Source organism: Lepisosteus platostomus, chromosome 18, assembly GCF_059453375.1.
Source record: "Lepisosteus platostomus isolate fLepPlt1 chromosome 18, fLepPlt1.hap1, whole genome shotgun sequence".
Lineage (NCBI taxonomy): Eukaryota > Metazoa > Chordata > Actinopteri > Semionotiformes > Lepisosteidae > Lepisosteus > Lepisosteus platostomus.
The window spans coordinates 4,605,859-4,670,636 of record NC_142628.1 but is presented as its reverse complement, the minus strand read 5'-3'; the positions used below and the strand labels follow the sequence as shown (position 1 = coordinate 4,670,636).

Sequence of the window (64,778 nt, the reverse complement as noted above, 5' to 3'; positions counted from 1 at the left end):
GTGTAATAATACAGCAAGATTTGTTTAATTTGGGCTTTCCTGTAAGGATACGAGTCATTTGAACACATACTGCAGTGTGCTTTGAGCCGGACAGTGTAGCTTCACGCAGGTGTGATTCACACACCCACTGGCTAGTTACAGGTATTTGCAAGCATGTAAATCTTAAGCTCACCCCCAGTTTCTCCCACCCTCATTGAGCATTCTAAGCTTTTCAAATTACAAGACCAAAGCCAAAGAGCAGGAGATGGATTGGCATTTCAATGGTTCCTTCTACCCTTTCCCCCATTATGGAAATTGAAATACTGTACAGCTGTACAGTACATAGAGATGTATTAGGCTCTCTCTGTCATCCCTGCTTCTGATACATGAGACATATAATCCTCATTATTGATATTTTCTATGGTTTAATTTTTTAAGTGTGCACATCAGTTACTGTATACAGACAAACACACAACTTGCACATATCCACATTAATGAAGAGAATATAATTCACCTCAAAGATGAGTAAGCTTGCTCTTAGCAAATTATTTCGTGAATACAAAGTGGCTAAAGTGATGCTACTGGAGCTCTTCCATAGCTAATAATGAACTACTGAGAGGACAGGGTCAGTCCTAACGTGTTAATTATGTTTCTGGAAGAAATACCAGCTTTCTTCGAAGGGTGACCTCTGAAAATTACAGCCTATCAAGCCATATTAAGGAAGTCTTAATTACCCTCTTCATGCGGATGACTCTCCAAGTGCCAAAAGCAGTATCATACAGTGGAATCGAACTGCCAAGGAAGAGCATTTGAGAGCATACAGTACAAATCAAAGGTGATTAATAGAAAAGTGAATCTCGACCATTTTTTTCCTTTGCACTATTAAGCAACCTCATACTGCCATGGTAAATATAGATATTTTATTAATCCTGTGAGGAAAATTGCAGATATGAATTGCAATATGAAATACCATATGAGCCTTGAATGAGCAACATTCTCTCCAAAGAGAAATGGGTCAATTGAACTTTGCTCTTGTGCACAATTAGATGAGTTGAGTGAATTTGTTATCAATATAGATGTTTCCGTCTTTATGTTTGCCACCTTGACTGCCTTATATACAGTCCATGCCAATAAGTCTCTCCAGCCACCTCCTAAAATCTGTCTAAAAGAGCACATAAAACAAATTATTTGGCACATTGCTGTATGTCTTACTTACTTCACATATGGACAATGTCCAAGTTCTCACTGGGCTACTCAACCTGTTGCTAAGGACTTTTAAGAACAGACCTCTTTACATATTTGTGTTTTTCTTGTGTGGATACATGCAGTGGCTAAATGGAACATGTAGACAAAAAGATAAGATGAACACAAGGATTCTGGTGCATTTGTATTTGAGTAAATACTTTTTTTTCTTTACTTTGAATGTGTAAGATTGAAGGAATTAGATTACATGACTCAGTTCTAAGTGTTACTGTATTCCCTGCCTGTTGATAGATGTTGGCAAAAATACACTTTGTTCCAACGAATTGTTACCTGAGCAGAGATGTCCAGGTCTTAACTCCACTGATTTTTTGTGATGACTACTTACTTTCTTCAATGGACAACGTCCTTCGAATGTTCTTGACTCTCAGCTGTGATTTTGAGAGAGGGATGTGCAACACAATAATGGATTTTAAGCTCTCTTATTCAGCAGCAATCATCCAGCATTTAAAGTGCAGTCTTGGCTTTTCGAATTATATGCCTGGCTGCTGTAATTTATTATTGTCCTTGTCTGTGCACCTGTTGTCTGGAACAACCCAAAAATTGTGCAATTTCTATTGTAAATAGAAATGGAAGCATCTCATCGCAAGCAAATGGGAATTTCACTTAATGGAACACACGCTGTCATTTAGGAGGAAATATATTTTTGGACAAAAAATTGACGTTGCTTTGTCCCACATTTTACTACCTGCCCTTTGCTGTCAGTGTCTATTTCATAACTGACACACTTTTTGTATGTGTTGCAGGATGATGGCTTTCGTGCTCTCACTACTGCCAGCGTTGTGGGTCCAGTTTCTAACAATCAGAAATTGTTGAATGAAGTCTGAGTTCTTACCTCATACCAATTACACAACAAGAGATTCACACAACGTACATAAATAATATTTTTGCTTAATAAACTTAATGTTATGCTACATAGAGTATGATGAAAGTTAAAAGAAGTTGGTTCCTTTTTCCTAGAACTATGAAAGGTTACTCACACGGAAGAGATTATGTTTACAAAAAATGTATCTATTTTAAATATATACAATTTTTTAAAAATATATTACACAATACTATATATTAAATACAATATATTATATAGTATTTATTCACAGTAATTCATTATAACATAACAGAATAACAGGGCATTCATAATCATTGCAGTTTCAGTCTCAAGTGGACCATTATAGAAATTCTTACAAATTAATTAAAAGTCTCACCTGGATTTGTTGGCAAACCTCCCTTTCTAGATACATGCTGAAAATGCCACCAGAAATAGCATTTCTTTTATTTTATTCTGAACTACCTTTTATAGTCCTTCTGGTAATTTAAAGTATATAAAATACAATCAATTATTGCTCAGTCCAAACCGAGACACTAAGAACTAAAAATTGATGTCACTTCTTCCACTTTTTTAAGCAAGACGTGCACATCATCCAGATTCAATATGCAGTGGTGTGCGTAGTTTGTCAGTACTGATATAAATCACAGAAAGATCTCTGTGATTCTCAAAAAGGCAAAGCTTATTGAGAGATTAAGGTTTGAAATTCATTGATTATAGCAGTAAGCCCGATACACTCTAGTTTCAGAACTGCAGCAAGGGTCTCGTGTGTTCCTTTGTCCACCAAAGAAGTGTGGTGGAAAAGGGATCGGCAACACTACCCAAAGTAGGCATCGCTATTGCTGCTGCTTACCAACCTTCTCTGGAGATGTCACTTATTTGCAGCAGATAACACATCTCAGTGAAGTGATCGCCCTCAGCGCCCTCTGAAATCTGCCACTTTTGACAAATTACATGTGTAAAAGCAATAAAACACCACTCTAGACAATTACTCATTCCAGCCGGCAGCTGTATTTTGACATATGCTAAAGCAATCATTGGTACTGGTAATTGTGAAGCCGAATTCCTGTAAAAATGACAAGAAAAGTACAGAAAAAAATGCTCAAGTCTTCTGATGTATCCACAAACAACTCTTCTTTGATCTGCAATATGTGTGGTATAAATGAGAGTATACGTCTCCTTGGATGGGGTCCAATTATGCTCTAACAATGGCATTTCATCTCACCATAGCAAAGGTTCGTATAGCAAGAGTATTAGGTAAAATGACACAATATTGGTTCCATTGTTAAGGAACACATTCAGGAAATACTAGAAGCAAAAAACTTTAAAAAGAGTTGGAAAGTGCAGAATAATACCGAATGTGGCTCTTGAGATTTAGAGTGGACTAGATTAAATACTGTATGTACTGCTATTCACTCCATTAAATCTCAGCTGCATGACTTCCCTGTCAACAACTGTGTGCCATTGATTGCACTTCTAATTACCTTTAGAAACATCCCTTTTTATTCTGGATATTGCAGGATGCCCAGTCCAATAGGAATTTCATGATACAGTATATGTAGCCCTTCAAATTTCCCTGGCGGGTGTCAGAGTCTTTGGTTTTGGGCAGTTCTGCAGGTACATAGTCAGCAAGGAACAGCCAACGTGCAGAGAGCTAGAGAATTTATAAACTTATACTCGTCTTGTAACTTTTTTATCCAGCTCCTTCTGAGGCCAACAGGAATGAAAATGGTAACACTGTGTATCTCTAATGCTGCAGATCCCTGTTCTGCAGAATATGTTGCATTGGCTGAAGACCACATGACACATCCTGCAAGTCTGGGACACTAAGAATCTATGACTGGACAGGCTCTATGGTCATTAGCATGTACAGTACAGGATGGCACAGGGGGGTCTTCTTAGGTCTACATTTTGTCTTACTACTTGTTAGGTCCCAAAACAGGACAATTGTCATGTTTTACCACCTCACCAGGGTGGTGTATAAAAAAGGGAGTTTGTGGTCGGAGTAGGGAATTTTTAAAGATGATCTTTATTACTGTGTACTCGCATAAAAGTATGGATTTCATGAGTGTCTTTATTATCTTGAGTGCCTTTATTTATCATAAGCGAATACTATTTTATACTATACTAATACTGTACTATGCTCGTTTTCTAACTCTCAGAGTGACACAAAGTCATCACATGCCAGCTGGGATACAGCACAAAGCCAGCGTTTGGTATGCAAAAAGCAAAAGAGGAAAACTAAGCACCTTCTGTTCAGTAAATACAGTGCACGTCTTTAATAATAAAGTCTGAGCTTTCACCTAGAAATACAATGGAAAGTCAAACATTTAAGTGAATTTTTGTATTCTCTGCTGAATACATTTCACTGGAGGGCTATACTGGTTTATCAGCCTCACAAGTTTATAGATACATTAATAAATAAAATGATGTTGTTACTCCCAACATCATTTTTGCAGCGTTGAACCTGCTTGTCATAATAGAGTTGAAAATGTGGTGAGATTCCTTTACCGTGTGGTGACTCCTAAGAGGAAGCAGCCAACTCTGAAAGGCAAAGGACATCATTTTGCAGCATGAAAACACTAAGCCAATGAATAACCTGGCACTGTTACCCCAATTACTTTATAGACCTCATCACGTGCTTTGAGGGAGTTCTTACAAGCTGTGGTAGCAGGATTTCTTTCCGTTAGCATGAAATTAATATTCACATTCAATATACTGTAACAGGCTACCTCTGAGTTAAATAAAACCACTCAACTTACAAAGAGTAGCTTCATATTTACTCTTGGAAAAGTGAAAATGCAGGTACTGTACAAGGGTGCTTTTAGTTTTTGTCATTGTATTTAACGTTCTTGGACTTAGAGCCTTTATAAATCCAGACATGTCTGCTGAATCCCTACTTCATACAGAAGTGTAGTTCACATTAGAACTGAAGCCCTTTGCAGTACTTATAAAAAGTCTTTGATTATGCTTTGTGGATTTTGAGGAAGGAGTTTTTATGGACACCAACAGTATTTAGTGATCAATTAAAACTTCTGAAATACATAGTGGAGATATTGAAAACCAGCCTTAAAAACTAAAACATGACGTCTTCGGACATGACTCATAGCACATTTGAGAATTAACAGGGTTACTGACGTTGAGAGTTGTTAAATTAGGAGTTTTTTTGTTTGTTTGTTTGTTTGTTTTTATTGATCTTGGATGTTTTGGATTTTATTTGCAATTTCTTTGGAGCAATGCATGGCCAAACACATTGAAGCACTGGCCCTGTGTTGAATATTGTCTTCAGCCCCCTGTTTGTTAGCAGTCTCTCAGAGTCTTGCAGAGCAAGCAGTCTACCAAGCCTCTCTGCTGAATGTGCACCTGTAACTAACAGCTTCCTTCTGCTAATGCTCTCCCTCCAACTACAGATTGTTGCAATTTAGATTTTAACACAAAATCCATTTTCACTGAACATCAATGAGAGTTTAGGGAAAAGAATAGTTGTCTAGTTTTTTATGTGCATATTGTTGATATTTATATTCAGGTATTATTATGTGTTATTAAACTTTTTTATGCTTCCGGTAAGTCTTATCAAAGCTACAAAGGCAACCTTCAATAACAAAAAGAAGGTGGAAGATCATAAATAATTGCCCAGCTGGGCACATTGTAATTATTTTGTCTGAAATCTGCTAATTATGTGGGAAAGCTACAGAGCACTGTACATGGGGGCAGTATAGAAATCAATACATGATTGGGATAATTGTTGTTCTAATGCCAGTTTGTGTTTCTCTGTAACTTTAAAAAATCATTTAATGGCTCTATGCTAAGACAGAGAACTGCATCACCTCATCAGACACGGCATTTAAAACAAAGAGCAGACAGCATGGGAGGTTTAATCATCAGGCTTATCAATCTGTGCCAGAAGTTGGTTAGAATGAAGCTGACAGGAGTGTTTGTAGACAGTAAGCTGAGATAGAGTGAAAAGGTGTATTGCCTATCAGCAGGTGGAGTGGGTGTTGTGTTGGATGGAATGGAGATGTCAAGCCAAAACAGCCAGAAAAAAGATAATAATTTCACTGGTGTAATTCAAGATCTTTTTGAATTATTCTATTCTATTTCCATGTGTCGTAGATATTCAATTTAATGTTTGCAATATGAGGAGCCATGGCACATACTGACATGCAGCCTCGCCTTAATTCTTGCTTGAGGTTCTCCAATGCAGTTGTATGCAGTTTTGGATCATACTCTTTCAGTCTGCTTTCCATTGCTCTGCTACTTTATATTTTTTTTCATTTTTAACCTTCTTCCTGTATATGTGCATGATGTTAATGGAAATTTCATGCTTGTATTGTTAGTTTGAGTGGAGAACTGCATCTGTGTGCGAGCTGCAAAGGAACAATTCAAGATTAATTTCTGGCTGAAATGTATAATGAAAGTTAAAGTGTCTGACACCTGAGGATGGCTTAACAGCCAAGACATAGTGTCTTTTCTTTCTTTCTGTATTTCAGATTGTTATTAACCTTGCCCTGTGTTGTATGTTGTCTGTTTAAGCATGTAAGCTAAGAAAGTAAATAAAATAAATAATGATAATTTAGTCTTGGGTTTATTCCATCATCCCAAAATCAGATGGTGAATCTCATTAAATAGATGTGCCAATTATTTACATGCAGATCTTTACAGGAACCCAATTTTCAATGCTTTATCTGTTTAACCAGTTTAGTATACTACCATTGATACATACTGTATTAACTTGTCAAGTGGATTTTTGAATAGCCTATGGTAAGAAGTGCACTATTCTCATTTTCTGGATAATTTTTCTATGGCTTTTCAGCATATCGGATATTGGCACAAGTCTTATGAATCTGACACTCATGTGACATGTTACACAAATATACACTTATATAGTTATACTGAGAAAACTGTCAAGGAAATGGGTTTAAATACAGTTTCCTTCATGTTATATATAATATCTGCCTATATATAAAATATACAGTGTATTGATTTCTGAAGTAAATACAACAAGCCCTGAATTTAATTTATCTTTCCTAGCTCTTGTTTTCAGGAATCACTGTCCTTAGTATTGAGGGAATTAAGAAATGTTAAACTACTCTTCTTTAATCTTTCTTGCTTCTCGGCAAAGAATTAAACTGTTCATTTTCAAGCCCCTTCAAGCACCACAGGATTTGTGCTGTTTCAGGATGACTAAGAATAACATGAGCACAACAGCTCATGAAACGACCACATATCCTCTTTTCTGAAAACTTACCATGTATAGAATTGTTTTTCTGTTAACCCAGCTCAAGAAAATTGTGTGTTAACATTTGTATCGGATATTGCGTTATGTGTTGTCTGCACCAAACTTTGTTTGTTACACTGTATAAAAGGACTCACTTTAGAACTGTTCGGAGAGACCGGCCAGTGCAGGCTGCTCTCCTGTATGCATACGAAATAAACGACTCCTCTTTCACAGACAGCAGGACTCTGTCATTTATATGACACAACAGTATCTTTGAACTATCTTTCAGAAAGACAAAAACAATTAATGCCTATCCAATTAGACATAAAAACAGAAGGATTTGATTAAGTAACTGAGAGTCTAGATAGAATCAAAAACCAGAAGACTGCGGCCAGCCAGGATTTCACTCAGCCCTAGTCCTGGCTGCGTAGTATAGCATAAATGTCAAAGTCAGTGTTTTCCATTTTTATTTTGTGAAATTAAAAAAAAGAAAGATGTTGATTAAACTGAATTTCATGCAGAACATCGAAATGACATGTGGAATATTTTTGGTGTATTTCTTAATGCCAGTCTTTTATCTCCTTCTGCTTCTCTGTCCTTTCTAATAAATGCAACTCTTTTGTTTCCCAGCCTCCAGCAACATCAGTGCTCTTTAACATTTTCCTTGTGTACACTAAAGACATAACCCTTGGTGCTCAAGCAGGGATTCCAGCTGTTGCAGCATTCAAAGCAAAGACTGTCTCTAATCCTTTTAGCCTTAATGCCTTGGGCCACATGCATCAAGTTTTCCTCATATTAACTATCGGAGTGTTTTCTGCACAGGGTAAAATGCCACTTGATGTCACTGCAGAAATGGAAACCAAGATGCAGGTTTAAAAATCGGATTTTGCAGAGGGTTCCAAAACTATTGAATTGGGCTAATTAAGGCTTAATTTGAGAAAATTGAGCCTTTGTTTTCAGCTCTTAACATGTCAGCAATGAACAGGTACAGTACATAAATAAACAGAATGCAACAGATAAACTGCATCTTACATTGTAATCAGTGTCATTTACCTTGTGGACTGTGTACTTCGTTTGCTTCACTGAGAAAGATTGCTCATAACGGGGCTGGGAAGTTCACTTTTTTATTATCTGGAAGGAATCAAAGCTTCAGCTGTGTAAAAATAGAGAGCAATGTGGTTTATTTTGCTGCAAAACTCCCTCCCTGCTACCAATATTATCCTGGCATGTTTTCTAACACTCTGGGATGGAATAGTCTGCAGCCAAGGTACAGTATTAGCAACTTCAACTGAACCTATGAGACCTGCAACAAACACTTCTAATACACCTAAGAACAGGTATAAAAAGCAGTGCTTTTTAGCAGGCATTGGGTACTCATTTTGTCATAGCCAGAGATACTCTGGTCATTAACAGCTTTCAAAACAATGACCCCCTCCACTCCTGCCCTTGAAGGGATGTGTTTCATGCAGCTTCCTTTGGACCCCTTATGAGGTCCAGTAGAACCATTCTAATTAGATAACCATGAAAACGCTTGTCATGTTTGTTAACAGTATACCTTGTGCACTCCTTACATTCAGATCCGTTGTTCACACGTACATTTACTTTCAGTCATCATCCCTCTCATAGTGTTAAATGTTTAATGTAAATCGTGTAAAACCTAATTTTAGAAAAAGGATTCCTTATTCTTCAGCTCACACATGCTTCATGCCTTAAAGACCTTTCGTGAACGTGGTCGCGTTTGAGAAGCAAACACAGGTACTCTGCTGCGGGCAGATGTTGAAATTTGGACCTGGTTAAGCACAGCTCCTGATGTAACTGGGAAAAAAAAAGGTGGAAATAATATTTGTCCCCGAACTATTGAATGAATTAAATTAAATGGAATAGGAGTGACAGAGGCTGTGCTGGTTGATAAGGAAATCGAGGGGATTGACGTCAGGAAAAAGAAATGACCTCTATAAATATGGGAGAGGGTCGGAGCGCACGCAAGAAGAGTTAGTGTGGAAGCACTGCTGCCCGGGAACTGCCAGCATAAAGACTAGCGATGCCCATTTCCAACAGCTCCACTTCTTCAACGAAAAGCTTCCGCAGGGCAGCCTCTGAACTCGACTCAAAACAGGTGGAATCCGTGACGGTAAGAATTTGACACCTTCGCCGACCCAAAAGCAAATGATTGGACCTGCATCCTTTTCCACGCCAAAACGGAATTAAATAACTAATTATTCTGGGTGTTATATTTACTTAGTGTTTCTAAGAAAGTAGCTGGTTTGTTAATGTCACTGTGCGTTTAGGCAGTTTTCTTCAAGTTTAGGCTTTCTATATAGTACTCTGTACTATATTAATGCTCTATACTAAAGTACTCAATACTGGGGCAAAGGGGACGTCTGGAATGTTAGTGTGTGCGCTATATATGATAGGTATCATCAAAGCTTTTAATTATTAATTGCATTTTGGAAAGTGATATTTTACAGATTATAATACATTTGGCTTGTAGAACAGATTCGTTCAACGATTAATTTGGCGTGTTTAACTTTCCAGCCCACCACATTTAATGTAAGGAACTCTGGTCATGAATTTCTAACCTACTGTATGTGTTGGTTCAATGTGACTATTGTGTGCGCAACTATGTGATATGACCAAAGCTCAGCGTGTAAAGCAGATACTGTACAGTAGCTCCGTGCAGTCCATCCTAGCTTCTTAGAAACGGCTCTGAGACTTGTGAAATGTGTGCAATTCGCACAGTTCGCGGTAGGATTGCTTAAGCCCGCTTAAGCCTCGCAGGTGAGTGCTGTCGCTCGGCTTTGAATGTGCAGTGTACTGAACTGCACGCCCCGACTCCCCCCGCTCCCCGCGCTTGGTTCCTAACTCTCAGCGTGCGTGATTATTTCGGTGTTTGTCTCAAAGTCTCCCAAGTTCGTGGGCAGGCGGCAGAGCCTGATAGAAGATGCGAGGAAAGAGCGAGAAGCCGCCGCAACCGCCGCCGCGGAGTCGTCGGACTCCGGCGACCAAATCGTGTTCGAGGAAGAGGATGGCAAAGCCATGCTGAACTTGTTCTTCACCCTCAGGAATTCCAAAATTCCCGCCTTGTCCCGCGCATTGAAGGTTTTCGAGGTAAGAACAAGAAGTCACCCGTAATCTAAATACAGCTGTGGTTATCTTTCTCACGAATATCTCCAGTGTATATGCGTTTATTTTGAATACAGTATACAGCATGTGCGCATGTCTTACACAGAAACATGACAATGCAGTTATGCCCTTTTTTTGTGTGTGTGAGGTTAAGATGAAAATTCAACAGATCGGGTGCACTGCAATCTTTTTTGTTTCGGCAACACCTCGTTATGTGTGCAAATCAATAACATTCTGAAAACCTAAGGAACTTTCCGAGTACATTCTGAAACCCGACGATGTATAGATCTTTTAAAAAAAATTGCAAAGGCACCTGTGCAGCTGTGTTACGCTCGTTTTAATTTTTATTGAATAAAACGTAAACGACTATTGTCTGTCGCTTTGTGTTTCGTTACAAATCATTTCGCAGTTACATTTAGACTGACCCTTTTGCTATATCTCGAAGGACGGTTGTTTAAATGCTGTAAGTTAGAATGTTATGGACATAATTGTTACACTTGCTTATGCTGTACAAGACGAAATCGTGTTAATTCGATGGTGTTGATCAAAATTATTGCAACTAAGATTTTAAAGGTTGGAAACGCCAAGAAACATTTGACGGAACTGATCCAACTTCAATGCACCGAGGAAGTAAATAATAAGAAGAATGGGGGATAAAAATATTCCTCTTACAGAGATGAAAAGATTAATGCTGCTCTTTTCTTTATCCAATTTTTATCCTCTCCAGGAGTACAGGGTATAAAACTAGACAATGGAATAATAGCATTTCTATGTTAAAACCGTTGCTTCGGGGACATTTCGCAGACAGCCATGGATCAGATGTTGTTACCATTCAGTTAATTCAATCTATACTGTCAAATTATTGCGAATAAATCAATTTTCCTGGCCCACAGAACAAGAAGTGGTGTTGGAATAAATTAGAACATGGGCTAAATTGAATTAAAACTTGAAACTGCGTTTTTTCTTCAGCTTTTTAAGGGAAGTGAAACAAAACGTTTGTACTTCCACGTTTGCTTGAAAGCATTGTTCGGCTGTTTATTAGCTTCTGGATTAAATGTGTGCTCATTTAAAAGTATTATAAACTGCAGAAATATTTGTTTAGGATGCGTTTTGTAGCGAAATGCATTGTTTGTCCTGTATGTGCGGCAAATCAGAAAATGTATTTAACCTTTTCAATATATAAAGTACTTTGAACTGTCAATTGCAAACTCACATAAGAAATCAGTGCGATGTTATTATTATTTTTTATATGTGTGTGAATTTATCTGAACCAGAGGCGCATCTTCACTTTTAAATGAAGTTTCAGCACCACGGAGAGCGCAGAGGGCAAGATGTTGCCATTGACATTTGATGTTGATCAAAAACAACAAACGCACATGCTCCTTTGCCTTTGGAAAAATACCTGTTATCAAGTATCACAGCACATACTTCCTTCAGGTTTTAATCTGAGAAAATCCCTTTCAGTCTCGACTGTGCGCGTTATTTAAAACGATGTATACGTGAGCATTGCTTTTCTCATAAGAATATGTAATATATAACAAAATATACAAAAGAAAACATAGAAACAATGAGGGTTAAGATGCATCTAAACAAATAAATCACTCTGGGATCTCTCCCTCGCTGCTTCTGTATTGCTCAGCAGTTATTATCTAGTCTCCTTTTTTTTGTGTGACAGACGTTCGAAGCAAAAATTCATCACCTCGAGACCAGACCCAGCAGAAAACCTAAAGACGCTCTGGGAGAGCTGGAATACTTTGTCCGCTGCGAGGTGCACCTGTCAGACCTCAGCACGCTCATCAGCTCCGTAAAAAGGATATCGGAAGAGGTCAGAACAACCAAAGAGGAGAAATGTGAGAAGCCTTTTCTCTTCCGTGACACTGAAAGCTATGAATACAGTACTGTATACAATATGTTACCAACCCCAGGGACTTGGAACATAGTAAAAAACAATCTTTTTACAGGAAGAGTCCCAGGAAAACAGACAAACAGACAGTTGATGTAACATACAAAACAAGACCTCTTTTGTTTACAATATTTATTCTACTAATCCTCCTCGAATCAAAACAAATCCACAACAAAGCCTAGCTTCTCTTTGAGCGTCTTGATAACTCACTTCAGGTCCCTCTCTACCAATATCACTGGGAAGCTAAGCTGCTTCCCAGCTTCAACTCAAATCTTTTCCCTGACTTAAGAACTCAACATCATAAAGAATCTCCAGGTCTACTCAGGATGCTTCAGCTTCCCAGAGAGGATCTGACATCACCTAGACCCCCAGCTCCATTCAGGAACCTCCTGTTCTGAGGTCGTCTTCCCCAAACTCTTCCCCCGAAACTTTCTGGGGAATGTAGTTCAGGCCATCAGAGCTATCAACTTCCCTGTCCCTGCTGTCTTCGCCATGTATGTGTAGGATGCAGATAAGCTATGTATTTTGACTTTTTCCTTCTGTTCAGTTCACTGGTTCCCGAAGAAAATCGCAGAACTGGACAAATGCCATCATTTGGTAACAAAATTTGATCCTGATCTTGATCAAGACCATCCGGTGAGTAAAATGATAGTGGACTGTTTGCTAGTTGTAAAGAAATACTGTGTGTTTGTGGTTCTAATACAAATGAATATGAACTCAATACTTGACTAAAAATCGGAACGTACTGTAACTATGAGAAGATGCTGCTGCTGCTGTTTTGTTTATGCCAACCTTATTAATATCCTGATCATAATGACCTTGAACCACTACTCTTGGTCTTTTATTTAGGGATACTCAGATCCCATATACAGGCAGCGCAGAAAAGCGATTGGAGAAATTGCCTTCAATTACAAGCAGTAAGCAACTGTTGCATGCTTTTAAACATAAATGTTTCTGCACAGTGAGGGTGGGCTCAGCAAGCTATTTTAGTGTCTTTGCTGAACTAGGAACTGTATGGGCTGCACAGAGAAACAGCAATTCCACATTTCCTTCTGACATATAAAGAACAAAAGGCTCTGTGTCATCTTCTTGGTGGGCAGGGAAATTGCAAATGTCTTGGTGGACAATACAATTGTATGTGCACCCTTTGAAAAGGTTCAACGTTTCATTTTCACAAGAATAAAACAAAACATAGAGTGTAGTATTACTTATTATTAACATGTAACATGTTATTTATAGTCATACATATCCTTTGCTATTCTATTGAATTCATCTTATATACAGTAGAAGGTGGCACACTGAAGAGGTATGAGAGTAATGTTGCTTGTAATAGACTTGTAATAACAAATGTGGTGGCCTGGGGTTACCTTAATTTTTTACTAATAAGAAATCAAGAGCTCATCAGTTGAGATCATATTGGCATCTGCTGTACATCATTATAAATAAAATTAAGCTTCAAGTTTTTTAATCTTTTACAGCGGTGACCTCATACCCAGGATAGAGTACACAGAGGAAGAAATCGGCACATGGTGTGTACATCTCATTCTCTCAAAATTCTTCTTAATTAAAACCATGGAAAAAGTAACTTTGACTTTAGAAATGACTGTTTTTCCTCCGGTGTAGGGTGTGTAGCCTATTGCTTTCCTGAGATTATTAGTAGACATTTTGTTGTGGCAGAATTCAGGTACCAAAATATTGTACTTGAACATTTTTAGATATTCCCAATAATTCTTACGGAAAACCGTGAAGGGATGAAGTTTTCCGTCTTTTGGTTTCTGCAGGAAGGAAGTGTACTCCACTCTCCGGAACCTTTACTCCACACATGCCTGCAGTGAACACCTGGAGGCCTTCAGGCTGCTGGAGAGACACTGTGGCTACAATGAGAACAACATTCCACAGCTGGAGGATGTGTCGCGTTTCCTCAAAGGTACACTACCCCACTTTCCATACCTCTTGGCTTCAACAATAAACTTTACTCTGCTGTGCCATTCAGGGTTCTGTTACAGTGAAGATAGTGGGAAGTGTAGCTCTAGCAAGAGTTTTGGAGTCTCTATGGTCTGCTCAAAAATCATTTTCTACCCCAAACAATCCACTATTGATTGCTTTTTGAACAAAATACTTATTAAGATTCTGAATCTACTGTAAGCAATGTCCAGACATAATAAATCATCAGCTCATACTGTAAGTGTCAGATGGTTTAAGTGTTGAGTAAGTTTGATAAGTAAGTGTCAAGGTTTCTGAAGGTGCGCTCTTAACATGTCATCACAGCAAAATGAGTCAAAAAGATAAGAGACGAATCGGGGATCAACGTCTTCCCATTTATGACAAATACTCTTCTGAATATGCAGCAGTGGTTTGGATCTGTCTTATTTGATATATCTTCTCTTAATTTTAAATTATTTCAATTTTGGCATTATGTTCTGCCACTCCATCTTTTTAAATTTCCCTGACAAGATTTTTAATTTTAGATTTTTAGATTCCCCTACTCTCCTGACCTTCTAAACTCTATGCAGAGGCTTTTCTTGCAGGTGTAGAATAACATGAAAGAGATAGAACCCAGCCAGCATATGTTCTATGGGGAAAGCAAACAAGAGTTCCATTGGACAGTCCTTTTGTACACTTCCAATTTCTGCATGTAAGCCAATATAGAGCAGTGGACATTTTATGGTTTGTTGCCTTGATTTCAGTGAGGTTGTGTTGACAGGAGTGAGTCATGAGCTTTTCTGCTTCCCTTGTCCATTTTGCAAAAGCGCCCCCTGCTCCTGACAGCTGTAAATGCTCAAACCACTACATCATGGTTTACCCCACCACTGTGAGCCCTTCATTGCCCCTTCATTGCCCCTCCACTGCGGTGGTTGATGGGAAAGCCACATGGGGGGGTTTTAAAGGATTGCTTCCTGCTTCTTTGTAGAGAAGACTGGGTTCCAGCTTCGTCCAGTGGCAGGTCTCCTCTCAGCCCGGGACTTCCTGGCCAGCCTGGCATTCAGAGTGTTCCAGTGCACACAGTATATCCGCCATGCCTCCTCCCCCATGCATTCCCCAGAGCCGTGAGTTTCCTGGAAGTCTGCTTGAGCTTCTGCCTTTACTCAGCATAAAGGCATCATGCCATGCAAGGGTATCAAACTGGGGTCCCAGAGGGCCTCAGTGGTCTGATTTCAGTTCCCCCATACAAGGTTCCTTATTCTGTCCAATTGTTTGACAGCTCCTGTAACTACTGTACTTTTATGTTTGGTGCACTTTCTAGTCTGTCAGGTGAATCCTAGAATTCATCCACATCATTTTTTTCATCTATTTCCAATTGACTGAGTAATTAATTAAATTCAGTTACCTGGAACTTGAAGTAGAATGGGAAACAATATATCCTACACCCAACACTTACTGGAGTTTGACCAGTGCGCTATTTTGTATGTATTTAATTTGACAGAGCTAATTTATATAATGTTGCATTTCTGAGATCCTGGTCCCATCACACACAGTTACTAGCAGTGTGTGGAGCTGATTTGCTGTTCCTAGTTTGTACAAGTCAAATGTCAGGTGGTCAGCCTGTATCTCATGTCCTTGCAGAGACTGCGTACATGAGCTTCTTGGCCATGTCCCCATGCTAGCTGACAAGACATTCGCCCAGTTTTCTCAGGTAATGTTTTCCCTGTGTGATTGGTCACATATGTGACATCAGCCTTCTCTCTCTCTGGATCACATTTACCTGAGTATGCATTACATTTTAGGTGCAATTCATCTTTAGGAGGAAATTACTTATTTAATGGCACTTTCTCATAAGAATGTGCAATATCTGAATAGTTGCATTACTCTGTTTGATGGATGTGCCCCTCCAACAAAATGGTAATACCTCAGTTGAGGAGCTAAACTGGATCTTCTGTGTTTCAGAACATTGGCCTTGCGTCTTTGGGAGCTTCAGAGGAAGACATAGAAAAGCTTTCTACAGTAGGTGTACTGTGCATGCATGTTTCTGCTGTGTAGGACGTAGTTCTCCAATATATTAGCCATGTTACAAACATGTTATGAACTGAGGATTGTAACTATATTTTATACAGTAAAGTGAGAAGACCATAGACAAGACTCTGCTTGATACTAAGTAGAATTTATTACTATTTAGACTACTTAAAATTAATAGTGTTGTATAGTTCAGATTTTTAGAAAATGCATTTCATGGTAATAGTAATGCATGCCTTCTCAGTGTTTACCATTTAATTTATACATGTAATTAGTACAAAAAACAAGAATAGACTATTTTTTCAGGCATAAGACCTCAACTATTAATTTTAACACAGACATGCCTGTAGTTTTTAAACTACAATATAATCTAGCAACACAATCAAAAATATTTAAAAGGAATTTATATATCATATCATATTTTGTTATACTGCGTATAGTTTGAGTTCCTAGTGTGTCTGAAATCTCCATTTGCAGCTGTACTGGTTCACTGTGGAGTTTGGACTCTGCAAGCAGGGGGGGGTCATCAAGGCCTACGGAGCAGGACTGCTGTCATCATATGGAGAGCTTGTGGTGAGTGCCAGGGATTGAAAACTGTGACGACAGAGCATGTCTGACACTTCAAAAGTCTTTATGTATCTTTACCCCCACCTGGCATTAACAGATTTTATAGAGTATTACAATTATTTTTTAACAAATATGAAATTTCCAATCCTTATTTTATAACAGCCAACTGGTAAAACCAGTTGTGAGTTTTTTACATCTTGACTCCCCCCATCCTTCCACCCTTGGGCCACTCGTCTTTTCGGATATCACAGGCAGCAGGAGACCCTGCTGACAGCCTGGCTGACTCATCCCAACACACCCTCAGCAGCTCTCAGGCAATTGTACGCCATTGCTTGGGGAATTCAGTCACAGTCGGCTAGTTCCCCAGGCTGACCACAGCACTCAACTTGTGCTACTGTAGTTGAGATTGCCACCCCATGAAGCCCCATCTCGGTCCCTTGATGACTTTACCATGGTGCATACTGTACCAAATTAATTAATAAAACAAAAGCTGGATGTGACTTTCTGAGGTTCGTCAAACAGTCTTCTGGCGATAGCAATGTGCCCACGTGAGGTGGTGGCCTTCTTGGTTGAGGTGACGATTTTTCTGCTCATCTCTCTTGGCCAGCACTCTCTGTCCAGTGAGCCTGAGCTCAGAGAGTTTGATCCAGAAGCTGCCGCCATCCAACCCTACCAGGACCAGATGTACCAGCCAGTGTACTTTGTGTCAGAGAGCTTTGCAGATGCCAAGGAGAAGCTCAGGTAATGGCGCTGAGTTATCACCACTCGCTACGTCTCCTTCTGCAGGCAGGCTCCTCAGGTTCTTGGTCTATCCAACCCTCCTGATGATTTTAATAAGATACTGATCAGTTATTGAGCAGTCTCATCAGTTATTGATTTAACTGTTCTTAATCTCCAGCTTCTTAAACCACTGTTTTGACATTACCAGTAAATTTACAACCACTATCTTACAGGGCTTACGTGGCAGGCATTAAGAGACCATTTTCTGTGAGGTTTGACCCATACACCTACAGCATAGAGGTTTTGGACAATCCCCTGAAAATCAAGAGCGGGCTGGAATCTGCGAGGGATGAACTGCGTGTTCTCACGGATGCACTCAACATCCTGGGATAGTGCATTGCCCAACACACTGACTTTTCCTCCATTTGCATTTTGATGTGTTTGATGTGTCTGCTTCTCTGTGCACTGATGCTGCTGCGCTCAAAATGGCAATGAAACACCTCACTCTTTCAATTATTTCCAGGCCCATGTTGCATTATCCTGTTACTTCCGCAAAGGTTGTTTTTTGAGTTTAAACTTAAAAAATACTCAATTTAGCACTCTTATACAAACCCACAACTGAAGAGTATTTGATTGATCATCTGTCAGAATTTTTGTGACTTATGAATGTATTGTAGTTTTCCAGACCATGGGAAAGTTCTGCATCATGGTGAATTTGTGATTATGTAAGATGAAGTAAAGAATTAAAAAAGGAGCTGCCAATTAGAAAAGTTAGTTTTTCTACGTTTACTTTCTGAATTGCAAACCTGGCATATTGAGAAATATATTTTAGTGGACAAATCTTAAGATGTTCTTATTTGATTTTATTGTCACAGAAAAGTGAGATTAATGTGTCAAAATGACTCATAAAATGTATTATACAGTATAATATTTAAGCTTTGCTTTGGAGAAAGGTCAAAATGCTGCGTCTGTAAAAAAATAAAACATGCTGTGTGGTACTGTACGGTGGAGATTCTAATAATTTTAAATCTTATTTTTTATAGATCATTTCTTTTTTGACAATTAAATATTCATTGCACACTCTGTAAAATGCTCACAATGTGTAATAAAAAATGTCATATGCCAAAACTGTGAAACACTAAATTATTATTAGGGGGACGTACTGTCTCGCCCTCTTCAGCTAGGGGGCGCTCCAACTCTGTCCTGTTCATAAATTCCCTGTGCTTTGCTTGTCATTCCGGTTTGTCTTTGTGTGTGCCTGTATATTTCCGGGTCGCCCTTTCCTGCTCGCACAGCATTGAGGGTTTGGATGTCTTGAGACCCGCCTAGCACCAGGCCATCTCCTCTGCGGCTTGAAGGCAAATGTTTCTACCCGACTTCGTCTGACTTCCTGAGCCCGGGCAAACCTTCGCTTTGGCGCTACGCATAGGGTCTTTATTGCTCTCCTGGCCATGTCTTTCCAACATCCGTGACAGAATGCTGAGCCATACCTTGACCCTGCGAGCGGCGTTTTTTGTTCCCCTGCATCGCTTTGGGCCTTTTTTTCATTATTCTAATCAAATTAGGATTCTTATTAATTCTAATGACAGTACACCCCCCCCCCCCCTTCACGATTGGCTCCTGACACCCAAAAAAACAAATGAGCTGCACAGCAGTGGGGGGAGGAAAAACCTCATTTAACTGAAAGGAAACCTCTGGGAGTCCGTGGCTCCTATTCTATTCTAATCATGGGATGCCACTCCCGACATCCATGCCTGTGAGCAGGTCATACAGCGGTATGCCTTCCCGACATCCATGTTCGAATACCTGGCTTTCCACGGGAAGTCGCTCCCGACATCTGTGACAGAATGTTGAACTTTTTTTTTTGCCATGTGCAGTGTTTTTCTATTTTTTTTTCCCCAGGTTTTTTGTTGTTACTTTTTTTACTCTTGGTGTTTGATTTTCTCACTTCCTGGTTTCCCTGTTCCCTGGTCTATGTGACCCGTTTCCCTGGACTCTTGGTTAATATCTGTTGTGAGTCTTTCTTGTGTGGTCTGTTGCCCTGGTCTCCCAGGTTTATTTTTGTTGTGCGTGCTGTTTACAGGTTTTGTCTGTTTTTTTTTTTTTTGTCTCGCTCCCCTGGTGCCCTGCCCGGCTCTCCCTTCCTCTACTCAATAAAGGTTTTTACCCTGGAGGAGGTTTCCTTTCAGTTAAATGAGGTTTTTCCTCCCCCCAGTGCTGTGCAGCTCATTTGTTTTTTGGGGCGTCAGGAGCTGCAATGGGGGGGGTACTGTGACGCCCTCTACATCTAGAGGGCGCTCCTACTCTGTCCTGTTCTTAGTTTCCCTGTGCTTTGCTTGTCCTTCCTATATATTTCCGGGTCACCCTTTCCTGCTTGCTCAGCATTTAGGGTTCAGATGTCTTCAGACCTGTCTAGCACCAGGTCGTTTCCTCCGCGGCCTGAGGGCATAGGGTTCTACCCAGCATTGTCTGACCTCCTGAGCCTGGGCAAGCCCTTGTTTTGCCGCTATGCATAGGGTCTTTATTGCTCTCCTGGCCATTCCACGGCATGCCTTTCTAACACCCGTGACATATACAGTACAGCAGAGTTGTTGGAATACTGTTGATATGCTTACGATTATTTTTATTCTGCCAACATTTTGGCAAAATATGGAGCAACACCAGGTTCTTTCTCTGATCCTGGGAAGTATAGTAGACAGGTTGAAAACATCTTCCAAGAGTTCAAAGCTAATGAGTTACAGTGACATACAAGCCTTCTTCCCCAGAAAAGGGTGAGACAGGTGCTTCTGAGTCATGTTTTAATCTTCCATATGTATTGTGATGGGTTTTAAGGAAGTCTTTGACAGAATATACGATGCGCAGCAAACTCAATTTACGAATGTGCGAATACAATAATGTGTGAAGTAATGGCTCTCCAGGATCTCCTATCCTGGTCTTTGAGAGTCCCAGTCTAGAAGGTTTTATAAGCAGCCTTGAAGTCAATCATTTCTGGAACACCTTAACTCATTTGGAACATAAATCAAAATACAGTATGTCTTTGCCCACAAAGACCAGTGTTTCCTTCATTAAATCTTTAAATGCTTAATTGCTTAAACAAGTTCTCCTAATCTTTAACTAGCAGGTGATTTAAGGTGGACTGTAAGAGTAATTTGATTGGAGGGTTTATCTCCCCTGACCTAAATGAAAAGACTTGTTCCAGAGCTTAAACAGATGAGTTATTAGGACAAATTTTTAGAAAGTTATTATTTCTATACTCGGAGGAAACTTTCAAAAATTTAAAGGTATTCAATTGAAACTTCACATTACGTTCAAGTAGGCAGAACGCATGGACCTGAAAAAGTGTAAAAAATCTTTTGCATTGGACCGAGAAAATGATTATTACACGGAAAATTATCATTAATATTAACTAACCAAGCCACAGAGTGAAGCTGGGCCCTATGGAATCTTTCAAAGTTAAACCTGTTGCAGTTAAATCTGGTTGGCTTTCATAAATCTCCCTCATATTCTTAACTGTTATTGTCAAATAATTTCTGATTTTATTCTGATTAATTGTACCGTCCTGAAAAACCTAATCGCGTGAGGTATTTGATCAAGAGACTTTGTGATCTTAAAGAATATTTTAATTAGGACTGTATGTACTGTTCTTTAACAACACTTAATTACATTCTAAAATTGAAATTACTGTACAGTAGATACGATGTCTTAAACATGATCTTCGCTTCGATATTTCGTTTTAAAATGTTTGCTAGGCACCAGGGGGCGCTGGAATATAATCTCTTCGATATTGTGCGCCTCTGATTTCCTCTGTTCTCTTGACTCTTCTTGACCTTCAGGCGAAGTGGAGGAACCGGAAATAGTGACATTCCCCCATGTGAGAAGGAGAAATAAACAGGACTTTCTGAATTGGAGTGTTTATAAGTTGAACATGGCGAGGAGAGTTATGTAAGTTTTTTTTAAATTGTTGCAGAAGCTATTTGTAAACATAGGCGACGATGTTACCCTGATTCCGTGTTGTGATACGTTGAATGTTCTTCCTTGAGATATTTCACTGTATCATTGCGTTTAGCGAAAATATATAGTGCACAATCTTCAGCATGCTGAACGTCCGAATAATAGTATAGTGCAGAGACGTTCTGTAATATACTGGGAGGCAATGGCTACTATTGAGATAGATTTTAAACGGTTTTATATGGATATTCTTAAATCATGTCTATTAAGGTCACAGCTTGGGATGGTGCTACTTAAACTTATTTTTCTGTCAGTAGGTTCAAAAACGGTGCAGTTGATGTACTTGAAACCGATTCGAGCCGAAAGATGCAGGATGATGTTTCGGGTTATCATGGGAAATCGCTCATTTAAGACTTTCCTGGTGGGGTTTAGTCTTTAGGAAGATAGAATCGAAATACAAAGGATAGAGAACTTGTAAAATAAGGAACGAGGATCCCAACTTTTGATATTAGACACCTGAGGAGCTGGGAAAGCAGACTAACTGACAGTTGAAATTGACAGTTAAGCCTGTAAAGTGAGTTGGGTTGTTTTAAGATTAAAGTGGTACAAAAACAAGCAGACACACCTGGCTTCCAGCACCTGGCCCAAAACATCTTAGTTACATTACTTTGGACATGATCAGTATTGAAATTGAGCTAAATATGAACGAAACACTCTCTGTCAGTGTTTGCGTTCAAGGGTGTCCCAGGTGCCTGTTCACATGCCACATGTACTCCTTTGCCCTGGAGCAGGGAGTGTGCCCACAGTGGTGTACTAAGTGTGGGGTGAGCTGGAGGTTGTTTTCTTTATTTGCAGCTATCCCCTCTACCAGATCGGGAACCCCCAGCTGAGGATATTTCGAACCAATTTCTTCATGACCCTGGTGAGGCCTGGCAAAGAACAGCCGCCTGATACCGTGCAGTTCAGAATCCCTATGGAGTAAGTGCTCTCTTCATCCATCCATCCATCCATCCATCCATCCATCTGCTACCGCTTTATCCAATACGGGGTCGCGGGGGAGCCGGAGCCTGGCCTGGCCAGTAGCGGGCGCAGGGAAGGGTACATCCCGGATGGAACGCCAGTCCATCGCAGGGCACACCCAGGCAAAGAGGCAAACACACACTCACACCAGGGCCAACTTTTTCCAAAGCCAATTAACCCACCAGTATGTCTGGGCTGTGGAGGGAAACCCATGCAAACATGGGGAGAACACACAAATCGAACCTAGGGGTCTGAGAGCTGAAAGGCAGCAATGCTAACCACTGTGCCTGCTTTAGGTTGAAGTTAATAGTGGTAACTGGTTTTTGTGACGAGAGCATACGGCTCACTAGTGAAAGGAGGCAGTTTGAGCCGTCTAAGTGGTTTGTGAGTTAGTAGCTAACTGATCCAAGGATCAGTCTGCTTCAGCAACATGTCTGGGTAGCTTGTTCCAAACTCCCAGAACACTTTACGTAAAACAAAGTGCCTCCTGTTCTCAGTTTTAACTTCACTTCCACACAGTTTCTCCCTGTCCCTTGGTTCATGTCTCATTGCTGATTCGGAGGAAGTATTTCTCCAAAATACTTAAATCAGATCCCCTTGTAGTCTTCTCTGTTCAGGGCTAATAAGGTTGAGAATGTATAAGCAACACATTAAATGTCAAACCTTTATCAGTACTAAATAAGATATCAGAATATATCTAGATATTACAATTTTCTAATTTGTTAGAAATTTGTTCTTTCTAACATTTGAAGATGGCGTTTATTAGTTGCCCTTCTTGACTGCTTAAATATGTAATTACATCTCATAACCACTAGGTGGAATACAAACACCATCTAATGGCTGAGACCAGATGATTTGAGTGATTAATTTTACATTTTTATGATTTTTATTTGTTCCGTCTTTGTTTCAGCCACAGGGGCACAAAATATTTGCTTATATACAGTATGTAGGGGTGTATATTACCTTTTTTGTTAAGTTGTTATTCACTGGGGGTTTTAAATTGCATATAAAACCAAGTGAATTGCTGACCTCCAGTCCAAGGAGTGAATATCATAGGTCTAGAATATAGGTCTCAGCTGATGTTCTGAACAAATGCCTCTGCTTGTTGAGCAGCTCAGGAATCTGCCCTCCTCCTGTGCTTTTGCTTTTCACGTCTCTTTGCAGGAATGTGCCTGTGTGCATTACATGCGGAGATAAGGAAGATGAATAATGTTGGGTGCTGCAACCTAAACTTTTTCTTAAGCCCCAGAAGCTGTAACTGTCATACACATGGCCCTGTTTTTCATTCATTAGTACCTAAAACAAATGTAAAATTTTGAAAGTCAGATCCATGTTCATGTTTTGCTGTTCTTAGTAAGTTTGATTGTCTGCGTTTCTTCATTGTGTGTCATTTACTCGGCAAGTGTCTTTTCTGATTGTGCAGCGTGTGCCTGTCCTACCGGCTGTGGCGTGCTGGGAGACAATAGCGCTAGTATGGCAGGCGTGATTGATAAAGCCCTGAAACCTCAGAAAATTTTTACACCTCTTTATTTTCCCCTCCCTGTGTTGTTTTTCATAATTGATGACTTTTCACTCGACACAAAAAGAAAGCCTTGATTGTTAAGTAATGTAATGTGACGATTTAATGCGAAACAGGCAGTTCAGCTGTTAATGAGCGTTTTAATAGAAGTTTTCACATGGGAAGAATACAAGGTTTGCTTTGTTTACAATCACTCCTCAGGGCATAAAACAGAACCGTAGACAGTTGAACTCAGTATCATATTTGTTATAAGTTGTGAAAAGTAAGGAGCACTTGAGCTGTAATTCTTACACCACTCCATACTGTTCATCAGTAAAAAAAGACAATTTTTAAATCACTACTTTCCCTTACTTTCTTAATGTTTGCTCTCCCATATCGGTCGTTTGTTCTTCTGACTCAAAAGTTCCTTTATAATGTTAATATTGCATGTCTGACAGTTTGGTTAGTAAAGCAGGGTTCACCAGCCTTGGTATGGGAGAGACCCAATCCAATTAATTATAAGTCACCTGTTTCTAAAGATTGGCCACACCTGTAAACCTGACTGATTTAGATTGACTTAGACTTTAGTTCTATATGTGAGGCCAATACAGGGAAGCACCTCATTCAATCCATAATAATTGCTCTTCTGTCTTTTCTCAAGGATGTTCAACATCTTCAGTTGGCAACTCACTTGTAAACCAAAGATTAACAGTGCAGAATGTGTATAGCAGCCTCTTGACAAGCCTCTCACTGATGGGATCACCCTGTAGAACAGCCTCCCTCCTTGTTTTGTTCACATTAAGCCTAAACAGACCCTGACTGACAGATATTGTTGAGCAGGTTTAGATCAAGTGAAGTGCCACATTATAATTTACTGGGTCCTTTAATATGTTAAAGTTAATTAGATCTCTTGTATCTGTTATTTCTTTTAATCGTGAAGAGTCTTGTACTGTGTAGAAAAGTGCGCACAGAGACGGATATTGCTGTAGTTATTAATTACGTTTGATTTAGGACCACATTGAGATGTTTTAAAACATGGGGCCTCTACTTTAATTTTTTGTGTTCCCTCCCATTGCAACTTGGTTAAAAATAGGAATCTTACGGCTATCTATTTATCAATTTTCTAACTTCTTCCAGTTCAAGGTCTTGGGGGAGCTGGAACTTATCCTGCCAAGCAACATGTGGTATACCCTGGACAGGATGCCAGTCCATCAGAGGGCAGACAGGCACAAGCACAGACATGCACATACTTACACACTCACACCTATGGCCAGGTTTCCCTGAAGCCAAATAACCTACCAGGATGTCCTTCGACTCTGAGAAGGAAACCAGAGCACCTGCAGAAAACTCATGCAAACGTGGGGAGAACATACAAACTCCACCCAGATAGCACTCCTGCTCAGGAATGGAACCCAGGACCCCAGCACTACTAACCACTGTGTCACATCTTAGGACCAGATAGAATCAAAACCAGCTTTTCACAAGCTCCAAATATCAGTTCATGTTTTAATTCTGTTTACCAGACTCTTCTTTCATCTTCCCAGTAGAATCAAGGTCTGCACTGAGAATTTATGAGAGGCAAGTAGGATGAAGTTTAGATTTAAGCTAGACATTAGTCTGGTATCCCCCTGTATATGACGTGTGTACTGCTAACTTATTGTTTTATACTGACACGACACTTGTATTTATTAACGAGTGTGTTCTCGCATTTTCAAGGCTTAAGTTTCTGTTAAACCCAGAAACCACGAATGCGAAAGCCATCCGCTGCAGAATTCCTAGAACTGAACTGCTGTTTATAAACGGCATGCCCTTTGAGTTTGTTTCCAAACCTCCTGACTGGATGGATCTCCTGCAGGCACTGTAATCATGCTAGACATGGTGTGGGTATTCTCCAAACTAATGGGTTTTGAAAATGACTTTTTTATCTTCCAAGAATCCAAACCCTGCCATCACTGGACTAAATTTGTGCTTTCTAGGAGGATTTCCTTAAACGAAAACACAGACATCTAATGACAGCTGCAGCCTGTCCTCAGTTCCTGCTAACTGTATGGAATTTCAGTGGCATTTTTTGGTTAAGACCAAGTGGGAGGCGTCTCAAAACAGATTGTGTATGTTTTTCCTTTTTTCTTCATAGCCTCTTTAATTAGACAGGTGTTTTGAATATGTAATAAAGCACATGTTGTGATGCATATACCAGGCTAACAAATAGTTTGTGACTTGGTATAAAAGTGACCTTAAAAAGAGTGTATACTCTTGTTACTGACTGTGATCCGCAGTGCAGTCAAACTCTGGCTACCATGAATCCTGTTACACACTGAATCAGAGGAACAGTGTGGAGTCCAATCCAGTGTTTTAGTTCTTGGAAAGACATTTGGTTGCACAGTTACTTTCCAAATTCAAGTCTTCAAGTGTTGTCCTGAAAAAACACATCAGTTAGCTTTGAAAACAAAATGTATGTGCTCTATCAGATACAACAAACAAATCCTATGTGTTGTAGGATATATCCTAAATGTTATATGATATATCACTCCAGTGCAGGAATTGGATGTCAGTGATTAAGAAGGCAGTTTTCAAGATGCAGTGAAGTAAAGTGCAGGGATATGTATTATGTCTATTTTTAAAGCTGGCCAGAGGCACTGCTCTCTTTCTTTGAATTGAGATTCACATGGCCAGCATAATCCGGTTTTAGGTGTTCGTAGTATTTTCTAACATTCATAACCCTCCAACTATTGTTCCAAAGCCCTAACAGACATTAACAGATGCACGAGTGAGCACAGCGTTAGTCAAAGTGCATCTTATAATATGGTTAGTGTTAGCATTAGAATTTGTGTTATTAATAAAACTTGTATGTCTGTCTTGTAGAAGAATGGTCTGGAATGTTGTTATACATTGTTATGTATCCCCCTAAGAACAGCAGTATTACTCAGGTTACGTAAAGCCAAATTCAATGGAAGCATTCCCAAAGCAAGTTTTTTTTATCATTTCATGGTTGTTGTTGTTCATATTTGAACACTATTATTGGTTTTACTGCCAGTGGAGGTGATAGGGTTGGTGACGGGTCTCTTTTCCTAATTGGCAATTTCCATAACGACAGCTTTCTTAAAATCACTTGCAGTTGTATAGTACTTGGATTCATTAGTAAGAGCTGTGATGCCTGAGTAGAGCTTGAAATGAAGAGGAATTAACAGAGGGGATCGACCGGGGAGAAACGGAAACGCAGACGTAGCCCACTTGTGTATGGTTTGTGCTAGAAGAGCTTGTTACCTCCTATAGTACATGACTGCAATATAAAGTTGATTTTCAACTTGGGAGTCTTTGTCCGTTCGCTCAGCCTTTTGTTCGTGTTCCCTGAAGCCGTAAGTATGCGCTGTTCCAGGCCTCTTGTGGAGCTGTATCCTGTGCAGGAGAGCCGTTGCCAACACAGGTGCGATTAAGTTGCACAATGTTTTGTTTTGTGTGTGTGTGCGCTCACTGCTGCTTAGGGGTGATATAATGGCAAGTTCTTTGCCAAATTGTACAAGAATTTGCCAGGGCTTTTGGAACCCTTAGAACCCGTATTAAGTATATCTGCTTACTCTGCCCTTGCCATTGCCTGGAAACCATGTGCCTGAGGAGTTTGTTTCAATAATTTAACATTTCCTCCAAGGCAACACAAGTATAAACTGTATGTAATAACTAATAGCATGTTATATCACATTTGTATCCCAAAGGAACCCAGCTTTACATATGGCAGAGTGTGAACTTCATGCTGGATGTACACACCTTGGTGATGTGCCGTAGGCATTACACACCAGGAGCCCCACTAGACGAAAGATCGTGTATAGCAGTGAAGAATTGCTTTATCAGTTAAATTAAAGAGGAAAGTTAGGTAGGTCATATTGTGCAAGCCCAGAATAGACTTTAGCCAGGACATTAGGGTTAACAACCCTGCTTTTAGAAAAAGTAAGTTTGGGTGGGACCTCTGTTAAAATGTCATCCAAAGAATGGCCAGTCCTACTGCACAGTGTCCATGATCATCACACGAAGATGCTGGTTTGGAAATTGTGGTCAAGATGAGAGTGCCTCCTACTGGTCCACCAGCACCACTTTCAGCAACAAGCTGACTTTCCCTAAAGGTCTCCCATCGTGACCAGGCTCTTAGGAGCTGTTGATGAATCGCAGTGATAATTCAAAGCCTGGGCCAAAGGCCAGGGGTTCACTGTATATGGCATTAAACGGGGGACTTGAAAGCCTGACATTTTTGTTTAAGAAATCAGATTTTTGATTGCTGAGACTGATACATGGAAACTGGAAAAGTGCCATTTATTTCTTATTTATCCTGTCACTGGGAAAGGAAAAAGAATTAGTCACTGTAGAGTTTATATTGCATAAAAGTGTTATTTTTGTGCATGTAGTAAATGGGTTTACGGAATTACCATTAAAAAATAAAAGTTTTAAGTGACTGCCCATTCTCTGTGAGTTTTAATCAGCTTATTGCAAACACTGCATGTCCTGGGGTCACAATCCTGGGACATGCAATGAAACTCGACAAGCCTGAAACACACCTGACAAGCCTGAAATTGACACTGACATTCTGACAGATATTAGAAACTCATGTTGTTTGTTTCATGGGTACTGATTCTACATTATGTGGGGAAGATTTGCATTTCTAGTTCCTTCTTGACATGTAATGTGTATGGAAACAGTCTACTAGGACACCTGTACAAGGCGCAGTCAAGCACAGCCTACAGTACATGTGCGCAGCAGAGGTCGTGCACAGCCAGGTCATGGCCGAGCCCTGTCGATCAGTCCCTCTGGTGTGTGGTGCTATTTGGGCTGCTTTAGAGCCACAGCTGGTGTTTTGTGAAATTAAGTATAATGTCTGTCTGCTAAATACACATATTCTTCACAAGGGGCTTCTGCCTGTTTATCCCAGCTGTCTTCTGTAGTACTACCAAAGAAGGTAGTATTTTTATGGAGGATGGTAGGCTAACACAATCTGCCTGTGTAACACAATGCACTGGTCCCCAAAATGTACTGTAAGCTTATTGCTAACCTGCATAAGACACAGAGCATCTGTAAAATGTCTTGGGACACTGCAGAATATTAACCCCAGAATACAGTTGTTGTTCTTTTTGTGTATAACAAGTCTCTTTATTTCGATTTTCATTCAGAAGCTATAAAATGAAGCTTTGAAAGAAAACATTACAGAACCCATTACAAACACAGGTTGCACAGGTTGTTGTGCTAGAAACAATTAAATTATTTGTGTATAAGCTTATAAGTGCTTTTCCTGCAGACTCCAAACTTGTCAACCAGTATATGGCTTAACATGACCTGAAAATTAATACATTGCAATAGTATTAGGCTGTCTGTTTTCATCTAATTTTTCATTCTAGTTTTTACGTACTTTAAAAAAAATAAATACCATTATTTGATTATGGAGTAACATGGGCTTTTCGTGCCTTACTCCTGCAGGAGTTATAGGTAACCATTAAATCACTTGTGTCTGAAGACTTTAAAGGTAATTAATTGTAGATCTGTTAAAGTACATCAGAAATCATTCGGAACAGAAACTGTCAGCTAATATAGACCAATTAGATTGTGCACACAACTTGCCTGTTTGATCAATAACTTGCACATATTCCCATCTTTAGAAACTATTTAGGCTGATCTATAAAACACGCTGGCTTTGGGATCTGCATCATCAGGAATGGAGTACGGAAAACCCATATACGAGCTTTTGCATATGTATAGGGTTTGAGGGAAAGTCTCAAGGTTTCCTGCAACAAAATAAAAGATTGTAAAAATGAGATTTTGTAGATTTTTTTCATGGTTTACAAACCATGTGTCACAAGACAAGAAAGGCATTGAAACTAAACAAATTGGGACCGGTCACAGTTGCAGTGTTTTTAATGCCACTCAGTCTACAAGTTTGTGTACACATAGGGTATACAAATCTATATGAAATTCAAGTGTGTATGTGTGTATAGTACTGTGTGTTTGTGTATTATACATAAATATACATATGCATTCATTTTTTAAGTTCCCTGCACAAGTTTTTTTTTTGGCTATATACTGTATCATTTTCCACCTCCAGTTTCCTTTGCATAATGCCAGGTGTTACAGAAATAAACCTCAGAAATGCGTCAGTCCCTTACAAACTGGTTACGGAGAGGAATCCAAACAGCCAACGTGAGCAGGCCTCCTGAAAAAGTGCTCCAGTCTTTAATCACCTTCAGGCCTTCCTTTCTAATGACTTGGAAAGCATTCCATTGTGTAACCCATCCTCCTCACTGCCAGACTAAATTTCTGCTTTCTAGGACTCGCTGTCTAAACAAAAACACAGACATCTAATGGCGTGCTTGCTGCCGAGCTCCATCACGATCTCGGCCCACCACAAACGCTCCGGGTTCTGACGAAGGAAGCTTGGCCCTGCGTTTTGTTTGTCCATCTCTAAGGAGACTGTGCTTTAGAAGCTTATGCGCGTAGAACATTTTGATGGATTCTGTTTACTGGATTAAGTGATTCCATGATTTTTTCCTCCCGCTTGCTTCCAGAAGGTTTTTCTTTTTTCCTCAAAAGTTTCCGTTACTTGATTAGGAAGCTTCGGCCTTCAAGTAATTATGGATTAGAATCGGAAAAGGTTGCTCAGCTGAACAGCCGCGCTGTGCTCAGTTTTGTCCCTTTTTGTTCAAATAAAAAAAATAGATGAAAATTAGTTCATTGTGGGAAGAGAGCTATGCACAATTCAAGTTGGCATAAACACAGGGTGAGGAGGAGTGCACTTGGTGGCCATTTTACAGTGCTTGGTATACTATTTAATTCTTCCAGGCTGACAATATTCAAAATTCAAGGCCATCTGTTAGTTTTCACAGAGATATTAAAGTAAGATTTCACGTAAAGCATATTTATTAGAGGCACACAGTTTTCATTGAGTAAAAGTAACACTTAAGATGTATGAACAAGAATAAAATGTATACGTGTTTTGTATAGGACAATATTTTGTTTTCAGTTTTCAAATTTCTGTGTTCCAAATCTAAATTTAAGACAAATTTGCATTTTAATTAACAGCAAACAAAGGGTCTATTCTGTATTGGACTGGCTCATTCATTTTTTCCCCTCTTTGTTACCCAGAATGACCAAGTGTGATGTGAAGAACTACCTCGAAAAAATCTACAGTGTACCTGTAGGAGCTGTGAGAACAAGGATCCAGTACTGTGAGTACAGCTTCATCATTCTCTTTCCCTGCAGGCCGTCAACAGATGTGCTACTTGACTTGTTCACCTTTTCCTCCTTGTTTGTCCACCCTTTCCTTCAGAAGGGTATGTAGGCCCGACCGTGAGCCCTCTCTGTGGTGGTTCTGTTGTGCTTTGCCGAATCAATTAATCAAAGTCAGAAAAGGAGGGGGTTGGGCGTAGGATTTGAGGTCCAAGTATGTTTAGTCAAAGTAAAGACCCCCCCCCCTAACCCCCACCCACGTTGTAAGAAGACGTTTTTTTTTCCTCTCGCATCTCTCCTGCTGGCATAATGAGAACAAATTCAAAATGGCTGAAGGTTCCCCAGCAGGCAGTAGCCTCATTGTGTACTGCACATAATACTCCTTTATTTTGACTGCTGAACTGATAGGGATATATTTTCCTTCTGCCAGTGCATTCCCTTGAGGTTCTGCCCCCTTTTTTTGTTGTTTTCGCAGCACTTCCAGGTTTCACCCACACGAACCACAGTGTTTGAAAGCCAGTGACTCAGGTGACTCACCATGTCATTGAAAGAACATTATCATCGTTTCGTTTATGATCATCTAAACCTTTTTTTTTTGTTTTCACGAGGGGAACCGGTGAACTCCCAGTTTTTCCTGCACAGGAGGTAGTTGCTTTCTGGAGAAAAGGGATAGAGAGGTTCTTACTCAGACATAATGACTGTGTTTAGCTGGGTTGGAGCCACTGGAAGCCCACTTTGGTAGCTGTTAAATGGTATCTGCGCTGTCTGATTCACGCCTTCGGTAATACTAAAAGAAACTCATTGGCATGACCAGAGCGCTTACAAGTAAAGTTATAAACTGTGGATGGACTGATTCATCGGTGTGTTGGGTTGGTACCCGTTACGTCACGCGTTCCACTCGATTGAAAGTATAAAGAAAGGAGTGAGGGTGAAGCACGCCTGTGTGGAAACAGCATCCCGGCACAGAGGAGCCCTATTATTCACAAATGTCTGTATTTGTGGAGCAAGTTTCCATGTGGTCTGCAATGTGTTACCCAACAGTGACTGTTCTGAAGGAACAGAGTTAGTAGAACTTCTTAACAAAAACACAAACCCTTGCTTTCAAAAACAAGATATGCCCTGTGTGGACATCTGTGCAGTCTTATGGTTTGCCAGTGTTTGACCTGCTTGCCTGTCTTTTTTCTGCTGAGAAAGCTGCTTGCAATTCCCACAGGACACTTTTAGTTTACCATTGTATTTGTTTTAACTTCTGATCGGTTGAATAATTTCCTAGCCGTTTCTTAACATATAAGCTATTTTTTATGTTTACAGTTTACAGCTTGTACACTTTCAAAATCTAAGTTGTACAGATGTTCACAATTGACAAAGCTCTTGTGCAAACCAAAAATCTAAAATAAAATAAGTGAGCACTTGTGAAATGCTTTTAAAGTCACACGCTAATTATTAAACGTTCTTTCTGCACGCATCGTGTACATTGTTGCATATGTCAACTGAAGCTTGCTCTTTGAAAAGGCAGCTGAAGTCTTTTTTTCAACATTTGCCCATATTAAAAGGTAATAAAATGTAAGTCTAATTTGTTAAATAGGTGAATCATCAGATCATAAAGGGCTGGTGGTCATTTCTTGCAGACCCCACTTCCTTTTCTATGGGCCATGCTGGCTGTGTTGCCCAGCAGTCCTCTGTGAAATTATCATCTTCATGGCTGTGAAAATGATCACTTTTACCTTTGCATTCTGTGGACTGTATCCCCTGTCAACCTGTCAGTGTGTTTTGTTTTCCAAAGGCAAACCACGAAAAAGACATCACACTATAATTATGCCAGGCTGGCCGGAAAACTTTTTGTTTAAGCCTCACAAACACACACAAGATTTACCAGTTGGGCCCCTTTTACATCTTAGTGGGGAGAAGGGAGAGGCTGCCCGATAACAGAAGTGTCCAATTTGGTTTGTCATTCTTTGGTGCCAGTTCTGCTGCTCTTGTTTTCTCTCACCCCAGTGACACAGTTGGCCAAACGTCTCCGCAGGTGTTTCGGGGGGAAAAATTTGCTTAATTTATTCTCTGGATGAGAGCCCTCAGGGTGGATATCAGTTTAAAAGGTCTGTTCAGGCAAAACACTTTTGTTTTTTTGATTGCGGAACACAGCAGCGTTCCAAATGCAGGTTATTTTCTGAGGAGTGAAAAGGAGCTGATGTTTAGGCATTTGTGAAGTTACTCTTTGATGCCATGCTGAGCACTGAAACAAAATGCAGGTAAAATAAGAAGGGGTGAAAGGATATCCAGCAGAACCGTATACACCAGCAAGGATAAAGATTGTATTAATAACACTCTGACCTGCCAGCACAATTGAATTCTTTGTGTTGTAAAAACATTCCTTCACATCCCTGACACAATGCTTGATGTTGCTTACTGGGGGTGCAGACGGGTTTTTTATTGCAGGAAGCTCGCAGCTTCCTAAGGGTTCGGTTTCAACTGTTGTTGGCACCCAGATGGAAAATGGTTTATATTTCTTGTAAAGGACTTTAAAAAGGATTGTCAAACTCCTGTCATTTGCACAGACATTAGCTTACATTTTTCTGGCGAAAATATTGACCGGTGAACTTTAATTCTTTCACAGGTACGAATAAGAAGAGAAATCACTTAAACCAGAGGGTGAAACGTCCTGATTACAAAGTGGCCTATGTCCAGCTGGTAAGTGTTGAATAGAACAAGTTCCATGTCGTGTTAGCCTTCAGCCTCTGAAGGTTACAAGGCATTTTTGCCTTCAGAAATATGAATTAGTCCCCAGTTACTTCTCACAGTGACAAAGCTCAAACAATGCAAGGTGGGAGAAGTGTACTGCCTAAATAGCCTCTACTCATGGCTTATTTTCCACACCACACAATGGGATTGTAATATCTGTGGTCATGAAACAAAACGAGTGCATCATCTATTGAGCAGAGGAACTTTCCTTTTGGTTTTCAGAAGACTGTCAAGCTGTTCCCCAGAGGGGCAGGTATGGTTGATGTAAGGCCCCACCTTATTGTCATTTATTCCCCATGTCCCAGTGGTGTTTGTTTATCTTCTGTCTCTCCCACACACTCTTGCTACCCTACTGAGACCCAAGTCTGGTTTTCAGTGGAGACCAAGGGCAATAGGTCAGATCTAATTACATACCAGACTTATTACAGGAAATATTGTGTGCTGTTTGAAGATGTATGGCTGTGTTCAGGGGCAGCTGTAAAAATTTCCACGTTGTAGGATACGAAAACATTAGTGATCAATGTGTTTTTTTGCCAGCCTGTTGTCAACTTGGTTCTATGTAAAGACTAGTCCCCCGATAATAGAAGCTGTCTCTGTGAAAGGTTTTCCTTTTTTTATGAGAATGTAATGAAATCCTTTGATCTTATTAGATTTGTTCAGGTATTCTTTATTTATAGAAATACTTTTGAGGTTTTCAAAAACACAAGCACATAACTGATCAGTTACATGTAGTTATGAAAACAAAATCCATCTACCATTTCTGACTTCTTGATATTTGGAGAAATACCTCATAGACGTTCACAAATCAAAACTGGAGGGTGAGTCTTTCCAAAAATATGTTCATTTTTACCCAAAGAGATTTCAAATACCTTTCAATACCTGCTTTAAAACATCGTTATCCTCTTAATAGTTCTGCTCTTCACAGTGAGATATTTCATTTGGAGCCAACCAATCCTGCATTCATATAAAGGAATTATCAGCCTTAAACATCTGCATTCCTTATTTAAACCTCCTTGTCTTTCCTTTTGATGTCACGCTTACTTAAGTGTGAGAGAGCAGCAGGAGAAGTGGTTTGGTTGGAACCCTGGTTCAATAAACTTGATGTAAAATTGAATTTCCGGGCTCCGCAGCTCTTGAAAACCTTCCTTTTTCTTTTTCTTTTTCTTTCGTACGGCGGGGAAAACAAGATTGTTCCTAATTGAGACCACATGCAGCAGAGTGTTCTGTGGTTTGATGGCGATGGCAGCTGCCCTCTGTACCTCTGTCAACTAATATTCCAGCGGCACCACAGAGCTTTTTACAAATTACAGGAGTGTGGTGGGGCAGGCTGCACGTACTCGCGCTCGTCAAGGACAGCGCTCCACACATGTGATGCAGCGTGTGGAAGCATGCAGTGAGGCGGGGGGGCGGGGCCCGTGGTCAGCGTGTTTGAACAGAGAGGTTGCTGGGGATGTCCTCAGCTGCTACGGGTGGGGAGCCTGCTGCTCGGGTTCCGTCTCGGAGCAGAGAACACCGTTTCGCTCAAGGTGCCCCCCCACCTCCTCCCCTCTAATCCGACTGATGAGCTTTCTTGCCACCACAACCGCCTCTGTTTTTTGTTTTGAAGTGATTCTTCAGTGCTTCTGTAATTTCCAACCTTTCTTTCAGAGACCTGGATTCTCTCTCTGATTTTTTTTTCTGAAAAAATGATAATCGGTCTAATCTCCGAGATCTACTTCCAGTTTTATTTATCAAAGCGCAGTGTTTTCATTGGTGTGCTTTTTTTAAAACTATTTTAAACTGCTCACTTGAGTGCATGCACATCACATGTAGAATGGATGCGGAAAAGGAGAATGATAAGATGAACAAATATGGAGGAAAAAGACAAAAACTGGAGAAGGTAGTTACGTTTTTGTCTTTTTATGTTATGTTTTTGACCAGTTTGCACTATGTAGGGTGTAACTGGTGTTGTTTACCGATAGAGATATTTCAGTAATGCAATAGAGAGTGGATGTCCCTGCCTCACCATATGCATAATTCTGCTGGAACTAGAAGCAGAAAGGGAAATGAGAGAAAATGAAAAATGGTGCCCTTTGTTTCCATACAAAAAGTTTATATTTTTTAGAGGAGTCCATATCTTTAGTTTCTTTTCTCTGAGTACCTACTGAATGATATTTCAGTTTATCAGAGATGTCATATAATAAACTTTTAACTGCAAAAATGATCTTCCACACTTTTAGAAAGTTTGGATTTTGTTTTATATTTGTTTCACAGCAGGCACCACATAAAGCTGGTGGAAGGACTGACTGCAAAGCCAAACGGAAATCTAAACATTTTCATTTTAGAATGGATTAGATTTTTCTGAGTAAATTGGAGAAAAAAAAATGTTTCTCTACTTAATTTTAAAAAATGCCAGATACAAGAACAATGCTTTCGGATGTGAAGATATAAGGTTTAAATCCATATCAACATCATGACATCTAGTCTGACAACAAAGAGGTAGCCAGAGTGTATGATGAAGTTAAAGCCCTTGAAGTGTCATTTATTTCACTGCTGTGGAATTACAACTGTCCATTTCTGGCTGTGTCTTTCGTCTAGAATTATGTGATAGGAAAGCAAATGATTCCCCTGCTTTCAGCATCTGGCCAAGTCGCACAAGCACTTGAGTGTGCATTGATTACAGTGTTACAGGCCTGTGAGACCCACAGTGATTTTACTGCCTCTCTCCCCGTAATCTGTGGGAAAACTGAAGTCAGTGCCGCACTTCCAGTTGGTCCTTGGACAGGATAGGCTTTTCTACAGGGGGTACTAGAGGTCTCGTCGTCATCTGAGACCAATTATTCAGCTGCTTCCGACGAGTTGTGGCCATGAAAAGGTTGTCATGTGTCCGCTGCTCCAGATCTCCATTTCCTAAAGAGTGGTGTAGAGCAGTGAACGAGGCCTTCTTATTATTTAGCTTAGCTCGGGGCCACAACACAGTGCCTTAACAGGTCCAGGAAAACAAGTGTTTAAGACCTGGCAGACATGTAACCATTCTGTAAGAGGTTTCTCTTCACTGTTGTTGCTAACTTTCTGAAGTCAGTTGTCTTATAGGTGTCCTCATGTGGTTCTCACTAACTAGGCCTATTTAAGTCTCTTCTGAGGTTAGGGCAAGGTGTTATGCCTGAAGTTGAATGTGTTACAGTACTCAATTAGAAGGAAACAAGGATCAATAAAATATCATTAGTTGGAATTAATGTTATTTTTCTTTAATTGCTTCCTTTCCCTTTATCCCATGTGCCCTTAGGCAAATTAACACTTTGGTTACCTCACTCAGGGGAGTGCAACTGTGCCGATTCAGTTCCTGACGTGCTTACCACTAGATGGCAACATTTTTCTTTGTTGGCTTCTTTCTTTTCACCTTGGCCTCTGGATCTTCTTTCTGGTTTGTTTTGCATGAATTGAGCTTCTCAACAAACAAAAGGACAGCATATTGTCCCTGTCCTCTGTAGAAGTGGCACTTTTCACAGTGCATCCTGGTCTATAAGTCATATTAAAGTGAAACCTGCCAAATCAGTAGCTTCCATCTTGGTAAACACATGCTTATTTATACAGAGTTTTCTATTTTATTATTGCTCTCATCATTTTTCATACAAAGCTGTACAGTATTGAACAATTAATTGTGTTCTTCTAATTCTTTAGAACGTTAACTGTCTTTCTTGTTTTTACGGAAATGGGAGTTAATCTCTACTGTCCCAAGTTTTTTTTTTTATTGTTGAAAGTGGTAGTTTTTTACATAATTAGGTAAACTTGAAATAAATACACTTCCTGTGACTTTGTGGTCTTACCTTTTCAAAATGACCTTTCAGTCATCCCCATGTTCATAGAATACACTAAAGTTAGATATTGATCTGTGTACAAGCCTTCTTTTGTTTTATGTACAGCCATAGACTGGCGATATATAACTGCTTTTGTTGCAGTTTCAGTCATGGTCTATTACTGTGGTCTAAGTTGGAATGAATTTAACTTTTGACAGGGTATTGTTATGCTAGAACAGAAAAGATGAGAGGAGTCTGTTTGTTTGGATGCTGGTAATCTGTTTGGTAGTTAGCAGTTAATTGATCCAAGGATATCATCCAGTCAGCAGCATGGCTGGAAAGCTTGTTTCATACTCCCATAGCCCTTTACGTGAAGAAGTGCCACCTGTTCTCCGCTTCTGCGTAGTCCCCAGGTTTGCCCTCAGGCGTGTGTTTCGCCATACATTCAGGAGAAAACGGATGGGATGACGTTGTCAGTGGTTTGGGGGATTTTGATGATTTGTATCAGGTCCCCTCATAGTCTTGTTTTCAAAGCTATTCCTTCAACCTGTCAGTGTAGGACGTTTTTGCTTCAGCAAGGTATATTTCAGGTTGCACTTCTTTTGACATATCCCATAGTAGGTATATTAATGTACAGTTCTTCTTTTCCTGCATTAAACATCTCCTTGAGTCAGTGCACTCAGTTTCGCTGCTGTCAAAGAGTAAAAAATCAAATGTTTTTTAATATTGAAGCTGAAATGTAGAGTTCAGTGGCCCATGAGTTAGCGTACCTACAGTTGTACACTTACAGTTAACTGTGTTAGATATACAGTATATGTTGTTTTGTTAATCAAGTTTTAATTTTTTGACTTTCTGATTTGAATGAGAATCACTCCCTGGGTAATTAGGCCAACAGCAAAGCATTTTCACCCACCGGTATGGTGTAGCAGGGTCGGCCAGTCACAGTGACCCCTGAGTCTCCAGGCTGTCTGGTTTTCTTCTATTTTGATTTATACACTATTGTCATCTCTCAGGCCAGTGACCAGCTATGCGAAAGCTCCAGGAGGATGTGATGTCTCAAAAGCCTCCTAAAAGCACAAATCGAGACAGTCTTGCTCGCTGGCCCATCCTAGTTATTACATTTGTACTGTAGGAAGTCATCAGCCAATCGGCTTCGCTCTGTCATGGCACGCGCTACAGTGAAAGACCAGGACCGCAGGTTGCTGCAGTGCATCAGGGCATCGCTGTTTAGATGCCTTAAAGCAGTTACATTTGCTTCCGTCAAAAACACGGAGCTCCATTCTAACATCCATCACAGATTGAAATGCTTAGCTGGCCTACTTTCATGAAAGGAGGGGCTGAAAAACATGTTTATCTCAATCATAAAGCAGCAGCTATTGTTGAGTGGCCAGGCAGGTCATTACCTTTTAAAGACAGGTTGTAATCTCGTTGTAGTACAGTTTCATACTTGAAGGATGATTTTAACAGCAATAACAGGAAGTCATTCCTCCTTAATGTTTGATCTTTTCACAGTACGCAAGGATTGGTTTTAGAGCTCAACTGAAGCACGAAAGAAAGGAAAGAGCTCTGAACAGAACATAAATAAAATAAAATAGATCTGTGCTGCTGGCATCCTGTTTACATTTAACAAACAGAGGCGCTCATCCCCTGTGACACTGTAATTCCTGGTCATGCCAACAGACGTGAGGAACAGCTGGTGTTCAAACCCACGTTTTAAATAATGCTTTTATTTTTCAGGTTTGAGTGTGCTTTTATTTATTTTTTAACAGCAGGCATATTAATTTCACAATACAATTTCAGAAACGTAGTTCCAGAGTTTTAGGAAACAGTATCATTATGTAGTGCTGAGACCCGACAGTAGTGCAGTGTGTGAAGGACTGCAGTTGCAGTAGGGAATTGAGTCTGCTTGCACTCCCATGATACACAAAGCAGTAGACAGCAGTGGGACTCAATTAGACTGCTGCTGAGACTTATGGCAGTGTTGCCAATCCTGTATTAAGAAGAGATGAATTACTCATGGCATTTATTGCACTGCAATATGCAAGTTTGGTTTGACATTTTATGTAAACGTTACCATTGGGTTCTTTCTTGTGTTTCTTTTTTTGCCTGCATAAGAGAAAGTTCCAGGTTCTCAAGATAAAAGGTGCTGTAAAGATTTCAGCAATGCGCTGCATTTTGCTACAGGATACGATGCTTCGTGGACCTTGACAAAGGCTGGTATTCAGTGTCCCGTTTCCTTCAAGGTTAACGCAGAACAGGGAATCCTGCTTTTTTATTTTAAACAATTTTTGTTTCGACAGTGATATTTGTGGTAGGTCCAATATGTCCATGTGATCCAACAAAACAGAACCACAACAACTAAAATGATAGATTAGTCGAAGCAAGTATATGGGTCTTTTATGTTGTGAGCCAGCAAAGCCCAAAGCATTATAGTCAGCTTCTTTAAATGTTACATGACTGATTTTGATACATGTTTGTAACATTACCCCCCTCTCCTTCTGGCTAGTTCATTGACTCCTCTGTTTTTCTTTTAACAAGTGTGATTCAGTGCCAGCCAGTGTTTTAGAAAAGCCGAAACTTCGTCTATCCTTATGGAAATGACTCCTGCTTTTGGGAGCAAGGAGACTGGCCTGAGGCTGGCCCCACAGAGGTAATGTGAAACTGTTTTATTTTATTTCATTTTTCCCCTCAACAAACCACTTTTTCCTTGGCATTGGGATTCATTAGAGTGGTTCCGGGAATAAAAGAAAAATTCCCTCCTCCCAAAAAATATGATTTTTAAGAGCCCAGCCAGAGAGAGTGACTGGTGAATCATGTCCTAACGTGTGTTGGGCAGTTGGTTATGACAGCTGGGTCACATATTAGCACAAAGGAAATGTGTTGTTGCACTCAGCTGGCCAGCTCGGAAAGACAAGGGCATTGGCTCAAATCAGTTCACGCAGGCAAGATACTTTGCTGTTGTGACAGAGGGGCCTATTTTTCCACTGCAAATCGCACTTAAGGAAGTAGTGGATCTTGAAAGAGCCCCGGGTCCTTTGGACATTTTAAAAATGACTAATTTTGTTTTATACTTTAACATCACAGATGTTGCTGAATAAATCTCAAAACACTCTGTATGGAGATACGTAGCATGCACGCACTTCAGTTTTATTTGCAAGTTTGGATGTATAAAATGAGAACTCAACTCAAGTAATTCTGTACTTAATAGAGAAAGCAAAGAGGTCACAGTTTAGTCAAATAAGGGGTGCAAGTACTCTGCTAAACAGCAATGGAACATTGTATAATAACAGTCTGTTAATGTAGTATGTGGTTATGTAGCAAACAAAATATTTTAAAAGGTTTTGCAAGGAGCCTATTTGTAATAGTATAATCAACATCTAGGGTTAAAATATCAGTATGCTTTCAATGGCTTTATAAAGGAGGATCATGCTTTTATGTTCTGGGTAATGCAGTTTGTTCGCATTAAGGGAGAAATTAAATTGTGATCTCTGTCCCTTTAAATGGAAGACGCTTACAAAAAAATAAATTTCTTCGCACTTGATTAAGTATAATTGCTGGAATGGAGTGGGTAGGGTTGGGAGATATGAAGCATTTGATGCTGGCCAAATATCTGTGGTTTTTCGTACATCAATAGTCAGCACAAGTCTGGATCTCGAGGAGAAAAGGGCCTCCCAGTGTGGCCGGCAGGGACTGCTATTCACAGGCATGTTTCTGCATTTCCTCTTTCTCTGTTCAGTAATTAAACTGGTAATAGTGTGCAAACATGACGCAAAAAAAAATATTTCTGACAGCACTTTCTGCTATTGGGCCTGCTCTCAGCTTTTAAGGGATCCACTGTATCAGTTTGTGATGTTCCAAGTTTAAAAATCCAGATCATGTATTAAGAACAGCTGTCCTTTTGTGCTTAAAAGAGAAAACGAATACCAGTGCCGTTCTTTAGAGGAATCTTGCACCTCTCCATTGGGCCGCTGCAGTAGAACGATGGTTACAACGTGCATATCCTTTGGCCTTGGCTGTGTACATCTTAACAGCTACAGTGTACAGCTGAAGAAGTCATCTCTATGTCAGTCGAAAGTGTTGCCAGCAGCCCAAGGTTGAACTACCCTGTGGCTGCATTAGGGCAGTGTTGGTTGTCAAAGTGGAATTTTCCCTGATCCTAATTGTTTTAATCCAGAGCAGCAGTTTCCTTCTCATCCAGTGCCAGCCACTCCTCAAGTTGTCAGGTTGTTTCTTTTGCTGTTTAAACACCTCCCTCCTCTTGGACGCCATTCTGCAATTGATTCTTTTCCTTGACTTGAGTGCGTTAAGCCGTGTCGACGTACGTGGGGGATCAAACAAATGACCCGAAGTCACTCCTGGCAGTTCTTGAACCCGTTCACCCTGAGACGTTCTGAACAGAAATCCTCAGTTCAAATGAGGAAACATTTCAGGTGAATAAGATTTCGTTTCGTTCCTAGTAGTCCAGGCCAAAGCTTTGCCCCCCCTTTGCCAGCATGTCCCTGGAAGCTGGAGGAAACCCACGTGAACTCCACCCAGAGCGCACCCCAGTCTGGAGGTCTGCCCAGGGCCCAGGAGCTGTGAGGCAGCATCGCCACTGTGCCATCCATCTGCTACTGCCAGGGAATATAAACAGAAGAAAGAACGCCTTTGGTAATCTGTACAGCTGCTTTTAAAAAGGTTACATAGTAATGTTATGGTTAGACCTGAAATCACTAATGGCTGCGTAAGTGACAGCTGATGTACCAGAATTTAATTACTTTCTTCTCTCAGATGGCAGCTTTTGAGTATTCACTTACTGTCACATGTTTTTTTTTTTAAATGGAACTCCTCCAGATTTATGCAGCTTGGCATCTCCCTTTCTTTTTGAATAAAATGAAAAAATAAAGAGCTTTGCTGTAGGAAAAGAAACACCCTTAAAACTAGTAAAACTAGTGAAACTAGTGGATTTGTTGGGCTTTTCTATTGTCTTTCCATGCCACCAATGCAGATAAGACTCCTTCAGTCACTGCATGCATTACACGTGTGACATATGCTGTTTGTTTCTGCTCCATTTTGAGTTCAGCAGTTTGTTGTATATATACCATGATGTGAAAAAGTAAGTACGCCCTCTTAAGATTCCATGGTTGTACATATTAAGACATCTCTGACCTTCACCTGTCCTCATCAAATCCTCACAGTAGATGAGTCTAACCTCGTGTGACAAATAACATAACACATTTTTCTTGCCAGTATTTATTAAACAATAAAATCAGCCAACATTCAGAAGCCTTGTTTGAAAAAGTAAGTGCACCTTTGATTCAGTAACGTGTGTAACCCTCTTTAACAGCAATGACTTGAGGTAAATGTTTCCTGTAAGAGTTTATCAGTCTCTCACATCTCCTGGGAGGAATTTTGGCCCATTCCTCCTTACATAACTGCTTTAACTTGGTGATGTTTGAGGGCTTTTGTTATACAGATCTCTCGTTAGGTTCTGCCACAGTATCTCAATTGGGTTGAGGCCTGGAATCTATCGTGGCCATTCAAAAATCCTGATCCTTATCTTCTTCAGGCATTCAGTCGTAGATTTAGTGGTGTGTTTTGGATCATTGTCCTGTTGCATGATCCACTTTTGGCTGCGCTTTAGCTGTTGGACAGATGTTCTCACGTTTTCCTCTAGAATGTGCTGGAATAGAGAGGAATTCATGGTGCACTCAATGACTGTGAGGTGTTGGGTCCTCCAGCTGACTCAATTCACCACCCCTCCACCATCATGCTTGACAGTTGGTATGAAGGTCTTGTGGTGATACGCATTGTGTGGTCTGCACTGAACATGTCCTTTTGCATTACGGACAGACAACTCCACTTTGGACTCATCTGTCCAGAGAACATTGTTCCAGAAGTCCTGTGGTTCATTCAACTGCTGTTTTGCAAACCTGAGCCATGAAGCAATGGTCGTTGTGGAGAGAGAGGGTTTCCTCCTGGCTACCGCTCCTCAAAAGCTTTCTACCCTTCCTAATGGTACAATCATGATCTTTAACATTTAGCTTATTAACAGAGGCCTGTAGATCCCTGGATGAAGCTTTGGTGTTCTTTGCAAACTCTAGGAGAATCATATAGTCTGATCTTGGGGCGAATTTGTTGGGACGCCCACTCCTGGGTAGATTGGCAACCATCCTGAACTTTTTCCATTTGTAAATTATCTTTCTCACTGTGGAATGATGGAGTTCATATTGTTTAAAAAAGGTTTATAACCCTTCCCAGATTGATGTGCACCAACGGTTCTCTCTCTGAGAACATCACAGATATCTCTAGACCTAGGTATGATGTATTACCACAAACCTGAATGCTCCAGACCAAACTGACTGTTTCTTCTTTTATTTTATTTGAGATACAATATTGTCCGAACAAAACTCTTTTTATCAGACTGTTAAGAATGCCTTCAGTACTCATTACTACTAGTTCAATAGTATTTTTTTCAGTTCTCTTAATGTTCAGAACAAATGAGCCCTGTAAGGGCAGACATCTGCCACTTTGTTCCTGGGTCCGAGTAAGGCTGCTGGTTTTTGCACACTATATTTTGTGTAGGACCATGCTACTGGAATATACTGTGACCACCAAAGTTACTGCACTTGCAATAAAACTGAGTCCGAATCCAGGTTTCCAAAGCAGAGAGGGGGAAAGAGGCTGGGATTCACTCAATAATAACATTTCCACTTCATATTTACTCTTCTTTTTAGCTTTTGCGCTTGCTGAGAAGAAAATATCATCGCATTTAATGAGACGTACCTATGCGTAAGGAACCGGTGGACTAACACAAGTACTAGTATTGTTGAAGAAACCCAGACTGTTACGGCAGAACCTCATGCCAGAAAAACAGGGAACAGGACTGTGTGAAATACAACCCCTCTGCTTGGCTTTAAAGCAAGGGGGGAGCTTCTACAAATCTACAACGATACAAAAATTACTAGATATACAGATACACTGCTGAAATCATGTTCTGTGCGTCGAAAGAAAAAAATATTTTTTCCTCATGCCACAAAATGACAGGTTAATATTCGCATAAGCATTCTGTAAAACTGTGCAAATTGAGTACACAAATATAATAAGACAAGTCCTTTCCACATGAATTAGAATGCTGCTCTTGTTTTTGTTAACGCCAAGAGAATCTGTTGATGCATCGAAATGTTATTTTGACTTTTAATGTTGACACAGTGCCTTAATCTTAACTATGAACCATATGATCTGCATCATATACTAATCTCTCTCATGTGTTTATAGACTGCGCAAAAACATATTATTGCAGATTTTAACATGAAAGAATTTGCTGCAGTTCATTGTAGATTTTTGCTTGTTTTTTAGCTTGGGGCTGGGGGGAACACGGAACAACTGAAGTTTATTGCGGGGCAGAGCCAGGCCCTGTTCTCCGCTGTTGGGAAGCTTCACTATCAAGACGCCGGTTTTAGTAGTCACTTCTCTGTGTCCGCGCACTTGGCTCGGCTCTTTGTTTAAAGTGTGAGGTTTCGTGTTCCGAGAAGTGGAGTTAAAGCAACACTTGTAGGTCTCAGAGGTACTTGTGTTGTTCTAGGCGCTTCTTTCAGCAGCATATAGGGAACAGAAAGACGGGGCCATTCGCGAGGCCAGCCACAGGAATTCCTGGAAATCTTCTGTGGCGGGGGGGGACGCTGCTTTTCATTAATGGAGATTCGGAGTGAAATCTTCATTGTTGTTTCTAGAAAACAAAGGCCCCAGAAAGGAAAGTGCAAGTGCTCGCTCGCCCTGTGCGGCGGCAGAACTTCCAGACAGTGTTCGGCCCTGTGTTTATCGTGGTCTGTCTAGCTGGGGGGCAAACAAAGGAAAGCAGTTCACAATCAGAAATTCGGATCTTAAAATGTATTCCTTTCCTCACGTGTCAATGTTGAAACTGGCCACACAGATTTCCATTGTCACCCCGTTGCTTTGTTTCTTTGTGCAACACTGATTAGCTTCCCCCTGTACACTTCCTAGCAGGTGAATTGGGAAAACTGTAGAAGCTGCTTTGTCATCTTTATCATAACAAAGGAGAATTAATCCAGTGTCAGCAACTGACCTGTAATAATGATTGAATATTTACTAACAATATTCAGATTTCCATATTTATCCATTTTGAGCATTAGAGTGAGTTAAATTTGGTCATTTATAAGTGTTATGCATTTCTAAAGTGTTGCCTGCGATCTCTAAACTGAAGCATTACCACTGCTTTTAATGTATCAGTGTGTTTGCAATATCATGGAAAACAGAAACAGCAGTGTCAAAAATCTTGGGAATATCTTCTGGCAAAACGTTCTGTGTGTATTTCCTTCGTTTTCCTTGAATACAGTTTTTTTTTTGTTTCCAATCAAAGTAGGTTCTCTTAGAAGAAGGAAAAACGAGCTTCTGTGAGCTTGACATTTCTCAGAGTGTTGTTTTTCCATAGTGTTTTAGTGCGACTAGTAGATATTGGAGGCGGTTTATTGGTGTTTCCATTTAACACTGGCATTCTTGAAGGATCCTTGGAGGGGTCTTTCCTTCCCCTCTTTTTCTTCTTGTCCCTCACTGGGTCAAAAAATGCCTTGTACTGTACTTGCAGAGCCAAAAGGAACAGTGGCAATACTGAACTTATTGAACCTGCCTCAGTGTTACGCTGAGGCAGCTTGGTGATGTTGGGGACTAAATAATAGGTACCGCCTTCAGCCTTTGAATAAATGAAGGCCTGACCATTAGCTACACTCTAAAAAAAAAAAGGAGCAATTATCACAAAACCTTCACAGGATTGAGGCAGTTTATATCCCTCCTTCTGAAACAGACGAGTATCCTTTAAAACGATTAGAACCAAGGATAGTACTCCGTTATCATGACTGTTTGCGTGCCTTGGCTTATACACAAGACCTTTCTAAATTGAAGCACACAGCAGGTCTGGACATGATGTTGTTGTTAATAGCGTTTGGCTGCAGTCCATCTGTTGCAGCCGTTCCCACTCAATCTTACTACTGCTTACAGGCTTTTGGTCAGTGTTCGGAGATACAGAGTGAACAAGATTCAGGGCCCCTTTGTCCTGTAATTTGAGAGTTTCTATCTGAATTTGTATCTCACATCTATCTGCCACGTACCAGTGTAGCTTTGTCTATTCAGCAGTCTAAATTGCATTTTGAGTTTGCATAAATAAAATATATGTAGTGTCTTAAGTAACACTGAACACTCTCTCAGAACATGGCTGTGGGCATGACAAAATCAGCTTGTCAGAGTTTGCAAACTATTTTAAAAGCATAATATTTGATTATGAGTACATTTTCAGCTCATTTTCTTGTATGCTGTGTTTATTGTGAGTGAATCATACATATTGAACTAGAATTCTAAAAAAGTCCCCTTTTACAACTTTATTTAATGTGGCTATGTGGGAAATTCAGGATTTAGATTTGATTTAATTGAGCATATCATATATGGTTTTGAGTTTATTTTTTACGGACTTCATATGAAGCCCTTTCAGAAGGTTTACCAGCTGGAGTGCAGGGGTGCATCTCAAGAAGGGCAGGTACCAGGTGGTGATTAGGGCATTAAACAACACTGACTATAACATAGGGACCTCCTGTCAAGTGACTAGGCTCTCAGTGTGACGGTGTTCTTGATATTCACGTTGGCCCAACTTGTTATTTGATGGTGGTTACTGAAGTTCGTTTTTTTATATTTTAAGGCTCAGCAGCAGACATTCCAGTTCCCAGACATCTTCCCTGAGAAGGACAAGACGGCTGAGCCGGGTTCTGTGGAGGATTTTCAGGACAAGTTTATGGAGGACGAGAAGCAGAGACAGAAGGCAGACCCCAGGCGAGGGGGGGTGACAGAGTGGTTTGGCCTTTAAGGATGGGTAACCCCTTTTCTGCAGTACAAGAAAATCAAGTCAGACTGTGACTGGAGTCTTACGTGCGCCAGGAGGACATTTCTAATTGTTAAACTCAACAGCTCTATTCTGATGTCTAGGCCCCTGCGACATGAAACAACTGCCTGTTAATTTACCTTCACAAACCTCTGATTCACCTCAGCTGCCCCACAGAGGAACTGGACTCTGTTTTGTCACCCGCAGTCAGCATATCAACAGCTCCATCTTTGCAGCAGACAGCCCCTGAGTGTTTATAAAGCCACTCCCTTTTTATTTGTGTACATGTGTGAGAAACATAAGCTGAGGTCAGGCTACAGATGATCTAAGGTCATCTTTTTTATTTTCCACTGAGCTCTGTTTAGGTAATTAGACACCTTCTCGCACAATAAGGTCAGCAATTAAAAAGTTCAATGGAAATGTTGAGCACTGAATGCCATTATACAGTAGTACCATTTTTACCTCTACAGAGGACGGCCTGTGCCTTCTGACTGTGAAAGCCCATTATGTTTATGAAATCGGTAATAAGGCCATCTCAGGTTCCTTTTTTGTTCACTCCAGCCCTCTCAGGTACAACACTAAGAGATATTTGTTGTGCGGCAGTGGTTCTTCAGCTGTATGAGCCTTGAATTCTTCCTGTTTGGTGGTTGTGCAGCTGTGCAGTTGTTGGGGTCTGAAATGGAAGCACTGACAGTTTAGGTGGGTATTATGTACTGTGGCCTGATACACAGTTCACAAGAGTTATGAAACCAAGCTGGGGTAGTGACGGTGAACAGAATGTTAGTGCAAAACTTTAAAAATTATAGAATTAAATCTACTTGTGACCTTGGTCTATCTGTAGTAATCGCAGATTTCAAATTGCAAAAGGTGAAAGTATGGGTTTTTCTTTGCTCAGGAGAGAAATGATATGTAATTTAATCGAATTTAATCGAAGGGACCTATTACACATGAGATTAATATGCTGTAGGGTCAGTGATATTATTTTAATAGAACCCATTATATAATTAAATTTGAAATATAAATTCATTTGTATTCATAGATGGGCCTTTCCTAGTAAACTGACACATCTATGCACTAGATTAAATTTCTAACAGGTGCTTAGAAGATAGCTACCATTAGAAATAACAAAGAGAGAAACTTGTACACAACTAGTTATGCAAACATCAGTGTACTGACGTTCTGGTCTGTATCATACCAAAACATTATTTTACTACCAAGAGCATAACTGCAAAAGAGCAGCACCTGAAAGACCTTATTTTTCCTCATTTAATGCAATACCAATACGTTCATTACAACCATACCATATCTTGTCATTTAGGCTTTTTTTTTGTACTGCCGTGTTTTACTCCTTAACCAGTTTCTCAACATGCATACGTGACGTAAAGGAGACCAATTAAACCAAAACTAGAAAGTGAATGAGAAACTACATTAATGCTATCTAGTGACCTCTGTGAGTCACTTAAAGCAAATTCCTTCAGTATTCCTCTTAGTGTTGATGATGCTTGGTATTTCTGTAAAGGTCTCACAATCATGGCAGTGTCAGTGTGATTAATTTTATAATAATCTTGATACAGATAAAAATTGGTTGTTTTGATAACTGCTTAAAAAGATTTTTAAGTAAACACATTTTATCAGACATTATTTTTATTTGTTCCCTTCTGGTTCCTGTCTGGTATTTTGTTGCTTTTGTAGTTGAGTGTATAATAAAGATTGTAATCTCTCGTGCTGTGACCTCAGTTCAAAGTATCATTGTGGAATCATTTCATATTTTGGAATGTTTTGAGAATGTGTATGTTTTCACTTGTGCAGTCCATAAACTGCCCTTGTTTGAGATTGTGAAACAGCTTTGTGAAATATTTGTCGTGTTAACTCCTCATTACAGAGTACTCATTGCTCATTTTCTGCTTCATTGTTTAGATTTGGATGTGCAGATTTTTCTCAGCTGAAAGTGTCAGAAGAGTAATACACAGAAATTAGTTTGTTTGGGGAGAAAAAAAAACAACATATGTAAGACATTTCTTTCAAAGTTACAAGTCACACCAATAAAATGCAGAGTGTTGTTATCCTGTGCATTTGTGTATATAATGTCATAACTTTAATATCATTCACACTTTACAAAGTTCATTTCTTGACTATAGAAAGTGCTGTAAGTCTATTTGGAAAATACAGCAATCATATATCTTCATATGAATATGTACTTCTGAAATGGTCAATTTTGAATTGGCATTCTTCTAAGTTATGAAATGAGCTGATACCCATCACAGTTATTGATACTTAACTCATGTCAATACCATCTTCAGTGTAGCCAAAGATCTGTAGTCATCACTATGAAGTCAATCTGTGGTCTACTAGCCTTTAAACACGTGACTGGTGGGGTGCAGGCGGGCTGATTGAGCATTGCGTTGGGTCAAGATCTGTAGATGGTGAACCCCAGAGCACATGTCCTGACATGTCTTTCCTCCTGGACCTCAGGGATGTCAAATTTAGTCTCTGGAAGCATCCAAGATTTTGGGATGTCCCAGCAGCACAGGGTAAACTTGGCAGCTGTAATGGAAGGTTACTAATAGTACACAAAGCCATATGAGAAGAACCTGGCCTCCTCGTCATCAGTAATAAATGGTTTCTAACCTGGCCTCAATCCTCCATCTTGTACTTGTGCCAAGTGTAGTGGATTGTGGACAGCTGTTTGTTTTTTTTATAACAGTACGTTGCTTTTCCAACTGAGATGCTGGGTTTCTCTGGAAGTCATCAGGGATAAGGTAATCTTAAAAGATCCAAAAAACAATTTCCTTTTGAAAGGCTAAATAATTTGAAATATATGTAGTTTGAGTGTGCTGGCAGTTCTGTTCAATTATGTTGAATGTTTTCATTATGATGGACACTTACTGTAAATCTTGTTGCTTAACACTCTTAACATGTAGCATAATTGAACTGGGAACATTGCAGGTTTCTGTTTTTTGTTCAGGGGTACGCTGGATCATAAGGGCTGGAGTGCGAAAAGCTTTATTACCTTTCGAGAAAAAAGAAGCCAAAATTAAACATTCTTGTGTTCAAGCTGACTTCAAAACTAATGATGGTTTAAGTCCTTGTCATCTGGCAACTCAACTGGTTTTTGGTTTTACAGGGCAGTACAGAAGTAAGCAAATATTGATATCACTGTTCACTGTTCCTTGCCAGGAACTCTGGACCCCTGGATTGCTATAAACCAATTTGATTTAAAATGTAAACCTGTCTTATAAGAAAGCCTGGAGAAAGAAAGGAAACCAAGCTAAATTGTTCCTCACGGACCCCCCATGAAAGTTGGGAAATCTTGGGCAGTGTTTGCCAAGCAACAAACCTCCCCCAATACCAATAAAAAACCTTTAAGCACAATGTGTTCAGTCTTCTTTGGCTAAACAGCTGGCAAAGATTTCCTTGTTTGTTAACAGAATGTTCTCCCACCCTATCAGAGACTATGCCGACCTTTTCAACTGGAATGCTAAGGTGGCTTAGATCCTGTCCAAAATGTCAGCCCTTCAGAGGTGCATGTTTACCCTGAAGCCAGATAGATGGCACAAGCTAAAGTTCTTTTATAGACAAAGTCCACAGGACAGGATCAAGACACCATGAAAGCTGCACTCATGGCATGGATATATGGCATCTATAAAGAATGGGCCATGCTGGCCTCTGGGCACAGGACTGAGGAGGACGAGATGGTTAAAATAAGACTGACATGCCTGCTACTCCTACTTTGAAATGTACAAGTGATGTTTTAGTGGAAGAAGACTGAATATTTTAACAAACCCTTCTATCCTTTGTTCCATTTCAAAGCTTCTTTTGTGTGTTTAGTATTTTTAAGAAGCCCTTTACCATCCAGCCTGTCAGAGATGAGTTTAGACCCTTCTGTGGCGCATGAGGGGAGAGACAGTGATTAAAGGTGTACCAGTTAAATGGCCAGGGATGCAGCAGAGAGTGAAGTGAAACTGCACTGGGCAATGGTTGTTTACTTAGTGAATACTTCGTTGTGCGTTTCTGGCCGAAAACAGTATAATATTTTAAAATGTATAAAATATACTTAAATATTGGAAAGAAAAGTGTTTCTTTTCGTTGCTTTCTAGCATGGAATGAGCCTTTACTTGTTCCTTTGCACCCTGTTCATGCTGACCCAGCTACCCACCTACTGCCTACTGTACCAACGAAAAGTTGGAGAATTTTGTTTTTTAGCTTTATTTTATTCTTTTATTCAAAAATGTTCAAAATACCAATTTATCAAAGTGTTACAATGCTAAACGCGATTGCAGGTTTATGTTCGGGGCTTGTGGCCAGACAAGCGTGGCAATAGCCGATGAACCAGGCCAGTGGTGAGCTCCAGGACCAGATAAAAGCAAGAAGCTAGAGGAGGCAGCAAAGTGAGTTGCAGAGCTCTGGCATCATGATTGCGGGAGGCTAATTTGAAATGCTTTCTCAATTTGTAAGGCACCTGTGCACAGCACTGGCCGAGCACCACGATTCAGGGATTGCTGGTTTGAGTCCAGTGTCACCAGCCGATGGTGAGGGGATTCCCCAGTGGCGCCGACATGGCCAAGTTCCTCCAGGGTTGGGTGTGACAGCTGCCCCTGCGGTTTACCAGGCGCCTGGGGGCTTGTAGTGCTGTCAGCAAAAGCTGAATTTGTACACAGGTTCTCTGGCTAGCACTCCTTGGCACTGTGATCTCTTTACATAACTTTGGCATCCGTATTAAAAAAAACTACAAAAACAAATAACGCTCAACATAAAATAAACACAAGTCGAAAACAAACAATAGTCCTAGACATGCAACAATACATAGACTACACACACATCTTGTTTTGCCCATGTTACACCATCATTATACAGTCAATAACTTCACGGATTGCACGGGGAACAAATCATTTCTTATATACTGTACATCTTTCTTGGTCATAGGCATTCCAAAATGCCTCCCAGTTGACAATGGGATTGAAGATGGTGGGAGGGGTCATCAATGATAAATTGACCTTTCCTTTCAGCTGCAATATTATATAGCTCTTTAAGCTGTTTCTGTGGTAAACCAATTATATTATCAGCAATATTAAGAATTCTGCCCAATTTGCCCTTACTCTTTAATACTAAGGATACCATCCCACACTGCTATCCCAAAAGTAAAGATGCTTTCTACCAATCTTCTATAAACCCTCATTTTGACCTGAAACCCTTTCGACTTCCTGATTATATATGTTGACCAGCCTATTTCAAAATGCAATTGGTATTCTCTGCAAGTTTACTTTTGTTGCCTTTAAATTCAGAATAGCATGATGGTTGGTTGAAAGTTAAATAGGAGCACTTGCTTGTTGGGTGTTGCCACAGCTAAAAACTCACATTGGTTCCAATCAGGTGACAAGGGTGGCCAAGCCAGTTCTTAGGAAACCTGCTTGAAAGACCTCAAGTGTCAGAAATTATGTGAAGAAAAGTGCTCTTCAATTTTTTAATTTTTTCTAATACAGTAATGATTTATAATAATTATATATACAATTATTTCAAATAGCAGCTGGTGCAAATGCCAACATTAAAAATACATTTTTCTATCCATTTTCTATAAACAATAGCTTCATGCAACATGTATTAACTTAATTTATACGCCATGGAGTCTTGCATTTTCATAATTGCCAGAAGAATAATCTCTCCACCTGTTAAATATAAAGAGGATCTTGGTGAAACAGACTATATCTGCTCAAATTGATCTGACTTTATCTGCACTTATTATTAATGTGAACTTGAACTCCTCTTCTCGTGTTTATGCTTTAGGGTGTTTCTTGAATTGTATTGAAAGGGTCAAAGTAAACTGCCAACCTGAATTTCTCTTATTTAAGGATACACTGTTCTCCTGTCTATCCTGATGCACTTTATTATTCTGTACCACACTGAAACTAAACAGCTCCTGACTGCTCAGCAGCATGTCCAACATACAGTACATGAGGAGGAGAAGAAGGCCTTGGCACCAACAGCTGCAAGGAAGCTCTCAGCTGCTGTTGCCTTGCCTATCATAACACCGCCTGTCTCAGAGATGGCCACAGCAATAGGAAGAGAGTGAATATGCTATAAATAGCTGTGAATTCATCAAGAAGTTCAGGCGCTTAAAGTTGGAAGTGTTCTAGATTCACAAAGACAGCTCGTCATCCTTATGTAAACTGTAACCTTTAAAGTCCACAGCCCATACTGTCGCTCCCAGATTCCCCATCAAGTCAAGGACTTCAGCCAATCCCGGGAGAGTCTGCCCATGCTGTGAAAGATTCTTGACAGAACTAGGGGGTGTTGTTCTTTGAGCACCGCCTTACAAAAATAAAATGCTTCGACTCTTGCAAAGACAAAATATCCCCTCTTGTCTGTTCCACCCTACATTCCCCTGCAGAAACCTCCCCACTCCGTGTACACGCTGGGAGTAACAGTTATACGGGAGAGTCAGCAGGCTTGTCCCAGGGAGAGATGGGGGAAGCACTCCTTCAGCTGGCCATGTGCATCTGTTGCTGTGCCTGGGAGCTGACAGCAGCTCCGACACACAGCCTACACCACTGTGGGAGGCTATGATGTGTCCCTCAGATATTTGAGCACTTTCACTGGACTTTCCTGGGGTGCCATTTTTTTTTAGTGCTGGTGCCAGTGTTTGCCAGCTGTTCAGAACAAATGCTAGAGAGCTGTTTTGGGGGGAAAAAAATTGGTCAGTGGCAAGAACCCAGAACTTTGTATGCAGTCTCTGACTTCTTTTGCGAGGTCTTCAGACAGAAACCCCAGCTTGTTGTTTGCTTTGTGTAAGCTTGTGCCCCACAAATGCATCTATTCCCCCATGATATAAAGGAATTCCCCTTGACACTCTATTATTGTTTATCTACAATCAAACAACCATTTCTCTTGTTTACTCCTGCTGGGTGGTCTTTTGTTTCAAGCATCCTTCCAAGAAACAAATTTGCATTTCAAGCTGGCTAATAATAATAAAAAAGAGGGGGAAAATATGAGAGACAGGAATTGTTTTCATGTGCGGACAAAAGCCTAATTTCTAAATGAGTCTGATTGTCATAACACAAATTAGTTATTGAGTCCGGCCACCCAATATGATCACAAATGACCTTTAAAACAAAAGCTTTGAAGTTCCTTTATTTTTTTCTTCGAACCAATGTATTTCAACAAAACAGTACTGCCGGTACATGCCACATCCCAGCACCCAGGATATTCTACCTCAGGATAATGTGTCATTCAAAGTTCTAGTAAAACTGGCCAAAGACCAAGAATTACCAGACTACCTGGTATTGGGATATAGTACTGGAATTCATGATGACTTAAGACCTGGTGATTTTAAAACAGAACAATTCTACTGCAATTGCTGTCATGTTAGGTGAACGGCTGCCTTCTGGTGATTTGACATCTTCTTAAAATATACAGTATTTCTGCAGCATCTGCCCACTTAAGCACAGGTTTGGTTTTTACTTTCTTGTAGTTTGATAAGATTGCATTAAACACTGTAAGGGAAATTGCAAAGAATTTGGAGCTGCATTGCTCTTCAGTTTCATCTATTATAAATACGAGCATTTAAAACTGGGTTAAATGTCAGGGAGAGCAAAAATGTGAGACTGGGTTTCTGAAAAGACTGGCCTGGAAAAGAATGCCTATTTAAGTCTCCGAGTAATTCTTGCAGTTTCTGTTTGTAACCTGAGCATCTGGAGAGGAAGTTAGAAAGTTAAACACATACTCCATTTGTGAACACACTCAATACACAGGCTGGGTACAATTAAGGTACTAACTGTATTACTTTCAGCCCCTGCCTCCTTTGTGTGCAATGTGAACTAATTAAACATGTAAATAATAATAATGAAAGAAAGGAGGAGAGTGCAGTCTGAAAATTCTGCTTCTTCTTCTTCTTATAATTATTATTATATGTGTTTGACACCCTTACTGTGTCAGAACATTTACATTAACTGTAAGTACAAAATAAGGTGAAAAATACATGCATAAAAATAAATTAACACAATTCTGAAAAGGGCTGGGGGACGGGGGGTATCGTGCCAGCACAATACCTTGGGTGCAGGAGGGTTTCCTCCCACAGTCCAGTGGCACACTGGTAGGTAAATTGGTTTCTGTCTTATTGACCCTGTTGTAAGTATGTGTGAGGGGGTCTGTGTGTGCCCTGTGATAGACTGGTGTCCCATCTAGGTTGTACCCAATCTTGCGCCAGGTTAGGCTCTGTTGTCCCCCATGACACTCTACTGGAAAAAGAGGTTAGAAAATGGATGGATACACCTTACACAAGCTCTATAATTAGCGTGAATCCAAAGCAGTGAAGAAATGATTACAGTGCAATTATCAATTTATAAGAGAGAGATTAAATAAGATCACTTTATTGGCAATATACAATTTCTTGTATTAGGAATTTGACTTTTCACGTACCTCAAGTTGCTCTCCATGAGACACACAGACAGGGAGAGAGAAGCTTGGGGTCAGAGCACAGGGTCAGCCATTTATACAGCACCCCTGGAGCAGCTGGGGTGAAGGGCCTTGCTCAGGGGCCCAATGGAATAGGATTACTTTGCTGGCCGCTGGATACAAACCAGCAACCTTCCAGCCACAGGAGCAGATCCTTAGCCAGAATGTTGAATAGTTGGTGAGGAAAGAGCGCAGGGAGTGCTTATGAGGTCCGTGACAGAAGGAGAGAGGAGAAGACGATGTTGGAGGCAAGGGGAAGGTAGATGGATAGATCTTCACAGGAGGAATAAGAGGAAGGGAGCAGAGTCAGACTTCGAGCTGGTTAATGATCCTGTGAGCACATCCAGAAGATGCTCAGAAGACAGAAATGTGTAAGGAGACATGAATAATAGTGAAAAGATTTTCAAGTGTCTTTAAAAGTACTGTATGCGCTGGAAATCATGTTGCATATTTGAGGACAGGCAGAAATGATTTGAGTAATGGCATATGTTGTGATAAATATTGCTCCATCTCTTTGATTAACTGCATAACAGTTTCAGCTGTGTAAACCCACCGACCTACAAAATCAAAACTCTTAAATTATCATTATTATCTGTGTTTGTCAACCTAATAGCCATATTACTGTATGTAATCATTGTTGCTAATTTTGTTATTTTTAGAAAGCTTTTTAGAGTTTGAAAAGATGCATGAAGCCGTACAGAATATTGTTATCTGTATCACATTTAAGGTGTTTTACATTTTATATTTTAAGTTTAGATAGTGAGGTTTGCATGATGCATTTGTAAGCGAATGCACTGTACCTACAGTACAATCACAGCAATTCCCTGAGCATCAGGAAATCTAAAGGTTAACTGAATAGCAGGACTGTAAAGAAGTAGGCCAGATTACAATTTGTCCAGTGGGACCTACAGTGCTTTAAAATGCTTCAAGATTACGATAGGGGGTTTTTAAACGTCTGAGAATGCTGTGGTTTCAATTTAATGAATATCTGATGCCCCTCTGGCCAAATCAAACTGAGACCAGAGAGAGCACTGAAACAGTGTTTCTCCCAACTCTTGCTGGTTGTGCACACAGCTTACATTCAGCTTCTACGTTCAGGTATTAGTGTTGAGGGTTAAAAAAAGGTTAGCTTTGTAAGTTAATGTTAGGATGCAGTCCTGGATCTGAAAGACTCAAAGTGCAGCAGCGAATAAGTGTATAATTATTCAGGCTTGTTTCCAAGGGTTAACAATTCTATTACGTCAGGGTGTGAGGTTTGAGAGTCGTTTTTTTACATGAAGAAGAAACTTTGGATTTTTCAGTAATGTTCAAAACGGTGCAGAGATACTGTAGGAACGTTTAGCTGACTCATCTGGGGATTTTAATTTGTGACATACATTCAAAAACATGCTATGCTTTCTCCTCTGTCTGCTTCATAATATAGTAATTCTGTGGCAAAACTTACAACACACACATTTTACTTAAAATAATAATAAAAGATTTGGACTGTTAATATACTGTATTAAATCAAAGGTTTAAATGTTTGAAATGGAATAACACTACTCCACATTTATCCATTGCCTTTTTATATATAGAAAAATTATTGTTCATATATTTGAAAACAGCGGCTAATTATAGCTAAGCTAACAAAGTGAGCCCACCATTAATACAAATATATGATTTCAGTACATTTCATTTTAATGTTTTACACTAAAATATTGAGACAGTAAAGTAGAAACTTATTTTTGCTTTTATGTCAGACAATTTGTATTTGTGAAAATGAGATTAAAATGAGTAAGTTCAATCAATATAATATACATTTTATGTTTGGTTAATTCCATGCATACATTTGATCATATTTGAACAAAGACAATTTGTGTTCAAACCAGTGATTTCAAGTGACCATAAGTACTGGAACACACTGACTTAAATGTGTGTATAAAAGTCAGCATTTGGTTGCATGTTCCTTTCAAGCAATAACTACATGACGTCTGGGACCTATTGAGCTCACCAAACTTTGTGCATAATCTTCAGGAATGCTTTGCCAAGCCTTTTCTACAGCCACTTTTGAGTTCTTGCCTATTCTTTGTGTGTTCCGACTTCAGTTGTTTATTCAACAAGTAAAATGCTGCTTTAAATCTTGATATTGTCTTGGTCAGTTTAAGTTTTTAAACAAATTGTTTTCCTAATGAACTTCTCGGTGGTATTAAGCACAAGTTTTGGGTCATTGTCATGCTGCAAGGTGAAGTGCTTCCAAAAAGTATTTTCTTTCATACAGGCAAGTAAAATGATTCTGTCAACTGCAGCCTTCATTCGTTATATCGTTATTAAAGATGAGCAAGCCATCTTATATGTCCTGGCAGTGCCATCCTTAGACTGCTCAAGTCAATCTCCAGATTTAAATCCAAATAAGCATGCATTTCACAAACTGAAGAAGCAATTAAAATCAGAACACCTCAATAATAGGTATGAACTCAATGTTGCTGGAGCAAAGCAACACAAATGATTAATACTGTACATGTGTCTCAGACTTCATGCAGTTATTACCTCAAAAGGATATGAAACCAAATCCTGACATTTACACTGAAATTGAATTAAAATACTTTTAAAAATGAATTTGAGTGATTTAGTCATGTAAAATCACTGGATTAAACACAGTTTTTGTTCTCATATTATCAAATATATATGTGGAATTATCCATTATATTACATACTGTAACACATATTGTCATATTAATCTTATGATCACAAATACAAAGTTTTTGCTTGTCTTAGTTCCACAGTCACATTATTTGAATTTAATAATAATGCAGAGGCATTAACTCTTCAAGGTAAAAATTACACTTTTATAGCATTAACAGTTCCAGTTTGTTTTAGGCTTAAAAGTCTGGACTGCAGAGTATGACTTCTTCAAATTAACCAATTTTGAGACCTGCAAATTGGGCAAAGAAAATATCAAATTTGCAAGATAACATATACTGTACACTGAAATCCACCTGAATAGGATTTTTTATTCCTTTAGTCGGATAAGCCTAAATTGGTAATATATGTTCTTGACCACAAGAAATTCCTTTTATTATAATGCTACCACTCATGTTTATATTTTGTTACAAGTAAATTTTTTCTTTAAGACTAGATCTCTGCATCTTAAGAGAAAAGCCAATTCTAATCCCTTTATTATCTTCTCCCACTTTATATCACAATTTTGGATCAAAAATTCTAAATCATCATATCCATTATGTACAAGGTTCTCATTTTTCTCTAGAGGGATTAATTTAATGGGTGGAATTTATTTTAAAGAGAGCCTAAAAGCCGGACGGATTCAAAGTGTTGGGAGAGTCATAAGAAGGCAACTTATCCTTGCCGAGAGACAATATAACTAGATTTTCCAACACTCTGCGATATTGTCCAGAAAGAAAGTAGCAGGTAATAACTTCATGTGTTAGCTTAACAGGGATCCAAAACTCATCGCCACAGCTAAAATGCATGAGGATCTCTCTCTCTTGTTGTAGCTTCCTTCCTTGCACTGGCTTCCCTTGGATTTCAGAATAAGACTCAAAATACTACTGCTCACCTTTTAGGACTTGAATGTTTTGGCTCCTGACTGCATTAGTGAAATGTTGAATCCCTATACATCTACACATCATTTGTGCTTTTTGGACGCTGGCAATCCTTCAGCTCTCAAATGAACTCCAAACCCTGGGAGACTGTTTTCTCTTCTTGCGCTCCAAGACTGTGGAAAGATCTCCCAGCCCAGATTGGGTCATGCAGCTCTGTCAGCATTTTCACAATCTGTCTGAAAGCTCCCTCTTTCGTGCTTGTTTTTAGTTTGGTTTAATTTTACTGTATTCATTTATGTATTCCAGTCTCTATCATTTTTGCCTTTGTCTTGTTTTGTTGTAAACTAGAGATGTTGTGTCAAGGAACGCACAATATAAAATAAAGATTGTCATCATGACAGTAACAGTTATCATTATGGCGATTATTGCTGTAGTAGTAAAGAAATGTTGGGCTATGAAAAATCAAGCTTGAGATTTAAGGATCTAAATCTCCATCCAATAAAAAACAACCCAGGGCTACATGAGCACAAAAGAAGGTCCAGGACCAGTAGTGCATTTTGGAATACTGTTAAGAACATTAAGAACACTATTTCAATATCCACTATTAAAAATAAAACAACCAACATTATTTACAAAATTCTAACTGAATATTAGTGTATATGTGAATATAAATTGTTGATGAATGCTTTTGTTTCTTATTTAATACTATGTGCTTACATGTGTATAAACAACATATGGTACATTCAATTATAATACTATATTACCAAACACAAGGTGTAAATAGTGCCACTACCAAGGAGGGATAGTAGTTGGAAACCATATTCCATATACGACTGTCTTCCATATTGCAGAGTCCTTGTGGGTGATAAAAGACATAGGATGTAACACAGGGGAGCTCAGAATAAAAAATGCCAAATGGTACGACAGTTCGGGCATGGTGAACAGCGTAATGACAGGACGATGTCTGAAACTGAATGTCTGATCACCAAATCAGGTCAGAACATATCCACTGCGTGTAGGAAAATGGCAAGGAGTAGAACTTTATAGCAGGCCATCTAAGCAGAAGCCAAAGATCACGTGTGAATACACAGATGTGGGTATACTGGTCCCAAGTTCTCTGGAAGTGATAGCAGAGAATATAGTGGGGAAATAAATAAGGGTAGCAGTGACTAGTAGTTTCGGCACTACTATTGTAACCTTGACCAAGTCCCTTCACCCAGATCCATCCATTTCCTCACTGCTTTATCCAATTCAGTGTTAGCCATGCTAACACTGCACCGCCTTGCTGCCCCCTTCACCCAGATCATTCCAGTAAAATATCCATCTGCATAACCATTGTAAGTCACTTTGTTGAAAAGCCTTAGCCAAATAAATGCACGCAAACATTTTCTGCTTCAGGCAAGAGTGTGGCTCTTATGGAAATGTGAAGGATATTTTGTTCAAGAGTTAATTGGCTTGGAAGTGAGAGTGCAGTGCTGTGGTTGAATTTGGCTTAGCACGGATGATGTTTGTAAGGGACTCTATGTCCTCCAGTGACATTTTGGTCAGCAACGTGCAGCTGAAAACTGATATAAATGCATCACAGGACAAGTAAAGCGATTGTTGCATTTCCTCATGTGTAAAACATTTTGGTCCTTTATCCAATCATGAATTCTATGATATAATGTTATAAGGATTTGTTTTTTTACATTTAGACTCGGCAATTATTTTTCGCTAACCCAAAACATTTCGGAATCTCCAGTTGTGTGTTTGTGCGGTGCAGGGCTATGAACAAAGCAACTGCACACCAGGGAGATGAGGAAGTGTAGGAAGACTCCTCTCATACCAAGCATCTCATCTCTTTCGCATGTCACAAACCTCTGTACAGGATGTTCAGCACCAATTCTTGGAGAGAAGCAGCCTCCGCTGACACGACCACAAAACTGCAAACACAAAGGAGCCTACGGGGGTCTCCGTTTTTGGAAGCCAACTGTTATCATGTTGACTGCTTAATTCAGCGTGATTTGTGAAACATAGTGAAAGTACAAGAGATAAATTCCAAATCCAGGTAATGTTGTAAATATCACGCTTAGGCTTATGCTGCATGACTTTAGTGGGAGCCTCGAAGCTTTTCCAGTAGCAGCAGAATTGCCTGCACATGTGATGCCGTTCAACACCCCCTAAAATGGTTTGAAATGGGTTTGTGTTTCACAGGGAGACAATGTGACAGTCTCTAGGGCTGGAATCCGACAAGCACACACATAGACTACAAGAATTTGTCATCTTTGAGGTGGGAAAAGATACATAAGCTTCCTTTGTTGGATAAAGAAACAAGCAATTGTTGACAAGGGTTTCGGTTACTGTTCTGCTACTCAATTAGGCACAATGAGATACATGATGAGTCATTACAAACACTAATAAAGGGTGGGAAGCTGGAGGGAGGGGTAGGTGAAAAAACAAGTTTATGCCTTTAATTGGTTTCTTTAATCACAGGCTTCTCTCCTCCACTTTGTAGTTCACAAGCATGCGTATAATTACCCATTGTTGTAAATACAATCGGCACTCTCAATAAACCTACCACAAAGAGAGGAAAGCTGTGCACCCCTTTCAGCAGGATGGTTTAGCTTAGGTTTTTGGTGAAGTCTTGCAAGAGAGGAGGAGCTATGCCAAACAGAGCTCCACATAACCACAGAACTTTAATGAATCTCCCATTGGGAGGTTTTAGGCTTCGAAATGGTTTCCTCTGACGTTGTTTGTGTTTTTGATTTGCACTTTAAGGGGTTAGCAATACTCAAGAGAGGGGAATCGAGCACGCTCTCATTTCCTCTTACCCAATAGTCACTGAAATGTCGGCAGAGAAGAAAAGTGGTCTTTTTAAGAATGAGTTCTTTTTGCCTTCAAGCAATTAGTCTTTGGCAGAAGCTGCACACTTGAGATCACCCAAATTTACTTCACATCTTGACAGATCATTCCTTCTAAAGTCTTTGTTTCAGTTCCACTGTTCTCAAAGTGGTTTACGACACCACTTTTCTGACAAAGTGACAGATTCTACCATCTTTTTTTTACAATTTCAAGTGTGAGGTAGTGCAATCTTCTAATATGCAATAGAAATGTACCCTAAAAACTAAATTAATTTTACTGCAGTGCTATGATTATTGCTGTGAATCTGGGTTCCTTAGTTGTGTAAATAAATTGTCTAAAAGATAAAAAGTAACCTCCCATCTTAAGCAAGATTACACTCATATAGCGCTTTTCTGGACACTCCACTCATTACACATGTAACGGGGACTCGCCTCTAACAATGTGCAGCCCCACCTGGATGATGCAACAGCAGCCACAGTGCACCAGTACACTCCCCACACACCAGCTATCGGTGGGGAGGAGAACAGAGTGAGGAAACCAGCTCATAGATGGGGATTATTAGGAGGCCATGATTGGTAAAGGCCAGGACACTGAGGTAACACCTCTACTGTTTTTTGAGAAATGCCCTGGGATTTTTAATGACCACAGAGAATCAGGGCCTTACTTTTCATCCGAAGGACGGCGCCTTTTTATAGCATAGTGTCCCCGTCATTATACTGGGGCATTAGGACCCACACAGACCGCAGGGTGAGCGCCCCCTGCTGGCACCACTAACACCTCTTCCAGCAGCAGCCTTAATTTTTCCCAGGTCTCTCATCCAGGTACTGACCAACCTCCCACCTGCTAAACCACAGCTGGGCTGCCAGCTGTGAGTTGTGCATTGATAGAGCTGCTGGCATAAAAACAAAGCCATGGTCTGTCTTGGAATCAAACTGGTCGCCTTCTGAGTTGCTTGCTGCCATCTAAACCACTTTGCTAAACAGCCACTTAAAAGGATTAAGCCCTTGTACAATGTAATTATTTTTGCAAATTTACATTTGGAGAAAATAAAATGGAAATTGAATGTCATTAGAAAGCAATAAAATAGCATCTTTAGCCAGTACATTACAGATACACTCAACCAAACATCATTATAATTGTATGCCGCCAGTATATCTAGAACTCTTCTTCAATCAAAACTAAGCTCTTAGCTGTTTTGCATTTAGTTTAGGTTGGTAGAATCCAAATCTGAATGCATCCAAATGCGTGACTCACCATTCTGAAAGATGACCATGCATTAACAATCCAGGGGCAGATCCAGGGCTGTGATCATAAGTGTAGTATTGTCCAGCCCAGCGCTGTATTGAAGGGGCACTACCTGTCAACAACCTTGTTTCTCATCTCCAGAACTTTTCTCATAGCCAGAACTATTGTCTTAACCTCCCCAAAAGCTTTGTGATTCAAAGGATGTTCTCATATGAATTTGGAATACATGAGCTGTGATGTCTTGGGGGAAGCATGCATGAACTGTACCATATTGGATAATTCTTTGGACTCATGAGTGACAGGTTGTGGCTTCAAGTCCTACAGATGCTGCTAAATTACCATAACATTAGCTTTGCTTTTAAAGCAACAAAGTTGGATACTTAAGTGTTCTTCTTGCAGTGTTGAAATTAAATCCTAGATGGATATTAGCAATCTTGGAATTTACTTCTGACACCGTGCTGTGTTTTGAAGCTCATGTTAAGAATGTCACAAGAGAGTACATTTTTTCCATCTGTGTAAAATTGCTTGGTTATGGCCCATGCTCTGTCTATCTGGTAGAAAGACTTTGATAAATGGTATTATTTAATCAGGCTTGTACTGCTGTAAAACCTTAATTACTGTAGTACCCAGTTAGGTACTAAGTAGGCTTCAGTATGTCCAGAATTCTGTAACTAAAATGACTCTAAATTAGCATGTAACTTCCATCCTGTGCTTTAAGATTCTTCTGCTCATACTTTATATGTAAGAAATGGCCTGAATACTCTATTTCCAGGTTACATTTAACCTGAGATCTGCCACTTCACACCTTCACAGTCTGAATACCAGGCTCCTTGCTATGGGCAATAGATCATTCTTTCGTACTGCACCCCATCTGTGGGACTCACTGCTCCAATCCATCACTGATTCTGCAACAGTTGCTTAAAATCCTTTTGTTTCTCTTTGTCTTTTAGACTAGAGTTTAATTCAGTTTTGCTCCTGGATTTATTGGGTCACTTTAGTGTGCTTATCATTCTTTATTTCTAATGTGTATTACAAGCATGCTATTAAACAACACTTTGACATTTTTTAAAGCATTGCTCTCTGTTCCTTTAGAATTTTAAGAACATAAAGTCCATT

At 39.8% G+C, this 64,778-nt stretch overlaps 2 protein-coding genes across 3 annotated transcripts; both read left to right on the top strand.

The window, feature by feature from the left end:
* The first annotated feature begins 8,921 nt into the window (after nt 1-8,921).
* Nucleotides 8,922-18,672, top strand: th (tyrosine hydroxylase). Of its 2 annotated transcripts, XM_088611419.1 has the most exons (13): nt 8,941-9,411; nt 10,182-10,388; nt 12,079-12,253; nt 12,854-12,942; nt 13,156-13,223; nt 13,785-13,835; nt 14,088-14,233; nt 15,218-15,353; nt 15,871-15,940; nt 16,192-16,248; nt 16,735-16,830; nt 17,432-17,565; nt 17,778-18,672. In XM_088611419.1, the coding sequence occupies exons 1-13, from the start codon at nt 9,322-9,324 to the stop codon at nt 17,935-17,937; spliced, it is 1,479 nt and encodes a 492-aa protein (XP_088467545.1). In that variant the 5' UTR covers nt 8,941-9,321; the 3' UTR covers nt 17,938-18,672. The 2 variants fall into 2 exon arrangements, with proteins under 2 accessions (XP_088467546.1, XP_088467545.1); XM_088611420.1 differs by lacking the exon at nt 17,432-17,565 and having other exon boundaries at nt 8,922-9,411; nt 17,778-17,930.
* Nucleotides 18,673-21,358: 2,686 nt separating this feature from the next.
* mrpl23 (mitochondrial ribosomal protein L23) lies at nt 21,359-49,653 on the top strand. Its single transcript, XM_088610978.1, has 5 exons — nt 21,359-21,486; nt 22,348-22,470; nt 31,127-31,209; nt 33,825-33,898; nt 47,411-49,653. The coding sequence occupies exons 1-5, from the start codon at nt 21,470-21,472 to the stop codon at nt 47,573-47,575; spliced, it is 462 nt and encodes a 153-aa protein (XP_088467104.1). The 5' UTR covers nt 21,359-21,469; the 3' UTR covers nt 47,576-49,653.
* Nucleotides 49,654-64,778: the final 15,125 nt, after the last annotated feature.

Coding starts and splice junctions, on each gene's coding strand:
- mrpl23 (XM_088610978.1), top strand. Junction 22,471..31,126: donor CAGTTCAGAATCCCTATGGA/GTAAGTGCTCTC, acceptor TTTGTTACCCAG/AATGACCAAGTGTGATGTGA. Junction 33,899..47,410: donor AAGTGGCCTATGTCCAGCTG/GTAAGTGTTGAA, acceptor TTATATTTTAAG/GCTCAGCAGCAGACATTCCA.
- th (XM_088611419.1), top strand. CDS start 9,322: ATGCCCATTTCCAACAGCTCCACTTCTTCAACGAAAAGCTTCCGCAGG. Junction 10,389..12,078: donor GCGCATTGAAGGTTTTCGAG/GTAAGAACAAGA, acceptor TTTGTGTGACAG/ACGTTCGAAGCAAAAATTCA. Junction 17,566..17,777: donor GATGCCAAGGAGAAGCTCAG/GTAATGGCGCTG, acceptor ACTATCTTACAG/GGCTTACGTGGCAGGCATTA.